The sequence below is a fragment of the Ascaphus truei genome, unplaced genomic scaffold (genome assembly GCF_040206685.1).
Source record: "Ascaphus truei isolate aAscTru1 unplaced genomic scaffold, aAscTru1.hap1 HAP1_SCAFFOLD_1400, whole genome shotgun sequence".
Classification (NCBI taxonomy): domain Eukaryota; kingdom Metazoa; phylum Chordata; class Amphibia; order Anura; family Ascaphidae; genus Ascaphus; species Ascaphus truei.
In genome coordinates, this window is record NW_027454281.1 from 16,065 (window position 1) to 88,153 (window position 72,089).

Here is a 72,089-nt window from a genome sequence, read left to right on the forward strand (position 1 = left end):
ACAAAAATAGAAAAATAATCCTAAGTGTCAACCCTAACTTTCAACCCTAACTTTCAACCCTAACTCTTCTCTGATTGGTTAGTACCCAAATGAGTCACATACCTAAATTTTCGTATTCCCCTATAACCCTGGGCCAAACAAAAATAGAAAAATAACCCTAACTTTCAACCCTAACTTTCAACCCTAACTTTCAACCCTAACTTTCAACCCTAACTTTCAACCCTAACTTTCAACCCTAACTCTTCTCTGATTGGTTAGTACCCAAAAGAGTCACATACCTAAATTTTCGTATTCCCCTATAACCCTGGGCCAAACAAAAATAGAAAAATAATCCTAAGTGTCAACCCTAACTTTCAACCCTAACTTTCAACCCTAACTTTCAACCCTAACTCTTCTCTGATTGGTTAGTACCCAAATGAGTCACATACCTAAATTTTCGTATTCCCCTATAACCCTGGGCCAAACAAAAATAGAAAAATAATCCTAAGTGTCAACCCTAACTTTCAACCCTAACTTTCAACCCTAACTTTCAACCCTAACTCTTCTCTGATTGGTTAGTACCCAAATGAGTCACATACCTAAATTTTCGTATTCCCCTATAACCCTAACCCTAACCCTAACCCTAACCCTAACCCTAACCCTAACCCTAACCCTAACCCTAACCCTATAACCCTGGGCCAAACAAAAATAGAAAAATAATCTTAAGTGTCAACCCTAACTTTCAACCCTAACTTTCAACCCTAACTTTCAACCCTAACTTTCAACCCTAACTCTTCTCTGATTGGTTAGTACCCAAATGAGTCACATACCTAAATTTTCGTATTCCCCTATAACCCTGGGCCAAACAAAAATAGAAAAATAATCCTAAGTGTCAACCCTAACTTTCAACCCTAACTTTCAACCCTAACTTTCAACCCTAACTTTCAACCCTAACTCTTCTCTGATTGGTTAGTACCCAAATGAGTCACATACCTAAATTTTCGTATTCCCCTATAACCCTGGGCCAAACAAAAATAGAAAAATAATCCTAAGTGTCAACCCTAACTTTCAACCCTAACTTTCAACCCTAACTTTCAACCCTAACTTTCAACCCTAACTTTCAACCCTAACTCTTCTCTGATTGGTTAGTACCCAAATGAGTCACATACCTAAATTTTCGTATTCCCCTATAACCCTGGGCAAACAAAAATAGAAAAATAATCCTAACTTTCAACCCTAACTTTCAACCCTAACTTTCAACCCTAACTTTCAACCCTAACTCTTCTCTGATTGGTTAGTACCCAAATGAGTCACATACCTAAATTTTCGTATTCCCCTATAACCCTGGGCCAAACAAAAATAGAAAAATAATCCTAAGTGTCAACCCTAACTTTCAACCCTAACTTTCAACCCTAACTTTCAACCCTAACTTTCAACCCTAACTTTCAACCCTAACTTTCAACCCTAACTTTCAACCCTAACTCTTCTCTGATTGGTTAGTACCCAAATGAGTCACATACCTAAATTTTCGTATTCCCCTATAACCCTAACCCTAACCCTAACCCAACCCTAACTTTCAACCCTAACTTTCAACCCTAACTTTCAACCCTAACTTTCAACCCTAACTCTTCTCTGATTGGTTAGTACCCAAATGAGTCACATACCTAAATTTTCGTATTCCCCTATAACCCTGGGCCAAACAAAAATAGAAAAATAATCCTAAGTGTCAACCCTAACTTTCAACCCTAACTTTCAACCCTAACTTTCAACCCTAACTCTTCTCTGATTGGTTAGTACCCAAATGAGTCACATACCTAAATTTTCGTATTCCCCTATAACCCTGGGCCAAACAAAAATAGAAAAATAATCCTAAGTGTCAACCCTAACTTTCAACCCTAACTTTCAACCCTAACTTTCAACCCTAACTTTCAACCCTAACTCTTCTCTGATTGGTTAGTACCCAAATGAGTCACATACCTAAATTTTCGTATTCCCCTATAACCCTGGGCCAAACAAAAATAGAAAAATAATCCTAAGTGTCAACCCTAACTTTCAACCCTAACTTTCAACCCTAACTCTTCTCTGATTGGTTAGTACCCAAATGAGTCACATACCTAAATTTTCGTATTCCCCTATAACCCTGGGCCAAACAAAAATAGAAAAATAATCCTAAGTGTCAACCCTAACTTTCAACACTAACTTTCAACCCTAACTTTCAACCCTAACTTTCAACCCTAACTTTCAACCCTAACTTTCAACCCTAACTCTTCTCTGATTGGTTAGTACCCAAATGAGTCACATACCTAAATTTTCGTATTCCCCTATAACCCTAACCCTAACCCTAACCCTAACCCAACCCTAACTTTCAACCCTAACTTTCAACCCTAACTTTCAACCCTAACTCTTCTCTGATTGGTTAGTACCCAAATGAGTCACATACCTAAATTTTCGTATTCCCCTATAACCCTGGGCCAAACAAAAATAGAAAAATAATCCTAACTTTCAACCCTAACTTTCAACCCTAACTTTCAACCCTAACTTTCAACCCTAACTCTTCTCTGATTGGTTAGTACCCAAATGAGTCACATACCTAAATTTTCGTATTCCCCTATAACCCTGGGCCAAACAAAAATAGAAAAATAATCCTAAGTGTCAACCCTAACTTTCAACCCTAACTTTCAACCCTAACTTTCAACCCTAACTTTCAACCCTAACTCTTCTCTGATTGGTTAGTACCCAAATGAGTCACATACCTAAATTTTCGTATTCCCCTATAACCCTGGGCCAAACAAAAATAGAAAAATAACCCTAACTTTCAACCCTAACTTTCAACCCTAACTTTCAACCCTAACTTTCAACCCTAACTTTCAACCCTAACTCTTCTCTGATTGGTTAGTACCCAAATGAGTCACATACCTAAATTTTCGTATTCCCCTATAACCCTGGGCCAAACAAAAATAGAAAAATAATCCTAACTTTCAACCCTAACTTTCAACCCTAACTTTCAACCCTAACTTTCAACCCTAACTCTTCTCTGATTGGTTAGTACCCAAATGAGTCACATACCTAAATTTTCGTATTCCCCTATAACCCTGGGCCAAACAAAAATAGAAAAATAATCCTAAGTGTCAACCCTAACTTTCAACCCTAACTTTCAACCCTAACTCTTCTCTGATTGGTTAGTACCCAAATGAGTCACATACCTAAATTTTCGTATTCCCCTATAACCCTAACCCTAACCCTAACCCTAACCCTAATTTTCGTATTCCCCTATAACCCTAACCCTAACCCTAACCCTAACCCTAACCCTAACACCCTAACCCTAACACCCGAACCCTAACCCTAACCCTAACCCTAACCCTAACCCTAAAAATAATCCTAACTTTCAACCCTAACTTTCAACCCTAACTTTCAACCCTAACTTTCAACCCTAACTTTCAACCCTAACTCTTCTCTGATTGGTTAGTACCCAAATGAGTCACATACCTAAATTTTCGTATTCCCCTATAACCCTGGGCCAAACAAAAATAGAAAAATAATCCTAAGTGTCAACCCTAACTTTCAACCCTAACTTTCAACCCTAACTTTCAACCCTAACTTTCAACCCTAACTTTCAACCCTAACTTTCAACCCTAACTCTTCTCTGATTGGTTAGTACCCAAATGAGTCACATACCTAAATTTTCGTATTCCCCTATAACCCTAACCCTAACCCCTAACCCCTAACCCCTAACCCTAACCCTAACTTTCAACCCCAACTCTTCTCTGATTGGTTAGTACCCAAATGAGTCACATACCTAAATTTTCGTATTCCCCTATAACCCTGGGCCAAACAAAAATAGAAAAATAATCCTAACTTTCAACCCTAACTTTCAACCCTAACTTTCAACCCTAACTTTCAACCCTAACTCTTCTCTGATTGGTTAGTACCCAAATGAGTCACATACCTAAATTTTCGTATTCCCCTATAACCCTGGGCCAAACAAAAATAGAAAAATAATCCTAACTTTCAACCCTAACTTTCAACCCTAACTTTCAACCCTAACTTTCAACCCTAACTTTCAACCCTAACTCTTCTCTGATTGGTTAGTACCCAAATGAGTCACATACCTACATTTTCGTATTCCCCTATAACCCTGGGCCAAACAAAAATAGAAAAATAATCCTAACTTTCAACCCTAACTTTCAACCCTAACTTTCAACCCTAACTCTTCTCTGATTGGTTAGTACCCAAATGAGTCACATACCTAAATTTTCGTATTCCCCTATAACCCTAACCCTAACCCTAACCCTAACCCTAACCCTAACCCTAACCCTAACCCTAACCCTAACCCTAACCCTAACCCTAACCCTAACCCTAACCCTAACCCTAACCCTAACCCTAACCCTAACCCTAACCCTAACCCTAACCCTAACCCTAACCCTAACCCTAACCCTAACCCTAACCCTAACCCTAACCCTAACCCTAACCCTAACCCTAACCCTAACCCTAACCCTAACCCTAACCCTAACCCTAACCCTAACCCTAACCCTAACCCTAACCCTAACCCTAACCCTAACCCTAACCCTAACCCTAACCCTAACCCTAACCCTAACCCTAACCCTAACCCTAACCCTAACCCTAACCCTAACCCTAACCCTAACCCTAACCCTTCTCTCTCCCTTTTCCTTGTCACTCCCTCATCACTCTCTCTCTCTCCCTCTCTCTCTCTCTCTCCCTTCTCTCTCTCTCCCTTCTCCATCTTCCTTCTTTCTCCATCTCCCTTCTCTCTACATCTACCTTCTCTCTCTCCGTATCCCTTCTCTCTCTCCGTATCCCTTCTCTCTCTCCGTATCCCTTCTCTCTCTCCCTATCCCTTTTCTCTCTCCCTCTTCCTTCTCTCTCCCTATCCCTTGTCGCTCCCTCTGCCTTGTTTCTACCTCTCCCTTGTCTCTCCATTCTCTCTCCCTCTTCCTTCCCTCTCCCTCTTCCTTCCCTCTCCCTCTTCCTTCTCTCTCCATCTTCCTTCTCTCTCCATCTTCCTTCTCTCTCCATCTTCCTTCTCTCTCCCTTTCCATTCTCTCTCCCTTTTCCTTTCCGCTCCCTTTTCCTTCTCTCTCCCTCTCCCTTCTCTCTCCCTCCTCTCTCCCTTGTCACCCCCTCCTCTCTCCCTCTCCCTTCTCTCTCCCTATCCCTTCTCTCTCCCTTTCCTTGTCTCTCCCTCTCCCTTGTCTCTCCATTCTCTCTCCCTTTTCCTTCCCTCTCCCTTTCCTTCTCTCTCCCTTTTCCTTCTCTCTCCCTTTTCCTTCTCTCTCCTTTTCCCTTCTCTCTCCCTTTTCTTTCTCTCTCCCTTTTCTCACTCCCTTCTCTATCCCTCTGCCTTTCTCTCCCTTCTCTCTCCCTATCCCTTCTCTCTCCCTCTTCCTTCTCTCTCCCTCTTCCGTCTCTCTCCCTTTCCATGCTATCTCCCTTTTCCTTATCTCTCCATTCTCTCCCTTTTCCTTTCCCCTACCCTTTCCTTCGCTCTCCCTCTCCCTTCTCTCTCTCTCCACTCCCTTCTCTCTCTCCCCCTCCCTTCTCTCTCCCTCTCCCTTATAACTCCCTCGTCATTCCCTCTCCCTCTCCCTTCTCTCTCTCAACCATTCCTTTCTCTCTCACCCTCTTCCTTCTCTCTGTCTCTCCCTCTCTCTTCTCTCTCTCCCTTCTCTCTCCTCTCTCCCTCTCCCTTCTCTCTCACTCTCCCTTCTCTCTCCATTTTCCTTGTCACTCCCTCATCTCTCTCTCTCTCTCTCTCTCTCTCTCCCTTCTCCATCTTCCTTCTTCTCCATCTCCCTTCTCTCTACATCTACCTTCTCTCTCTCCGTATCCCTTCTCTCTCTCCCTCTTCCTTCTCTCTCTCCCTCTTCCTTCTCTCTCTCCCTCTTCCTTCTCTCTCTCCCTCTTCCTTCTCTCTCCCTATCCCTTGTCGCTCCCTCTCCCTTGTTTCTACCTCTCCCTTGTCTCTCCATTCTCTCTCCCTCTTCCTTCTCTCTCCCTCTTCCTTCTCTCTCCCTCTTCCTTCTCTCTCCCTCTTCCTTCTCTCTCCCTCTTCCTTCTCTCTCCCTCTTCCTTCTCTCTCCCTCTTCCTTCTCTCTCCCTCTTCCTTCTCTCTCCCTCTTCCTTCTCTCTCCATCTTCCTTCTCTCTCCCTCTTCCTTCTCTCTCCATCTTCCTTCTCTCTCCCTTTTCCTTTCCCCTCCCTTTTCCTTCTCTCTCCCTCTCCCTTCTCTCTCCCTCCTCTCTCCCTTGTCACCCCCTTCTCTCTCCCTCTCCCTTCTCTCTCCCTATCCCTTCTCTCTCCCTTTCCTTGTCTCTCCCTCTCCCTTGTCTCTCCATTCTCTCTCCCTATCCCTTCTCTCTCCCTCTTCCTTCTCTCTCCCTCTTACTTCTCACTCCCTTTCCATGCTCTCTCCCTTTCCATGCTCTCTCCCTTTTCCTTATCTCTCCATTCTCTCCCTTTTCCTTGCCTCCCCTTTCCTTCGCTCTCCCTCTCTCTTCTCTCTCTCTCCACTCCCTTCTCTCTCTCTCCACTCCCTTCTCTCTCTCTCCCCCTCCCTTCTCTCTCCCTCTCCCTTATAACTCCCTCGTCATTCCCTCTACCTCTCTCTCTCCCTCTCCCTTCTCTCTCTCTCCCTTTTCTCTCTCCTCTCTCCCTCTCCCTTCTCTCTCCCTCTCCCTTCTCTCTCCCTTTTCCTTGTCACTCCCTCATCACTCTCTTTCTCTCCCTTCTCTCTCTCTCTCCCTTTTCTCTCTCCCTCTTCCTTCGCTCTCCCTATCCCTTCTCTCTCCCTTTCCTTGTCTCTCCCTCTTCCTTGTCTCTCCATTCTCTCTCCCTTCTCATTCTCTCTCCCTTTTCCTTCTATCTCCCTTTCCTTCTCTCTCCCTTTTCCTTCTCTCTCCCTTTTCCTTCTCTCTCCCTTTTCTTTCTCTCTCCATTTTCTCACTCCCTTCTCTATCCCTCTGCCTTCTCTCTCCCTTCTCTCTCCCTATCCATTCTCTCTCCCTCTTCCTTCTCTCTCCCTCTTCCTTCTCTCTCCCTTTCCAATCTCTCTCCCTTTTCCTTGTCTCTCCATTCTCTCCCTTTTCCTTTCCCCTCCCCTTTCCTTTGCTCTCCCTCTCCCTTCTCTCTCTCTCCACTCCCTTCTCTCTCTCTCTCCCCCTCCCTTCTCTATCCCTCTCCCTTATAACTCCCTGATCATTCCCTCTACCTCTCTCTCCCCCTCTCCCTTCTCTCTCTCTCCCTTTCCCTTCTCTCGCACCCTCTTCCTTCTCTCTGTCTATCCCTCTCCCTTCTCTTTCTCCCTTCTCTCTCTCCTCTCTCCCTCTCCCTTCTCTCTCCCTCTCCCTTCTCTCTCCCTTTTCCTTGTCACTCCCTCATCACTCTCTCCCTCTCCCTTCTCTCTCCCTCTCCCTTCTCTCTCCCTATCCCTTCTCTCTCCCTATCCCTTCTCTCTCCCTTTCCTTGTCTCTCCCTCTCCCTTGTCTCTCCATTCTCTCTCCCTCTTCCTTCTCTCTCCCTCTTCCTTCTCTCTCCCTTTTCCTTCTATCTCCCTTTCCTTCTCTCTCCCTTTTCCTTCTCTCTCCCTTTACCTTCTCTCTCATTTTGCCTTCTCTCTCCCTTTTCTCTCCCTTTTCTCTCCCTTTTCTCTCCCTTTTCTTTTCCTTTTCTCTCCCTTTTCCTTTTCTCTCCCTTTTCCTTTTCTCTCCCTTTTCCTTTTCTCTCCCTTTTCCTTTTCTCTCCCTTTTCCTTTTCTTTCCCTTTTCCTTTTCTCTCCCTCACCCTTCTCTCTCCCTCTCCCTTCTCTCTCCATCTCCCTTCTCTCTACATCTACCTTCTCTCTCTCCGTATCCCTTCTTCCTCTCCCTATCCCTTCTCTCTCTCCCTATCCCTTCTCTCTCCCTATCCCTTATCTCTCCCTTTCCTTGTCTCTCCCTCTCCCTTCTCTCTCCCTTTTCTTTCTCTCTCCCTTCTCTCTCCCTTTTCTCACTCCCTTCTCTATCCCTCTGCCTTCTCTCTCCCTTCTCTCTCCCTATCCCATCTCTCTCCCTCTTCCTTCTCTCTCCTTCTTCCTTCTCTCTCACTTTCCATGCTCTCTCCCTTTTCCTTGTCTCTCCATTCTCTCCCTTTTCCTTTCCCCTCTCCTTTCCTTCGCTCTCCCTCTCCCTTCTCTCTCCCTCCTCTCTCCCTTGTCACTTCCATCTCTCTCCCTCTCCCTTTTCTCTCACTATCCCTTCTCTCTCCCTTTCCTTGTCTCTCCCTCTCCCTTGTCTCTCCATTCTCTCTCCCTCTTCCTTCTCTCTCCCTTTTCCTTCTATCTCCATTTCCTTCTCTCTCCCTTTTCATTTTCTCTCCCTTTTCCTTTTCTCTCCCTCTCCCTTCTCTCTCCCTCTCCCTTCTCTGTCCCTCCTCTCACACTTGTCTCTCCCTGCTTTCTCTCTCTCCCTTCTCTCTCCCTCTCTTCTCTCTCCCTCTCCCTTCTCTCTCCCTCTCCCTTCTCTCAATTTTTTTCTCTCTTACTCCCACTCTATCTCTTTCACTTCAACCCGTCTCTTGCTCTCACACACATTTCTTTCTTCCACTTCTCTCTCTCTCTTTTTCTTTCTCACACCCTCTCTTTCTCTCCCTGCTCTCTATTACTCTCCCTGACTAGCATCCCTGCTCCTTCTAAATCACCTGTATTTTACTCTCACAAATGTCCTTTCTTTCTCTCTCTCTTTCAAGGACTACCACTCTCCCCTCTCTCTCACAAACCCCTCTCTCACTCAGTCTAAGCATTGTTTATTTAGTCCATCAGTGAAAGAGGGTCCTCAACTGCATTGCTCTAAAGGGGATTGCATTATATTTTTTCACTTATCTTGGGTAAAATTTATTTGCAGTATGAAAATAGGTAAGTTCGTCTATCAAGATGATGTTCACAAAGGACATACTAACAAGGAGGTAAGTAGTTGAGGTAAGTGAGTACACCTACACAATGCATTGCTTTTATCTCTCAGGATATAAAGCTTTGAGTTGATTTCTCTCCCTTTACACGAGTGTGCCCTTTTAGAGTCAGGCAGTGAACTCTTCGCTACTGTCCCATCTGCAGCGCTAGCTCGACTGTAAATTGGGGGAAGAAAGCATACCCCTTTACGGACGATAGACAGTAGTGCTTCTTCACTCCTAGCATACGGCAGAGGAGAAGCTCCGCTCTGTACAAAACGGATCTAGTCCTCAATGTCCAAGTACTTAGTAGTGAGGTAAAAGCTAGCTCTTTACCTCTAAGGGTGCGTCTCGCTAACATGCAACGAATGCAAGAGTTTTCAAATTTTTGAATGACTAACTGCATATAAATGCAACATGTCAATTGGATAGGGAATAGAATATATACAACAAAATAGAAAGGGCAGGCTCACAGACTGATTCCATGCCCTCCCTCACCCGCTCTTGACCCATGTTCACTATCACCCACCACCTCATCCACCTTCACCCTCACACTCATCCACCTTCACCCACCCACCATTGCCCCCTCACCAACACCTTCACTCACCCACACCTTCACTCATCCCCCTACCTCACCTACATTCACCAACCTTTAACCCCACTTAAACACACCCTCCCTCTTCCACCTTAATCTTCACCCTCCCTCACCCATGTTCACTCTACCTTACTGGCCTCAACCTTACCTACAAAGCCTCCTATACCCATATTAACCATCCCTCACCCACCTTCAACATCACCTTCCCTCACCCTCCTTCACCCAACCTCCCTCACCCACCTTCTACCCTCATCATCCATATTAAAATTCACCTTCACCACCCTTACCTGCACACCAATACCCAGCCTCACCCTTGCCCACTCACCCATACCTGAACTGACCCACACTTTTTTCACCCACCTTCATCCTCACCCTCCCAGACACATTTACTCACCCTCCCTAATCCACCTTCAACACCACCTACCCACTCTCTTCATCATCCACCTTCCCTCAAAAACCTTCAACCTCCTTACCCACACCCACCATACATCCCTAAACCTCCCTCACCCACCTACCCACAACCTCCCTCACGTTCTTACCCACTTACACTTTTTCTTACCACACTTTCAACCCCAAACCACACCCTCCCTAAATTGTTCAGAACTTAACTCTCATTGGCCAAGTACCTAAATGAGTCACATAACTAAAAATGTTCTATTCTTTTTTCACCAAACACAAATACAAAAATAATCGTAAGGGTCAACCCTAACCCTAACTTTCAACGCTAACCCTAACTCTTCTCTGATTGGTTAGTACCCAAATGAGTCACATACCTAAATTTTCGTATTCCCCTATAACCCTGGGCCAAACAAAAATAGAAAAATAATCCTAAATGTCAACCCTAACTTTCAACCCTAACTTTCAACCCTAACTTTCAACCCTAACTTTCAACCCTAACTTTCAACCCTAACTTTCAACCCTAACTTTCAACCCTAACTCTTCTCTGATTGGTTAGTACCCAAATGAGTCACATACCTAAATTTTCGTATTCCCCTATAACCCTGGGCCAAACAAAAATAGAAAAATAATCCTAAGTGTCAACCCTAACTTTCAACCCTAACTTTCAACCTTAACTTTCAACCCTAACTCTTCTCTGATTGGTTAGTACCCAAATGAGTCACATACCTAAATTTTCGTATTCCCCTATAACCCTGGGCCAAACAAAAATAGAATAATAATCCTAAGTGTCAACCCTAACTTTCAACCCTAACTTTCAACCCTAACTTTCAACCCTAACTTTCAACCCTAACTTTCAACCCTAACTTTCAACCCTAACTTTCAACCCTAAATTTCAACCCTAACTTTCAACCCTAACTCTTCTCTGATTGGTTAGTACCCAAATGAGTCACATACCTAAATTTTCATATTCCCCTATAACCCTGGGCCAAACAAAAATAGAAAAATAATCCTAAGTGTCAACCCTAACTTTCAACCCTAACTTTCAACCCTAACTTTCAACCCTAACTTTCAACCCTAACTTTCAACCCTAACTTTCAACCCTAACTTTCAACCCTAACTTTCAACCCTAACTTTCAACCCTAACTTTCAACCCTAACTCTTCTCTGATTGGTTAGTACCCAAATGAGTCACATACCTAAATTTTCGTATTCCCCTATAACCCTAACCCTAACCCTAACCCTAACCCTAACCCTAACCCTAACCTTCAACCCTAACTCTTCTCTGATTGGTTAGTACCCAAATGAGTCACATACCTAAATTTTCGTATTCCCCTATAACCCTGGGCCAAACAAAAATTGAAAAATAATCCTAACTTTCAACCCTAACTTTCAACCCTAACTTTCAACCCTAACTTTCAACCCTAACTCTTCTCTGATTGGTTAGTACCCAAATGAGTCACATACCTAAATTTTCGTATTCCCCTATAACCCTGGGCCAAACAAAAATAGAAAAATAATCCTAAGTGTCAACCCTAACTTTCAACCCTAACTTTCAACCCTAACTTTCAACCCTAACTTTCAACCCTAACTTTCAACCCTAACTTTCAACCCTAACTTTCAACCCTAACTCTTCTCTGATTGGTTAGTACCCAAATGAGTCACATACCTAAATTTTCGTATTCCCCTATAACCCTAACCCTAACCCTAACCCTAACCCTAACCCTAACCCTGGGCCAAACAAAAATAGAAAAATAATCCTAAGTGTCAACCCTAACTTTCAACCCTAACTTTCAACCCTAACTTTCAACCCTAACTCTTCTCTGATTGGTTAGTACCCAAATGAGTCACATACCTAAATTTTCGTATTCCCCTATAACCCTAACCCTAACCCTAACCCTAACCCTAAGTGTCAACCCTAAGTGTCAACCCTAACTTTCAACCCTAACTTTCAACCCTAACCCTAACGCTAACTCTTCTCTGATTGGTTAGTACCCAAATGAGTCACATACCTAAATTTTCGTATTCCCCTATAACCCTGGGCCAAACAAAAATAGAAAAATAATCCTAAGTGTCAACCCTAACTTTCAACCCTAACTTTCAACCCTAACTTTCAACCCTAACTTTCAACCCTAACTCTTCTCTGATTGGTTAGTACCCAAATGAGTCACATACCTAAATTTTCGTATTCCCCTATAACCCTGGGCCAAACAAAAATAGAAAAATAATCCTAACTTTCAACCCTAACTTTCAACCCTAACTTTCAACCCTAACTTTCAACCCTAACTCTTCTCTGATTGGTTAGTACCCAAATGAGTCACATACCTAAATTTTCGTATTCCCCTATAACCCTGGGCCAAACAAAAATAGAAAAATAATCTTAAGTGTCAACCCTAACTTTCAACCCTAACTTTCAACCCTAACTTTCAACCCTAACTTTCAACCCTAACTTTCAACCCTAACTCTTCTCTGATTGGTTAGTACCCAAATGAGTCACATACCTAAATTTTCGTATTCCCCTATAACCCTCGGCCAAACAAAAATAGAAAAATAATCCTAAGTGTAAACCCAAACTTTCAACCCTAACTTTCAACCCTAACTTTCAACCCTAACTTTCAACCCTAACTTTCAACCCTAACTCTTCTCTGATTGGTTAGTACCCAAATGAGTCACATACCTAAATGTTCATATTCCCCTATAACCCTGGGCCAAACAAAAATAGAAAAATAATCCTAACTTTCAACCCTAACTTTCAACCCTAACTTTCAACCCTAACTTTCAACCCTAACTCTTCTCTGATTGGTTAGTACCCAAATGAGTCACATACCTAAATTTTCGTATTCCCCTATAACCCTAACCCTAACCCTAACCCTAACCCTAACCCTAACCCTAACCCTAACCCTCAACCCTAACTTTCAACCCTAACTTTCAACCCTAACTTTCAACCCTAACTCTTCTCTGATTGGTTAGTACCCAAATGAGTCACATACCTAAATTTTCGTATTCCCCTATAACCCTGGGCCAAACAAAAATAGAAAAATAATCCTAAGTGTCAACCCTAACTTTCAACCCTAACTTTCAACCCTAACTTTCAACCCTAACTCTTCTCTGATTGGTTAGTACCCAAATGAGTCATATACCTAAATTTTTGTATTCCTCTATAACCCTGGGCCAAACAAAAATAGAAAAATAATCCTAAGTGTCAACCCTAACTTTCAACCCTAACTTTCAACCCTAACTTTCAACCCTAACTTTCAACCCTAACTTTCAACCCTAACTTTCAACCCTAACTCTTCTCTGATTGGTTAGTACCCAAATGAGTCACATACCTAAATTTTCGTATTCCCCTATAACCCTAACCCTAACCCTAACCCTAACCCTAACCCTAACCCTAACTTTCAACCCTAACTCTTCTCTGATTGGTTAGTACCCAAATGAGTCACATACCTAAATTTTCGTATTCCCCTATAACCCTGGGCCAAACAAAAATAGAAAAATAATCCTAAGTGTCAACCCTAACTTTCAACCCTAACTTTCAACCCTAACTTTCAACCCTAACTTTCAACCCTAACTTTCAACCCTAACTTTCAACCCTAACTTTCAACCCTAACTTTCAACCCTAACTCTTCTCTGATTGGTTAGTACCCAAATGAGTCACATACCTAAATTTTCGTATTCCCCTATAACCCTAACCCTAACCCTAACCCTAACCCTAACCCTAACTTTCAACCCTAACTCTTCTCTGATTGGTTAGTACCCAAATGAGTCACATACCTAAATTTTCGTATTCCCCTATAACCCTGGGCCAAACAAAAATAGAAAAATAATCCTAAGTGTCAACCCTAACTTTCAACCCTAACTTTCAACCCTAACTTTCAACCCTAACTTTCAACCCTAACTTTCAACCCTAACTTTCAAACCTAACTCTTCTCTGATTGGTTAGTACCCAACTGAGTCACATACCTAAATTTTCGTATTCCCCTATAACCCTAACCCTAACCCTAACCCTAACGTTTATCTCTATGGCAATGAACAGACCCGCTTATTGCCCCCCGGTCCGACCCCCCAGAGATGGACTCCAACTGGACAAGCACAGTCTCACCAAGTATGTGGAGGGCACTGATCGGATTGACATGTTTCTAAGGAACTTTGAAACGCAGTGCCGGCGGTACGGGGTGCTTCCCCAGCATAGGGTTGCACGCCTGGACCCGCTACTCTCCAGCTTGGCTAAACAGACTTTGATGGCGCTTACAGAGGAGTTTGCTGATGACTATGACCACCTGAAAGAACTTTTGCTGTTTCAGCATGGTTTTACCCTTGAAGCTTACCGGGGTAAGTTCCGGCTGGAGGAGAGGCACCCTCAGGAGACCTATGTCACTTATGTGACCCGCATGGCTTTGTATGGGTTACACTGGGTGGAGGGCTCTGAGGCCAAGACTTACCAACGCCTGCTGGACCTCATCTTTCAGGAGCAGCTCATGCAGCAGTGCCCGCCGGCGGTGAGGGCTTTTGTGTATGATAAAAAGCCCAAGACCTACACCGAGGCGGCGAGGATGGCAGATGACTATGTGGTGAGCCGGTCCCAGATGACCGCCAAGGTACCAGCCAAAGCGGTAACCCCACCGGCGCCGGCCAAGAAAGCTGTGAGTACCCCCCAGTGGACCCAAAAGCCGCCTGCGGGCAGCGGGTCACAGAAGGCGGGAGAGCTCCGGCATGAGCGCCGGTGCTACAATTGCAACAGCACTGGTCACATCAGACCAGATTGCCCGGAACCCCTGCGTTCCAACGGACCCTATCGAGGGCAACGCACCCCAGCTGCAAAGCCGGTAGCCCGCGTGCGGGTGGCTTCCACCAAAGAACCAGGACCGGTCATGGAAACAACTCCCAGCGAGACGTCCCATGTCACCCCTACCCCGGTTTCTTCAGTGCCTACAGCCAGGAGCGGAGGACATCACAGCGCAGACCTGCAGCAGACGGACGGCAGGAGCAAGCATCTCACCCCGGTCACAGTCGGTGACCGGCAAGCAGTTGGCTTACTTGATTCAGGAGCTGCAGTGACCCTGGTCCGACCTGATATGGTCCGGCCAGAGGAATTGATCCCAGGCCCTGGGATACAGATCACTGTGGCTGACGGAGAGCCACGTTTCCTGCAGGTGGCCCGCATTTTTTTGGATTGGGGGGTGGGCAAGGGTGTGCGGGAGGTGGGGGTTTTACCAGGTTTGGATGCTGAAATTCTTTTGGGCAATGACCTGGGACCGATGACCTGCACCTACGACCGTGTGCCCCAGCCCGCTGCAGTGGCGGCGGTTACCCGGAGCCAGACCGCGGCAATGTCGGCGGTGGCCACCCCAGTCCCCCAGCCTTTGGGACCAACGTTAGCGGAGGGCACAGAGGAGCCCAGGGAGGTAAGCCAGGATCAGTTGCAACCACAGGCTGACTTACTGTTCCCCCTTACCGTGTCCCCTTCCCCTGACAATGACATGACTGGGGGGGGGGCAGATTTAGGAGCCCAGTTTAGGGAGGCAGTGAAGGCAGACCCTACCCTGGCCGGCGTGAGACTTCGGGCGTCCGAATCTCAGGCAGGGGAGGGCACTGAGCGCTGCCTATGGCATAAGGGACTCCTATACAGAGAAGAAGGGAACCCGAGAATAGAGAAGGGATTGACCGGTAAGCGACAGCTAGTAGTACCCCAGGGGTACCGACAGCAATTGTTACGGGTAGCTCACTCTATTCCGTTAGCGGGACATCAGGGGGTCACCAGAACGCGAGCCCGGTTATTGCAGTGTTATTTCTGGCCGGGGGCATCCAGGGATGCGGCTGATTTCTGCCGCTCCTGTGATGCCTGCCAGCGAGTAGGTAAGGCGGGCGACCGTGTGAAGGCACCCCTGAGACCCCTACCGATAATAGGGGAACCCTTCCAGAAGGTAGCGATGGACCTGATAGGACCCCTCATGATTCCTAGCAGGTCAGGGAAGTGCTACATCCTCACGGTGGTGGATTTTGCCACCCGGTACCCTGAGGCGGTAGCGCTGGGCACCATAAGTGCCAAGACAGTGGCAGCAGCTTTGCTGAACATTTTTGCTAGGGTAGGTTTCCCTAGTGAGATCCTAACTGATCAGGGGTCGCAGTTCATGAGTGAACTGTTACATTGTCTCTGGGATGCCTGCGGTGTACAGCACCAGCGCACTTCCCCTTACCATCCCCAAACAAACGGATTATGTGAGAGGTTTAATGGTACCCTGAAGCAGATGCTTCGGACCTTTATAGAGGTGGAGGGGAAAGACTGGGAGATTCACCTGCAGCACTTGCTGTTTGCATACCGAGAGGTACCGCAAGAATCTACAGGCTTCTCCCCCTTCGAGCTACTATATGGCCGCAGGGTACGTGGACCTCTGGACCTCTTCCGTGAGGGATGGGAGGGGGAGACTACTGCTACTGATGCTTCAGTGATCCAGTATGTAGTAGATCTCAGAGACCGGTTAGAGATGCTTATGGGGGTGGCCCAGGACCACCTCAGGGCTGCTCAGACCAAGCAGAAGCAATGGTATGACCAGCAGGCCGTAGCAGAGAATTCATCCCAGGACAGCAGGTGCTTGTTCTCAAACCCACTCGGGAGAACAAGCTGATGGCTGCCTGGTCGGGACCGTACCCGGTTATCCGAAAGGTGAATGAGTGCAACTATGTTGTACAGGTAGCGCCTGAGAGGCACAAGACATATCACATTAATATGTTAAAGGAATACAGAGCACCGAGTATGGGAGCAGTAATGGCCATTTGTAGCCCACTGCTGGAGGATCCGGCGAGCAATGCTCTGCCTGATCTCCTAGGGGAGGCAAAGCAAGGAAACACTGTTGAGCAGGTAGAGATCGGGGCACAGTTGAGTGCTAGGCAGAAGGGAGAAGCCAGGGACATGCTAGCTCAGTATAGCGCCCTCTTCACTGACATGCCAGGGACCACACATCTCACCAAACACCCAGTACACACAGGGGACCTGCAGCCTCTGCATAAGCACGCTTATAGAGTGTCAGCAGAGGTCAAGACAAGTATGGAGAGAGAGATTGAGGAGATGCTGACCCTAGGGGTAATTACTCCGTCCCAGAGCCCTTGGGCAAGTCCAGTAGTCCTAGTGCCTAAGAAGGACAAAACCACCCGGTTTTGTGTGGACTACCGGTTGCTCAACGCTGGGACGGTGTCAGATGCTTACCCCATGCCCCGCATGGATGAGTTACTAGATGAACTCGCGGGGGCAAAGTATCTGACCACCATGGATCTGAGCAAAGGCTACTGGCAGATTCCCCTGACCCTGGAGGCTAGGGAGAAGTCAGCATTCATCACTCCAAGTGGCCTCTATGAGTTTTTGGTGATGCCATTTGGGATGAAGAATGCCCCGGCTACCTTCCAACGCCTGGTCAATAGGTTACTGGAAGGGATGCAGAGCTATGCCAGGGCTTACTTAGATGACATTGCTGTCTTTAGTAATTCCTGGGAATCCCACATAGGACATGTAGCTGCGGTGCTGGATAGAATCAGGGAGGCTGGGCTTACCTTAAAACCCACTAAGTGTATGGTAGGTATGGCAGAAGTCCTGTACTTAGGGCACAGGGTGGGTGGAGGGCATTTCAAGCCAGAGCCAGCCAAGGTAGAAGCCATAGTTCAGTGGCCTGTTCCAAAAACCAAGAAACAGGTCATGGCCTTTTTGGGCACCGCAGGGTACTACAGGAAATTTGTCCCACAGTACAGCGCCGTGGCCAAACCCCTGACTGATCTGACTAAGAAGCAACTGCCTGTGCTTATTACCTGGTCTCCTGCTGTGAAACTGCTTTCCAGGCACTGAAAGCTGCGCTTGCTGAGGCCCCCATCCTGGCTGCCCCAGATTATACCAAGCATTTTCTTATTCAGACTGATGCCTCAGACTTTGGTGTGGGGGCTGTGTTGAGCCAGGTGGGGGACGACGGCAAAGAGCACCCTGTGGTGTATCTCAGTCGCAAACTGCTCCCCAGGGAGGTGGCATATGCCACCATTGAAAAGGAGTGCTTGGCCATTGTGTGGGCACTCAAAAAGCTCCAGCCCTATGTCTATGGGAGGGCTTTCACGGTCATTACCGACCACAATCCCCTGAGCTGGCTACAGAGGGTATCAGGGGAAAATGCCAAACTGCTGAGATGGAGCTTGGCTTTGCAAGAATTTGAATTCACCATTCAGCACAAAAAGGGTAGTGAAAACAGCAATGCTGATGGACTTTCACGCCAGGACTATCCCTCTGAGACTGAATTCATTAATGGTGCCAGCAGTGCCCCACTCCCCGTCAGGGCCAGTGGGCCACAGGACACGCATTAAGAAGGGGAGGTGTAGAGGGAGAGAGGGGGTGGCCCGGTATTAAAGGGGTTGCACCCCATTTGGCCACCCCTGACCGCACCAGGGAGACAAGGGGTTAACTGGGCTGAGGTCCAGAAATGTGATGTAACCCTTGTTATGACATGTAAATGTATTTTCCCCTGTTCCATTGTAATGTCTGGTTACTCAGTGTTTGCATCACACACACACTAGAATCCATCCGGGAGCACAAGGGTTAATAATTCTTTAATGATTATAGCTCTTTGTGTAAGTTTCCCGCCTTTTCGGGCACCATTTTGCAGGTCCCCATTGGCCGCCATTAGGGCTCAATGCATTTCAATAGGAATTTGTGCTGTTTTCGTCCTGTTTCCTGTAGTGACCAGCAGGTGGCGTCCGAGAGGGAGAGCGGCGGTTTCCCATTGAAAGTCAATGGGCTCATTGACTTCAATGGAGATGCCTCGAGGTAACCTAGTTGGCTGCCGTCCAGACCGCAAACCGCAAAGCGGATACAATGTCCTTCAAAAGAGCTAAAATCACTGGGTCAAGTTCAACGTCAATTAGCGGGGAAATAAACTGTTTTAGGGCACCTAGGGATAAAATTATTTTTGCCCCTAGTTCCTAAGCGTCCCCCCACTCGACCACCACCGGGTCCCCGAATCCTGGACCCCCGATAAGGGTCGAACCAGATAGAGCGGGTCGCGCCATAGGCTTTGCCGGCGGCGGCAGAAACGGCTCAGAAAAATGACTAAGTGAGAAATGCTGAATTTTAGGAATCCATATCTCCGGTTCCGGAGGGTTCAGCGGATCAGGGTTTGGGGTATCTGTAGCCACTGCTCCGGCATCGCTGCAGAACCATCCTTGACCCGCTTGGACCAACCCGACGGAGTATGGACCCCCTTGAAGTTCGGGACTTTTCCCATAAACTTCAATGGCAGAAAACCCCCATTGACTTCAATGGCGGCGATTTACCATTGAAAGTCTATGGCGGAGCTGCCCGTTGTTTTCAATGGGGATTTAGTGAAAAGCTGAGATTTCTTTTTCAATGGAGATTTTTGTATTAAAATGATTTAATGTGCATTGGTGTAACTTCGGTTTCTTAGGTCGTAGCAAGTCGCTTTTTGGACCATATGGTGTCCCAGTTCTGGCAATGCGAACTGGGAAGTTTGGACCTGCTAAACCTAACGGAACCGGATATTTTAATACGTTTATGTTTTATGCTTAATAGTGTATCTTAAGGTATGGACAAAGACCCAGAAGAGATTCTTTTGGGCCATAAGGTAGCAGATGGCCCTGGGGACGCCGCTATGTCTAGGATTTAAGTGCTGTTCAAAGAGTTTTATCACCCTCACTGTTTATCCGAAGCCCAAACCAGGGCAGGTCTTAAGTGTTCCAGTTAACACCTTTCAACAAAGGTTTTCCTGCCAGAACTCCAAATGGTAGACTGTCTGGCATTCCTGACGTAAATGTGGGGCTTCAGAAATGAGACCCCCAGAGTTCTACTGCGCATGTGCCAACTAGCAGGGGGGCATGGGTCAGAATGCTTTCCCACGTTAGTGAGTGGCTGGAGGTAATTGTAAACCAATCCCCTGTGCTTAAGGTTAAGAATAGAAGGAGAATGGTTTATAAACTGCTGTCCACCCATATATCCTTTGTCTTCGTTTGCTGATATGGTTACCTGATATCACCTGAATGATTTCCTCACTGCTGAAAGAAATGCTACATCATACTTCTCATTCCCCAACCCTTAAGTAAGTGTACTTCTTGTTCGTTACTGTATTATCTGTTGTGTTCACCTATATTCTAAGGAATAAATACAATTTATTATATCTTAAGCCTCGTTCAGTTCAAACCCAATTATTTTTGTGTAATATTAATAAGCCTGTGGAAGCTATCGTCACAAGGAGGTATTATAGTGTGTATTGTGGGGAGAATTAGTGTGTGTGTTGTTTGGGAGTGATATTCGGGAGGATTGTGTGTGCAGAAGGAAGAATGAGTGAGGGGGGAGTAAGGGAGCAGGATTGAATGAGAGGGGGTCATTGAGTGATAGCGGGGAGGGGAGGGAAGAGTGAGGAGAGTGGGTGTAGGAGGGAGCAGTGCAAGAGACCGTCGGGGGCAGAATACATGGTGAGAAGGGAGGCTGCCTAGAAGCATAAAAATCTACTTCACCACTGTTCTGTACTCTCTTCAATACTCTGTGTTACAGATCTCTCTGGCAAGAAATGGGGTCCAATGGCAAAGACTGCTCTAAATAAGATAGTATAAATGAACACAGAGAGAAATTCCAAAGAGTAACCCAAGAAAATACAAGTGAAATCTAATCGTAAGGTAATTAGTCCCATTAAGTGAAATACATAAAGGAATAGTCCATAAAAAAGCACAAAGGAAAAAAATAGGAGTACTTTATTGTGATGTTACATTTCAGAGAATATAAAATTATAGGAAAACAATTCCACTTTGTTCAGAAAACCAGAAAGTCTTGGTCCCAGGTGGACTGAATTTTTATTGCAAATAAGTTCCTTAATACACAAGTAAAGAATATAGTTACTTATTCTATTCTCTACTGTAAGACGTGCCACATTGCCCAATATTTGGGTACAGTGCCCAGATTGTGACCATGCACTACAGAGGTGAGATTCCCCCAACTCCAATTTGCTACACACTCCAAGAGAGATTATTGTGATCAGAGGTGGAATGAGAGGGGTGAGAAGGGTCGCTGCCCAGGGAGTAGCCTGACAGGGGGTACAGAAATCTCTTTTGGTGCATATATTGCGGAGCTGCATTGATTGACAAGTCAATCAGCTCTGCTGCCTATCCCATTGACATCATGATCCGGCACTGTGATCAGCTGCAGCGCTGACCCAGGTGTGTTAGTGCAGCACTTTACAGGGAGGGAACAGAGGTTGTGGATGACAGATGCTGGGGATAGGCCATGAGTACGGGCCAGAGTAAGGTGGAGACTTTCTGTACTCTGCATACAGGACACTGCATGCATGACAGTGTCTGTGTGTGTGTGTGTGTGTGTATTCCAAGTGTCAGTGTGCATAAGTAAGTGTGCTCTGTAAGTATGCCTGTGTGGCAGGTATAGGGGGGTGGTTCAGCTGGAGGAACTTATCCAGGCACAAAAGCACATAGATGCCCCAGATTATACCACCCCAAATGCTGATAATATCCTGCTGCACTTTACAGAAGATGATGCAGATGTCAGTGGGTGGTGGGTTCATTAAATCCATCCATCATATCATAGCCACACTGTGCATATGATGTACTGAATCAATCACAGGAAGACATCTCCATGGTAGGGGTAGAAGTTAACAGAATATGTCCAGCACTGTGGTGTGTAGCCCATAAATAATAATTGTGCACATTACAGAACATACTTGCAACTGCAAGATCATTTTGCTGCTTGTAGTGTTTGCTCTTGTCCTGTGCAGTGTTGTCGTAGATCCGTCTCTTCAGTGTTCACTGCAATAAAAGTAAGACATTGCATTAATATTACAGAAGTTTGGGAGCTGAAATCCCACTATGCTGCAGACATTTTCCCTTTGCATAAGATTCTTGTGATTATATCTCAATGATGATCAATAACAACTACATCATAACACAGCCGCTCAATACAAAATATGTATTTGCTATCAATGGTCATGGAGGCCAAACGTCACACAATGTACAGATATACTGCTGCGGCCGAGTTTATTCGAGCATTTGCCCGTTCTTGGCCGCAGCAGTAACCTGGCGCGCGCCGGAGGGTGCCGGGCGCACGCCGAAGCAGCGGAGGAGCGCCCTCCGATCGGGGCTTTCTCCCTTCCGCTGCCGGGTCCGTCGGGTCCCCCGGAACCCCCTGCCGCTGTCCCCCACATCGCGGGACACCAGTGCTCCCTCGGGGAGCCCTGGACGTGCGTGCAGGGGGCGCAGGCACCCGATGACGCGTGACCGTGCATCGGTGATGCGCGGCACGCTGAGGGAGTGCGGCTAGCACGCCGGGGCATCGCCCGGCTTGCGGTGCTAGCCGTGCTTCAATAAAACGTGTCGGTAGTGTAGCAAGGATTATTTCTTCCTCTGGTGCATTATGATGGGATGTGTTGTAAGATTCTGCATTATTAGCATCACTGAATCTTTTGGAAACTGAGTAATATTCTATGTTTTAATGCAATATTATGGATGATCAGCCGGTAAAATAAAGCTTACTGTATCTGTAGCCATGCTCTACCCATGATGTGCTGAATCAATGACTGCAGAGTGATTCAGAGTGGTAAACATGACTGGAACTCATCTCTGAATAGAGGACAGAACAGCAGTGCAGAGTAGGAGGTGAATGTATCTCAAATGGAAGACTTAGTAGCTGTGTGGGGAGTAGACAGTACAGACTGATCAAATAAATAGTTAAAGGAGTATCTTCAACATTACTTGGCTTTGTTATCAACATTGAAGTTTCTCTTGTTTTTTCTGTTCTTTAAATCACTACTACTGATGCCATGTGTAACCTGTACTGAGAGATATACTCTACTGGCCTAGATGAAACCATATGATGCAAACAGGATTCATCCCACTCCAGATTCATATGATTGCACCACTTCAACCTTTAATAAAACACATAGAACTACAGCAGTGCGCTACTGCACATGTTCTTGTTATGAATGGTAGTAGATGTGGTCCTTGGGTCAATACTTCATACAGCAGCCACACTCTACTCATGATGTATTGAATCAACAAAAACCTGCATGGTACAGATCACAGGAAGGGTAGAGTAGAGGGGAATATGTCCAATGCGAAACCCTTAGCAGCTGGATTGTGTGGAGTCAACAAAACGACAAATACTAAATGAGAAATATACACATTGCTTATCTGTCTCTGTGTAGTCATTTTCCTCCTCTTCAACTGTCTTTCAAAATTTCTCTTCTGACAGAAAAGAAACACATGGCTTCAATATTCACTGTTCTTCCCTCCTGAAATAAAAGTTAAGCATTGCATGGTTATGATCATACATACAATGAACCTTGCGCCAAACCATGTGATCCAAAGTAAATCCACCTCCCTCCCATAGCTGTGTTCCTTCTAGAGCTTCTACCACACAAGTCATTAATGTTCGTGACACTGTACTGCAGTCACAGTCTGCACACAAAGTACTGAATCAATTACATCACACTGAAAAGGCAGTCTACATGATGCAATAGTTAACCATAATAACTCTGTCATGCAAATGACAGGAAAACCTATATGTATATCATTAGGGGAGAGGGGAAAAATAATTAAAAAATAAGTGCGACAAATAAAAACAGATTATAGGAAAGTAAATCCTTGCCCTGGGAACTTTACAATCTAATAGAAATGTTAGAAGACTTAAAGAGAGGCAGCAGTTGGGGGAAGAAGTGCAGTAGATGACAATGCTTGTCCTTAATGGTGGGTACAATTAGTAGAAAGCACATCTTGGGAACAATAGTTGTTAGCAGTGACTGTGGGTGTGGGACAGTAGCCACGAGTCAAAGTTTTTTAAATGCTTGATTTAAGTCGTGAATTTTAAGATTGGTCTTACATGTGGGTGGAAGAGGTTATGTTGGCATATACTGAGTGTGAGGAAGTTTCACATGTACGGTGCAGTGATGGAAAATGGTTTCAGGCAAGTGAGAGAACAGTAGAGGTGAAAGAAGTTTACAGGAGACAGTTATGGTTATAGTGCAAGAGACAAGCAAGGGCATAACGAGAGATCAAAGATGATATGCAAGAAGGAGCAGATTAATGGAGAGCCTTAACAAAAAGGTAAGGAGGAGAACTTTGTAGGTGATTCAAAAACTTGATGGGATGCCAGGACAGGGATTTAAGGAGATGAGCAGAGACTGTTGTGGGAGAAAGTGAGATAATTCAAGCAGCAGAGTTTTGCATAGGAGAAAGTTGTGAAGCATGGAGGCCTGTTAGTAGTATGTTAAAATAACCTATAGGATAACAGTATACATTGGAGTTTTAGCAGTAGGTTGAGAGGGGAAAGGGAAGATCTTGGCAATATTACAGAGAAAGAGGCAACACATTTTACCCATAGCCGTGCATGTGAATGGAGATGGAATTGAAGAGCCAAATGTTACTCCTATGCAACATGTTTGATGACAAGATAGATGGTAGTACTGTTTACTGTGATGGAGAAAGGGGATAATATGAGCCCAGTGTTAGACATTAAGTTTAAGGCAGTGGAGTGCCATCCATGAGCATATAGCCAGGAGACAACCCAAGAGTAGGGACTGGATTGCAGGAGTGAGAACAGGGGTGGATAGATTTGTGTGTGTATCATCCGCATAGAGATTATATCTAAGGCCAAAAGCATTGATGAAGTCACCAAATGATAGTATGTAGAGAGAAAGAGAGATCTCAGAACAGAGCCCTGATGTATACCCACAGACAGATCAATAGAAGACGAAGACATGTTAGCAACAGAGATGGAGAATGTGTGACAGGAAAGTTATGATGAAAACCAGGATAGAACTTTGTTACTGATACCAAGAGAGAGTTTAGAATATGAAGGAGGAGAGTGATTGAGAGCATCAAACGCAGCCGATAGATCAAGTCGGATTAGTAGGGAAAAACCTTGGGAATTAGCTTTAAGCACAGTCTGTAGAACGTGCTGTACGAAAGGCAGGTTGTAAAGGATCCAGGAGGGCATGTGATTTAAGAATGTTGACACTAGCAATTAGAAGGCAAACAGCATGAGGGATACAGAGCGGTAGTTAGTAAGGCACATAGGGTGTAGTTTGTTTCTGACAAAAGGGTGACCGCTACAGGCTTAAAGTAAGAGGGCAAAAATCCAGAGAATAGGGAGAAATTGAAGATGTGGGTGAGAGTGGGGACTAAGAGATGCAGTAAGGTGTGAGGGGATACGATCTAGAGGGCATGTGGTAGAGGGAGAATAGAAGATGATTAGCTTCCAGCTCTGTAAGAGAAGAAAAGGAGTCAAGTGCAGAAGGAGATTTGGGAAGAAGGAGAGAAGGGGGAAGGGACAGAAGGAATCTCCTTTTGGGTGGCATCCACCTTGCCTCTGAAGTAGTCAAATGCTTGAGGAGAAGTGAAGGAAGGATGGCAAGTGGGAGGAGAAGGTCAGTGGAGGGAGTCAAATACAGAGAAAAAAAACAGCGTAAATTAAATTTGAGTGTTGATGAGTGTGGAAAAAAGTAGTGTATTTAGCCCTAGAGAGCAGCTTTATACAGGACAGGAGACATTTTTACTGTAGAAAAATCAAACAAAGTGTGAGATTTCCTCCGTAGGTATTAAGAACAGCGAGTGGAAGTGTGATGAGTGTGTTTGGGAATTTAGCCAAAGGTGTGGGTTAGAGGGATGAGTGTGTCAGAGCCTATAGGGGGCATATAGATAGGAGGATAGCATTGTAAGAGTTAATAAGATTGTTAGTTTAAGCAGAAAGAAAGAGAGAGAAGAGAGAAGAGAGGTTAGAGTAGATGTCAGAGGAGAGTTTAATTAAGCAGAGGCAAATCAGTGGGACAGGTAAGATGGGGTGAGGGGAATGACTGATTGTGACTGATGAGAGCAGAAGAGGTTATGTACAACTAGAGCCTTGTTAGTAAGAGTGGACATTCCAGAGGGCACAGGAGAAGGGAAGAGAAAAGTAAGGAAAGGAATGTGGATTACATTAGATAGGTTAACACTCTTAGTAGGGAGGCCTGATGTGTATATGAGCCGGTCCAAGATTATAAGAGATATCCCCCAACATCAGCGAGCCTAGAAGGAGACACAGAGATAGGTGTAGAGAGAGACAGAGATAGGGATATGTAGAGAGAGAAGGGCGTCAAGAGAATGAGACAGATAGGCGTAGAGAGAGGAGACATAGAGAGAGGGGGCTTTGAGAGGGGGGCGTAGAGAATGAGGGAAGGTGGAAGAGAATAGGATGTGCAGGAGTGCATTTCATTGAGCAGTGCAGAAATAGCTGCAATAGAGGTCTGTACAAATGGTGCTTTGTGTAGACACATGCAAAGGTAGGGGAAGGAAAGTGTATAGAACATGTGGATAAAAGCAGGAGTGTGGAAGTTAGAGAAATTAGAAAAGTTTTACAGAGGAGTGAGGAAACAGTAAACAGAAAGAACAAGAGAGAGGTTACATTGGGATGACGTGCTGTGGTAGAGAGAAATGCTAGGAGAGAGCCTCCAGATATTAGAGGACATGAATTGAGAGAGCAAATGTATAAATCAAAACCGGAGGGGGAGGTATAGCACGAAAGCTTGCACAGCAGTTGATGAAGATTATAGTCTTAAAGTTGCGTGTACCTGTCAGGGCACTCAAGAAGGTCAATGCTCACAAGTGCAGAGTTCATGAAGAAATGCTGAATCCAGTTCCCCTCCAATTTAATTTTAATATAACTTTTTCATTCTTCATTACTGCAAAAAGCAAACAAAACAAAACCACATTGCATTACTATTTTCAAAATGGATTGAATGACATATTCAACAGTAACTGTGTGATGCCAATATTGCCTTCTCACTCGTAGGCCAGTACGGTCAGGTACCCAGTACTGATAAAACAATAAGTGCCCGTACTAAGTACCAATATGAATTATAAGGAAATGTAAAATCTCCAGGTCTCTCTCCATCTCTGCAACAGATATATGGATAAGCCCATATTAAGGCATCACGTGACCGGAGCCGTCACTGACTGGGTATACGCAAAGATGCAGGGAGATGCAAAGAAAGGGAGGGAGAGAGACAGGGAGAAGATGGGAAACGGAGGGAGGCACGGATGGCAGGCCTCTCTCTTTCACTGGTGCATGCAAGGAGCTGGTCCCAACATCCACAAAGTGTGTGTGTATTATTGGTTGTGTTTTATGGCGGTAGGAGGATAGTGTGTATATTGTGTGTGTGTGGGAGTATTATATTGTGTGTAGGGTATTATAGTGTGTATATTATGTTGAGGTGCAGAGGAGAGTGTTAGATTGGGTATCTTGTGTTAGGGGGTATTGTGTATATTGTGTTTAAGACTATAATATTATTGGGGAGATTATTATTGAGGAGGTATTAAAGTGTGTATTGTGGGGAGTATTAGTGTATGTATTATTTGTGGGTGACAGATGCTGTGGGTAGGCCAAGAGTACGGGCCAGACTAAGGTGGAGACTTTCTGTACTCTGCATACAGGACTCTACATGCACTGCAGAGGTGAAATTCCCCCAACTCCAATTTGCTACACTCTCCAAGAGAGAATATTGTGATCAGAGGTGGAAGATGAGCAGGGTCACTGCCCAGGGAGTAGCCTGTCAGGGGGCATGGAAATCTCTTTTGGTGCGTATGTTGCCACGTGGCATTGATTGACCGGTCAATTAGCACTGCTTCCTATCACAGTGACATGATCCGGTGCTGTGATCGGTTGCAGCGCTGACCAAGGTGTGTTAGTGCAGCAATTTACAGGGAGGGAACAGAGGTTGTGGGTGACAGATGCTGGGGGTAGGCCAAGAGTACGGGCCAGAGCAAGGTGGAGATATTCTGTACTCTGCATGCCCATCCTGCATGCCCAGGACTCTGCATGCATGCCAGTGGCTGTGGGGTGTGTGTGTGTAGGTATGCCAAGTGTCAGTGTGCATAAGTAAGTGTGCTGTGTGTGTAAGTAAGTTTGCCTGTGTGGCAGGAGGTGTAGGGGGGTGGGGGGCGGGGGGCGGTTCAGCTGGAGGACTTTACCCAGCACAAAAGCACATAGATGCCTCTGATTATATCACCCCAAATGCTGATAATATCCTGCTGTAGATGCACTTTACAGAAGATGATACAGATGTCATCAGTGTTTGGTGGGTTCATTAAATCAATCCATCATATAATAGCCACACTATGCATATGATGTACTGAATCAGTAACACCAATCACAGGAAGACATCTCCATGGTAGGGGTAGTGTTGAAGTTAACAAAATATGTCCAGCACTGTGGTGTGGAGCCCATACATAATAATTGTGCACATTACCAGAACAACATATTGTCAACTGCATGATCATTTTGCTGCTTGTAGTGTATTTGTCCTGTGCAGTGTTGTAGTAGATCCGTCTCTTCGGTGTTCACTGCAATAAAAGTAAGACATTGCATTAATATTACAGAAGTTTGGGGGCTGAAATCCCACTATGCTAATGACAGTTTCCCTTTGCATAAGATTCTTGTGATTATATCTCAATGATGATCAATAACAACTACATCATAACACAGCTGCTCTATACAGAATATGTATTTGCCATCAATGGTCATGGAGGCAATATGTCACACAATGTACATATATAGCAAGGATTATTTCTTCCTCTGGTGTATTATGATGGGAGGGTGAGATTCTGCATTATCAGCATCAGTAAATCTGAAGGAAACTGAGTGATATTCTATTTTTTAATGCAATATTAGGGTAAAATAAAGCTTGCTGTATCTATAGCCATGCTCTACCCATGATGTGCTGAATCAATGACTGCAGAGCGATTTAGAGTGGTAAACATGACTTGAACTCATCTCTGAATAGAGGGTAGCACAGTAGTGCAGAGTAGAAGGTGAATGTATCTCAAATGGAAACCCTTAGCAGCTGTGTGGGGAGTAGACAGTACAGACTGACCAAGTAAATAGTAAAAAGTAGTAACTTCAACATTACTTGGTTTTGTTCTCCACTCCTGTTTTTCTGTTCTTTAAATCACTAATACTGATGCCATATGTAACCTGTACTGAGAGTTATATACTCTACTGGCCTAGATCAAATTAAATGATGCAAACAGGATCCCTCCCACTCAAGATTCATATGATTGCACCACCTCAACCTTTCATAGCAATAACATAGAACTGCAGCTGTGCGCTACTGCACATGTTCTTGTTATGAATGGTAGTAGATGTGGTCCTTGGGTCTGTACTTCATACTGTAGCCACACTCTATTCATGATGTATTGAATCAACAAAAATCTGCATGGTACAGATCACAGGAAGGGGTGGAGTAGAGGTGAATATGTCCAATGCGAAACCCTTAGCAGCCGGATTTTTTGGAGTCAATAAAACGACAAATACTAAATGAGAAATATACACATTGCTTATCTGTCTCTGTGTAGTCATTTTCCTCCTCTTCAACTGTCCTTCAATTTTCTATTTTGCAAGAAAATGAACACATGGCTTCAATATTCACTTCTGTTCTGCAGTCTTTCCTCTTGAAATAAAAAAGTTAAGCATTGCATTATTATTATTATAATTATTATTGACGATACATACAATGAACCTTGCTCCAAACCATGTGATACAAAGCAAATCCACCTCCCTCCCACAGCTGTGCTCCTTCTAGAGCTTCTACCACACAAGTTATTCATGTCAGTGAAACTGTACTGCAGTCCCGGTCTGCACACAATCTACTGAATCAATGACATCACACTGTGTCACACAATGTCATGCTAACGACAGGAAACAATCTTTGTATATATCTTTGTATATATAATAATAATAATAATAATAATAATAAAAAAAATAAGACAGGACAGACACTCCTACATTGCAATCAATAGAAAATAACTGGGACAGGCACTTCAAGGATGCATACGGTCCCGGATAAACTGTAGCTACCTATACACGTGTGCCTTGTCTCTAGACTCTGCATATATCTCTATTTATATACCACCCATTGTGTACTCAGCGCTTTACAAGAGAGACCAAAAAGTACAGGAAATTATTATACAATAAGTTCAACAAACAAAAACAGACAATAGGAAAGTAAATCCCTGTCCTGGGTAGTTTACAATCTAAGAGAAATGTAAGGAGACTTACAGAGAGACAACAGGTGGGGGAACAAGTGCAGTAGATGACAATGCTTGTCCTTAATGGTGGGTACTTGTAGTATAAAGCACTTCTTGGGAACAATAGTTAGTGACTGAATGAGTGACAGTAGCAACGAGTAAAAGCTATTGAAATGCTTCATTTAAGTTGTGAATTTTAAGGTTGATCTTAAATGTGGGTGGAAGAGGGTATGTTGGCATATACTGAGTGTGTGTGAGTTTCACAGGTAAATTGATGGGAAAGGGTTTCAGGCAAGAGAGCGAGTGCGCAGTAGAGGTGTAAGAAGTATAATGGAGACAGCTATTAGTAGAGCTTAGGAGACGAGGAAGGGCATAACGAGACCAAAGATGATATGTAGGAAGGAGCAGATGAATAGAGAATAGTGTTGGACTGGGTCCTCAACTATAAAAAAATGGGTAACGGGTACCCGGCCAAAATGAAAGGTTCTACCCGGTCGGGTACACGGTTTGGCACTTACCTTCCGGGTGGCGGTGACATCTAGGATCAGCAGCAGTCCTGTGACGGTGGCAGCATCTGTGGTGTCTTCAGCCGGCGGGGGAGCTGCAGGCTCACAGACACAGCTTACCTGCTTCGGTGCTGTGGAAGTGATTCCTGCAGCTCCCCCCGCCAGGTGAAGACACCTCTGATGCTGCCAACATCAGAGGACTGCTGCTGCTGATCATAGATGTCTTAGGAAAGGTAAGTATAAAAGATTATTTCCAGCTGCCCTGACATTACCCGACGCCGGGTATTACCCGGCCAAGTCCACTTCTCAGTGGCCGGTTTCGAGTAATGTCCGGGTAGCTGGAAATGTGTCGGGTAACGCCGGGTACTCGGTACACCACTAATAGAAAACCTTAACAAAAAGGTAAGGAGGAGAACTTTGTAGGTGATCTGAAACTTGATGGGAAGCAAGGAGAGGGATTTAAGGAGGAGGAGGAGATGAGCAGATACTGTTGTGGGAGAAAGGGAAATTATTCAAGCAGCAGAGTTTTGGATAGATTGCAAATGAGAAAGTTGTGAAGCAGGGAGCCCTGTTAGCAGTATGTTAACCCATACGATAAGGGCATGCATTGGCGTTTTAGCAGTAGATTGACAGAGAAAAGGGCAAATCTTGGAAATATTACAGAGAAAGAATCGACAAACTTTAGCCAGTGTCGTGAATGAAGATGGAAAGGGAAGAGTCAAATGTTACTCCTAGGCAATGTGCTTTCATGACAGGATGATGGTAGTACTGTTTACTGCGATGGAGAAAGGTGATATTAGGCCAGATTTAGGGGGAAATATGAGGAGCTCAGTTTTAGACATTAGGTTTAAGGCAGAAGAGTGTCATCCATGGAGGATATAGCCAGGAGGCGACCCGAAACTAGGAACTAAATTGCAGGAGTGACGGTAGGGTGGATAGGTGTGTGTATCATCTGCATAGAGATGATATCAAGGGCCAAAATAGTTGATAAGGTCAACTAGTGATAGTATGTAGTGAGAGAGGTCCCAGAACAGAGTCCTGAGGTATACCAACAGACAAAACAACAGGAGACAAAGACACGTTAGCAACAGAGATGGAGAATGTGTGATGGAGAAGTATGATGAAAACCAGGATATAAGTTTGCTGCGGATACGAAGAAAGAGTTTAGAATATGAATAAGAAGAGTGATTGACAGTATCAAAAGCAGAAGAGAGATCAAGCAGGATTAGTAAGTAAAATGGACCTTGGGAATTTTCTTTATGTACATAATTGGTTACATTGGGAAAGGCAGATTGTGAAGGGCCCAGAGGAGCATGTGATTTAAGAATGTTGATCAAACGGGAGATCACAAGACGTTCTAGCAATTAGGAGGCAAATGGTAGGACGGATACAGGGCGATAGTTAGAAATTCACACAAGGTCAAGGTTATTTTTGAGAATAGGGGTGACCACTGCATGCTTAAAAGGAAGAGTTGAAAGAGCCAAAGGATATGGAGGAATTGAAGATGTGGGTGAGAGTGAGAATATAGGATTGAGAGGGCATGTGGTAGAGGGAGAAGAGAAGATCAGGTTCCAGCTTTGTGACAGGAGAAAAGGAGTCAAGAGTGCAATGAGATCTAGATAGAAAAAGAGAGAGGGGGAAGGGAGAGAACGAATCTACTTGTGGATGGCATCCACCTTGCCTCAAGTGAGCAAAGGCTTGAGGAGAAATAAAGGATGGATGTTAAGTGGGAGGAGAAAGTCAGTGGTGGGACTCAAATACATAGAAGACAGTGTGAATGAAATTGGAGTGTTGATGAGTGAGGAAAAAGTAGTGTTTGACCTTAAAAAAAGGAGCAGAGTTTTACAGAACAGGACAAAGGTTTAGTGTAGAAAATCAGACTGTGAGATTTCCTCCATAGGTGTTAAGAGCAGCAGTGTGATGTGATGAAGTGTGATGAGAGCGTGCTTGTGAATTAAACCAATGCATGGGTTAGGCTGCGTCTATAGTAAGCACGCAACAGATGGCAAAGTTAGCGCATGCCTGTCGCTCCAGCAATCCCTGCACTGAGGTCCGAGGCGACGGGGAGGCCCTGCATCGCTCGCACGCACTGTGGACAACCAAGCGTGTGCCCATGATAATCACGGCCTTAGAGGGATGAGTGTGTCAGAGCCTAGAAGGGGCATATAGATGATGGAGGAGGAGGGAGGAGGAGATGATAGCATTGTAAGAGTTAACAAGATAGCTAGTTTAAGCAGAAAGTGAGGAGAGGTTAGAGATAAGGGTAGATGTCAGAGGAGAGAGTTCAATTAAGCTGAGGTATCGAGTAGGACAGGGGTGAGGGGAATGAGAAGTGGTGGATGATGAGAGCAGAAGAGGTCATGTACAAATAGACCATGTTAGTCGTAGAGCAGACATTCCAGAGGGCACGTGAGAAGGGAAGAGTAAAGTGAGACAAGGAATGTGGATTACATTAGATGGGTTAATACGCTTAGCAGGGAGGTGGAGAGAGAGGCAAGAGGCAGAGGGTGGTGTAGGGGTAGAGGAAGAGATGTTGCATGTACCTTGTCAGAACATTAAAGAACGTCAATTCACACTGGTGCAGAGTTGATGATGAAATGCTGAATCCAGTTCACGTCCAATTCAATTTTAACAGAACTTTTTCATTCTTCATTACTGCAAAAAAAAAGTAAAAAACAATGCATTACTATTTTCAAAATGGATTGAATTCCCCCAACAATGACTATGTGTTACCAATATATCCCTCTCAGTCCCACTGCAGCATATACTGTACCAGTGTGAAAGTAGGAAGGTACACAGTACCGGTAAAACAATACGTGCCGGTACTATGCACCATATGAATTATAAGGGGATGTAAATCTCCCAGTCTCTCTCCATATCCGCAACAGAGCGGGCTCCGGTCAGTGGCATGGATGCCCATATATGGGTATGCTCATATTTGGGCATCCCATGTCACTGACCGGAGCCGGCTCTGAGTATAGGGATATATGCGGAGACGCAGAGGTGCAAGGAAATGGGAGGAGGCACGGTGAGAAACAGGGAGAGACCACAGGAAGATAGAGGGCAACAACTTCCACAAGGTACTTGTATGGGTATAATTGTTTGTATTTTGTGCAGAGGGGGTAATTTCAGATAAAATACAATTCTCCACCCTCTACGAAACAATTCCACTTTGTTCAGTAAGCCAGAAAGTCTTGGTCCCATGTGGACTGAATTTAATGCAAATAAGGTCCTTAATACACAAGTAAAGAATAAAGTTACTTATTCTCTACTGTAAGAAGTGCCACATTGCCCACTATTTGGGTCCTGTGCCCAGATTGTGACCATGCATGGCAGAGGTGAGATTCCCCCAACTCCAATTTGCTACACTCTCCAAGAGAGATAATTGTGATCAGAGGTGGAACTAGGGGAGGGTGTGAGCAGGGTCACTGCCCAGGGAGTAACCTGACTGGGGGCACGGAAATCTCATTTAGTGCATATGTTGCGGCACTGCATTGATTGACCGGTCAATCTGCACTGCTGCCTGTCACAGTGACATCCTGATCGGGCACTGTGATCAGCTATAGCACTGACCCAGGTGAGATAGTTCAGCACTTTACAAGGAGGGAACAGATGTTGTGGGTGACAGATGCTGGAGGTAGGCCAAGACTGTTGGCCAGAGTAACGTGGAGACTTACTGCACTCTGCATGCCCATCCTCTCCCTGACATCAGGGGAAGGAAGTGGCCCTGGGGTGTGTGTAGGTATGCCAGATGTCAGTGTATGCATAAGTAAGTATGCCTGTGTAGTGGGAGGTGTAGGGGCGTTAAGCTGGAGGACTTAAAACAGGCACAAAAGCACATAGATACCTCTGATTATACCGCACCAAATGCTGATAATATCATGCTGTAGCTGCACTTTACAGAAGATGATGCAGATGTCATCATTGGTTGGTGGGTTCATTAAATCAATCCATCATATCATAACCACACTGTGCATATGATGTACTGAATCAGTAACACCAGGAAGACATCTCCATGTTAGGAGTAGAGTTGAAGTTAACAGAATATGTCCAGCACTGTGGTGTGTAGCCCATAAATAATAATTGTGCACATTACCAGAACAACATACTGTCAACTGCAAGATCATTTTGCTGCTTGTAGCGTATGCTCATCCTGTACAGTGTTGTAGTAGATCCGTCTCTTCAGTGTTCACTGCAACAAAAGTAAGACATTGCATTAATATTACAGACGTTTGGGGGCTGAAATCTCACTTCGCTGCGGACAATTTCCCTTTGCATAAGATTCTTGTGATTATGTCAATGATGATCAATAACTGCATCATAACACAGCCGCTCTATACAGAAGATGTACTTGCTCTCATTGGTCATTGAGGTAATACGTCACACAATGTACAGATATAGCAAGGATTATTTCTCCCACTTGTGCATTATGGCATTATGATGGGAAATGTTGTGAGATTCTGCATTATCAGCATCACTGAATCTTTTGGAAATTAAGTGATATTCTATGTTTTAATGCAATATTATGGGTGATCAGCCGGTAAAATAATAATAGCTTGCTGTATCTGTAGCCATGCTCTACCCATGATGTGCTGAACCAATGACTGCAGAGAGATTCAGAGTGCTAAACATGACTGGAACGCATCTCTGAATAATGGGCAGCAAAGCAGTGCAGAATAGGAGGTGAAAGTATTTAAAATGGAAGATCCTTAGCAGCTGTGTGGAGAGTAGACAGTACAGACTGACCAAGTAAATGGTAAAAGGAGTAACTTCAACATTACTTGGCTTTGTTCTCCACATTGAAGCTTTCCTCCTCTTTAAATCACTAATACTGATGCCATGTGTAACCTGTACTGAGAGTTATATAATCTACTGGCCTAGATGAAACCATATGATGCAAACAGGATCCATCCCACTCCAGATTCATAGAATTGAACCACCTCAACCTTTCATAACAATCACATAGAACTGCAGCTGTGCGCTACTGCACATGTTCTTGTTATGAATGGTAGTAGATGTGGTCCTTGGGTCTTTACTTCATACTGTAGCCACACTCTACTCATGATGTATTGAATCAACGAAAACTTGCATGGTTCAGATCACAGGAAGGGGTAGAGTAGAGATGAAAATATTCAATGTGAAACCCGTAGCAGCCGGATTGTGTGGAGTCAATAAAACGACAAATACTAAATGGTAAATGAGAAATATACACATTGCTTATCTGTCTCTGTGTAGTAATTTTCCTTCTCTTCAACTGTCCTTCAAATTTTCTCTTTTGCAAGAAAAGGAACACATGGCTTCAATATTCACTTCTGTTCTGCAGTCATCCCTCCTGAAATAAAAGTTAAGCATTGCATTGTTATTATGATAATACATACAATAAACCTTGCTCCAAACCATTTGATGCAAAGCAAATCCACCTCCCACCCACAGCTGTGCTCCTTCTAGAGCATGCATGTCAAACTCCAGTCCTCGAGGGTCCCAAACAGGCCAGGTTTTCAGTAGGGATATCCTGAAAACCTGGCCTGTTTGCGGCCCTCGAGGACTGGAGTTTGACATCCTTGTTCTTGAGCTTCTACCACGCAAGTCATCCATGTGAGTGACACTGTACTGCAGTCCTGGTCTGCACACAATCTACTGAATCAATGACATCACACTGTAAAGGCAATCTACAAGATGTATTAGTTGTCCACACTTCCGAAATGTTACTTTTATGTCCAAATCACTTATTCCCATGACCTGATATTTGTATTTGTTATTTATAGGATTGTCACAAAGAGTTGATGAGGTCACCAAATGATAGTATGTAGAGAGAAAGAGAGATCTCAGAACAGAGCCCTGATGTATACCCACAGACAGATCAATAGAAGACGAAGACATGTTAGCAACAGAGATGGAGAATGTGTGACAGGAAAGTTATGATGAAAACCAGGATAGAACTGTGTTACGGATACCAAGAGAGAGTTTAGAATATGAAGGAGGAGAGTGATTGAGAGCATCAAACGCAGCAGATAGATCAAGTAGGATTAGTAGGGAAAAGTGACCTTGGGAATTTGCTTTAAGCACAGTCTGTAGAACGAGCTGTACGAAAGGCAGGTTGTAAAGGATCCAGGAGGGAATGTGATTTAAGAATGTTGACATTCTAGCAATTAGGAGACAAACAGCAGGAGGGATACAGGGCGGTAGTTAGTAAGGCACATAGGGTGTAGGTTGTTTCTGAGAAAAGGGTGACCACTACAGGCTTAAAGTAAGAGGGTAAAGAGCCAGAGAATAGGGAGGAATTGAAGATGTGGGTGAGAGTGGGGACTAAGAGATGCAGTAAGGTGTGAGGGGATACGATCTAGAGGGCATGTGGTAGAGGGAGAAGAGAAGATGATTTGCTTCCAGCTCTGTAAGAGAAGAAAAAGAGTCAAATGCAGAAGGAGAATTAGGTAGAAGGAGAGAAGGGGGAAGGGACAGAAGGAATCTCCTTGTGGGTGGCATCCACCTTGCCTCTGAAGTAGTCAAACGCTTGAGGAGAAGTGAAGGAAGGATGGCAAGTGTGAGGAGAAGGTTAGTGGAGGGAGTCAAATACAGGGAAAAAAAGACAGCGTAAATTAAATTTGAGTGTTGATGAATGTGAAAAAAAAGTAGTGTGGTTTGGCCCCAGAGAGCAGCTTTATACAGGACTGGAGACATTTTTACTGTAGAAAAATCAAATATCAATTGTGTGATTTCCTTCATAGGCATTAAGAACAGCGAGTGGAAGTGTGATGAACATGTTTGGGAATTTAGCCAAGGGTGTGGGCTAGAGGGACAAGTGTGTCAGAGCCTAGAGGGGGCATATAGATAGGAGGATAGCATTGTAAGAGTTAATAAGATTGTTAGTTTAAGCGGAAAGAGAGAGAGAGCAGAGAGGTTAGAGTAGATGTCAGAGGAGAGTTTAATTAAGCAGAGGCAAATCAGTGGGACAGGTAAGATGGGGTGAGGGGAATGACTGATTGTGAATGATGAGAGCAGAAGAGGTCATGTACAACTAGAGCCTTGTTAGTCAGAGAACGGACATTCCAGATGGCATAGGAGAAGGGAAGAGAAAAGTAAGGAAAGGAATGTGGATTACATTAGATAGGTTAACACTCTTAGCAGGGAGGCAGAGGCAGGGAGGCCCGATGTGTATATGAGCAGGTTCAAGATTATAAGAGATATCCCACACATCAGCAAACATAGAAGGAGACACAGAGATAGGTGTAGAGAGAGACAGAGATAGCTCTATGTAGAGAGAGAGGGACGTAGAGAGAATGAGACAGATAGGCGCAGAGAGAGGGGGCGCAGAGAGAGGAGGCGCCAAAAGAGGGGGCGCAGAGAGAGGGGGCACAGAGAATAGGATATTAAAGAGTGCTTTTCATTGAGCAGTGCAGAAATAGCTGCAATAGAGGTCTGTACAAATGGTGCAGTGTGTAGACACATGCAAAGGTAGGGGAAGGAAAGAGGAGAACATGTGGATAAAAGCAGGAGTGTGGAAGTTAGAGAAATTAGAAAAGTTTAACAGAGGAGTGAGGAAACAGCCAGCAGAAAGAACAAGAGAGAGGTTACATTGGGATGACGTTCTGTGGTAAAGAGAAAATGCTAGGAGAGAGCTTTCAAATATTAGAGGACATGAATTGAGGGAGCAAATGTATAAATCAAAACCTGAGGGGGAGGTATAGCACGAAAGCTTGCACAGCAGATTATAGTCTTAATGTTGCGTGTACCTGTCAGGGTATTCAAGAAGTTAAATTCTCACAAGTGCAGAGTTCATGATGAAATGCTGAATCTAGTCCCCCTCCAATTTAATTTTAATATAACTTTTCCATTCTTCATTACTGCAAAAAGCAAACAAAACAAAACCACATTGCATTACTATTTTCAAAATGGATTGAATGGCATATTCAACAGTGACTGTGTGATGCCAATATTCCCCACTCACTCGTAGTGAAGCACATATTGTACTAGTGTTGAAAGTAGGCCGGTAGAGTCAGGTACGCAGTACTGATAAAACAATAAGTGCCCGTCGTAAGTACCAGCTCCGCAACAGTGCGGGCATCACATTAGTGACGTGGATGAACATATATGGATAAGCCCATATTAAGGCATCACGTGACCAGAGCCGTCACTGACTGGGTATACGTAAAGACGCAGGGAGATGCAAGGAAAGGGAGGGAGAGAGACAGGGAGAAGATGTGAAACGGAGGAAGGCACGGATGGAGGGAGTTCTTCCGAGCTTCTGCGGGCCTCTCTCTTTCACTGGTGCATGCCGGGAGCTGGTCCCAACATCCACAAAGTGTGTGTGTATTATTGGTTGTATTTTATGGGGGTAGGAGGGTAGTGTGTATATTGTGTGTGTGGGAGTATTATATTGTGTGTAGAGGTGCAGAGGAGAGTACTAGATTGTGTATCTTGTGTAAGGGTGTTGTGTATATTGTGTTTGGAGCTATAATATTATTGGGGAGATTAGTATTGAGGAGGTATTATAGTGTGTATTGTGGGGAGTATTAGTGTGTGTATTGTTTGTGGGTGACAGATGCTGGGGGTATGCAGCAATCCCTGCACTGAGGTCCGAGGCGGCTCTGCATCGCTCGCACGCACTGTGGATGACCAAGCATGTGCCCATGATAATCATGGCCTTACAGGGATGAGTGTGTCAGAGCCTAGAAGGGGCATATATATGATGGAGGAGGGAGGAGGAGGAGGGAGGAGGAGGAGATGATAGCATTGTAAAAGTTAACAAGATAGTTAGTTTAAGCAGAAAGTGAGGAGAGGTTAGAGATAAGGGTAGATGTCAGAGGAGAGAGTTCAATTAAGCTGAGGTATCGAGTAGGACAGGGGTGAGGGGAATGAGAGGTGGTGGATGATGAGAGCAGAAGAGGTCATGTACAAATAGACCTTGTTAGTCAGAGAGCAGTCATTCCAGAGGGCACGTGAGAAGTGAAGAGTAAAGTGAGACATGGAATGTGGATTACATTAGATGGGTTAATACGCTTAGCAGGGAGGTGGAGAGAGAGAGGCAAGAGGCAGAGAGTGGTGCAGGGGTTGAGGAAGAGATGTTGCATGTACCTTATCAGAACATTAAAGAACATCAATTCACACTGGTGCAGAGTTGATGATGAATCCAGTTCACCTCCAATTCAATTTTAACAGAAATGTTTCATTCTTCATTACTGAAAAAAAAGAAAAGTAAAAAACATTTCATTACTATTTTCAAAATGGATTGAATTCCCCCAACAATGACTATGTGTTACCAATATATCCCTCTCAGTCCCACTGCAGCATATACTGTACCAGTGTGAAAGTAGGAAGGTACACAGTACCGGTAAAACAATACGTGCCGGTACTATGCACCATATGAATTATAAGGGGATGTAAATCTCCCAGTCTCTCTCCATATCCGCAACAGAGCGGGCTCCGGTCAGTGGCATGGATGCCCATATATGGGTATGCTCATATTTGGGCATCCCATGTCACTGACCGGAGCCGGCTCTGAGTATAGGGATATATGCGGAGACGCAGAGGTGCAAGGAAATGGGAGGAGGCACGGTGAGAAACAGGGAGAGACCACAGGAAGATAGAGGGCAACAACTTCCACAAGGTACTTGTATGGGTATAATTGTTTGTATTTTGTGCAGAGGGGGTAATTTCAGATAAAATACAATTCTCCACCCTCTACGAAACAATTCCACTTTGTTCAGTAAGCCAGAAAGTCTTGGTCCCATGTGGACTGAATTTAATGCAAATAAGGTCCTTAATACACAAGTAAAGAATAAAGTTACTTATTCTCTACTGTAAGAAGTGCCACATTGCCCACTATTTGGGTCCTGTGCCCAGATTGTGACCATGCATGGCAGAGGTGAGATTCCCCCAACTCCAATTTGCTACACTCTCCAAGAGAGATAATTGTGATCAGAGGTGGAACTAGGGGAGGGTGTGAGCAGGGTCACTGCCCAGGGAGTAACCTGACTGGGGGCACGGAAATCTCATTTAGTGCATATGTTGCGGCACTGCATTGATTGACCGGTCAATCTGCACTGCTGCCTGTCACAGTGACATCCTGATCGGGCACTGTGATCAGCTATAGCACTGACCCAGGTGAGATAGTTCAGCACTTTACAAGGAGGGAACAGATGTTGTGGGTGACAGATGCTGGAGGTAGGCCAAGACTGTTGGCCAGAGTAACGTGGAGACTTACTGCACTCTGCATGCCCATCCTCTCCCTGACATCAGGGGAAGGAAGTGGCCCTGGGGTGTGTGTAGGTATGCCAGATGTCAGTGTATGCATAAGTAAGTATGCCTGTGTAGTGGGAGGTGTAGGGGCGTTAAGCTGGAGGACTTAAAACAGGCACAAAAGCACATAGATACCTCTGATTATACCGCACCAAATGCTGATAATATCATGCTGTAGCTGCACTTTACAGAAGATGATGCAGATGTCATCATTGGTTGGTGGGTTCATTAAATCAATCCATCATATCATAACCACACTGTGCATATGATGTACTGAATCAGTAACACCAGGAAGACATCTCCATGTTAGGAGTAGAGTTGAAGTTAACAGAATATGTCCAGCACTGTGGTGTGTAGCCCATAAATAATAATTGTGCACATTACCAGAACAACATACTGTCAACTGCAAGATCATTTTGCTGCTTGTAGCGTATGCTCATCCTGTACAGTGTTGTAGTAGATCCGTCTCTTCAGTGTTCACTGCAACAAAAGTAAGACATTGCATTAATATTACAGACGTTTGGGGGCTGAAATCTCACTTCGCTGCGGACAATTTCCCTTTGCATAAGATTCTTGTGATTATGTCAATGATGATCAATAACTGCATCATAACACAGCCGCTCTATACAGAAGATGTACTTGCTCTCATTGGTCATTGAGGTAATACGTCACACAATGTACAGATATAGCAAGGATTATTTCTCCCACTTGTGCATTATGGCATTATGATGGGAAATGTTGTGAGATTCTGCATTATCAGCATCACTGAATCTTTTGGAAATTAAGTGATATTCTATGTTTTAATGCAATATTATGGGTGATCAGCCGGTAAAATAATAATAGCTTGCTGTATCTGTAGCCATGCTCTACCCATGATGTGCTGAACCAATGACTGCAGAGAGATTCAGAGTGCTAAACATGACTGGAACGCATCTCTGAATAATGGGCAGCAAAGCAGTGCAGAATAGGAGGTGAAAGTATTTAAAATGGAAGATCCTTAGCAGCTGTGTGGAGAGTAGACAGTACAGACTGACCAAGTAAATGGTAAAAGGAGTAACTTCAACATTACTTGGCTTTGTTCTCCACATTGAAGCTTTCCTCCTCTTTAAATCACTAATACTGATGCCATGTGTAACCTGTACTGAGAGTTATATAATCTACTGGCCTAGATGAAACCATATGATGCAAACAGGATCCATCCCACTCCAGATTCATAGAATTGAACCACCTCAACCTTTCATAACAATCACATAGAACTGCAGCTGTGCGCTACTGCACATGTTCTTGTTATGAATGGTAGTAGATGTGGTCCTTGGGTCTTTACTTCATACTGTAGCCACCCTCTACTCATGATGTATTGAATCAACGAAAACCTGCATGGTTCAGATCACAGGAAGGGGTAGAGTAGAGATGAAAATATTCAATGTGAAACCCGTAGCAGCCGGATTGTGTGGAGTCAATAAAACGACAAATACTAAATGGTAAATGAGAAATATACACATTGCTTATCTGTCTCTGTGTAGTAATTTTCCTTCTCTTCAACTGTCCTTCAAATTTTCTCTTTTGCAAGAAAAGGAACACATGGCTTCAATATTCACTTCTGTTCTGCAGTCATCCCTCCTGAAATAAAAGTTAAGCATTGCATTGTTATTATGATAATACATACAATAAACCTTGCTCCAAACCATTTGATGCAAAGCAAATCCACCTCCCACCCACAGCTGTGCTCCTTCTAGAGCATGCATGTCAAACTCCAGTCCTCGAGGGTCCCAAACAGGCCAGGTTTTCAGTAGGGATATCCTGAAAACCTGGCCTGTTTGCGGCCCTCGAGGACTGGAGTTTGACATCCTTGTTCTTGAGCTTCTACCACGCAAGTCATCCATGTGAGTGACACTGTACTGCAGTCCTGGTCTGCACACAATCTACTGAATCAATGACATCACACTGTAAAGGCAATCTACAAGATGTATTAGTTGTCCACACTTCCGAAATGTTACTTTTATGTCCAAATCACTTATTCCCATGACCTGATATTTGTATTTGTTATTTATAGGATTGTCACAAAGAGTTGATGAGGTCACCAAATGATAGTATGTAGAGAGAAAGAGAGATCTCAGAACAGAGCCCTGATGTATACCCACAGACAGATCAATAGAAGACGAAGACATGTTAGCAACAGAGATGGAGAATGTGTGACAGGAAAGTTATGATGAAAACCAGGATAGAACTGTGTTACGGATACCAAGAGAGAGTTTAGAATATGAAGGAGGAGAGTGATTGAGAGCATCAAACGCAGCAGATAGATCAAGTAGGATTAGTAGGGAAAAGTGACCTTGGGAATTTGCTTTAAGCACAGTCTGTAGAACGAGCTGTACGAAAGGCAGGTTGTAAAGGATCCAGGAGGGAATGTGATTTAAGAATGTTGACATTCTAGCAATTAGGAGACAAACAGCAGGAGGGATACAGGGCGGTAGTTAGTAAGGCACATAGGGTGTAGGTTGTTTCTGAGAAAAGGGTGACCACTACAGGCTTAAAGTAAGAGGGTAAAGAGCCAGAGAATAGGGAGGAATTGAAGATGTGGGTGAGAGTGGGGACTAAGAGATGCAGTAAGGTGTGAGGGGATACGATCTAGAGGGCATGGGTTAATACGCTTAGCAGGGAGGTGGAGAGAGAGAGGCAAGAGGCAGAGAGTGGTGCAGGGGTTGAGGAAGAGATGTTGCATGTACCTTATCAGAACATCAATTCACACTGGTGCAGAGTTGATGATGAATCCAGTTCACCTCCAATTCAATTTTAACAGAAATGTTTCATTCTTCATTACTGAAAAAAAAAAAAAGTAAAAAACATTTCATTACTATTTTCAAAATGGATTGAATTCCCCCAACAATGACTATGTGTTACCAATATATCCCTCTCAGTCCCACTGCAGCATATACTGTACCAGTGTGAAAGTAGGAAGGTACACAGTACCGGTAAAACAATACGTGCCGGTACTATGCACCATATGAATTATAAGGGGATGTAAATCTCCCAGTCTCTCTCCATATCCGCAACAGAGCGGGCTCCGGTCAGTGGCATGGATGCCCATATATGGGTATGCTCATATTTGGGCATCCCATGTCACTGACCGGAGCCGGCTCTGAGTATAGGGATATATGCGGAGACGCACAGGTGCAAGGAAATGGGAGGAGGCACGGTGAGAAACAGGGAGAGACCACAGGAAGATAGAGGGCAACAACTTCCACAAGGTACTTGTATGGGTATAATTGTTTGTATTTTGTGCAGAGGGGGTAATTTCAGATAAAATACAATTCTCCACCCTCTACGAAACAATTCCACTTTGTTCAGTAAGCCAGAAAGTCTTGGTCCCATGTGGACTGAATTTAATGCAAATAAGGTCCTTAATACACAAGTAAAGAATAAAGTTACTTATTCTCTACTGTAAGAAGTGCCACATTGCCCACTATTTGGGTCCTGTGCCCAGATTGTGACCATGCATGGCAGAGGTGAGATTCCCCCAACTCCAATTTGCTACACTCTCCAAGAGAGATAATTGTGATCAGAGGTGGAACAAGGGGAGGGTGTGAGCAGGGTCACTGCCCAGGGAGTAACCTGACTGGGGGCACGGAAATCTCATTTAGTGCATATGTTGCGGCACTGCATTGATTGACCGGTCAATCTGCACTGCTGCCTGTCACAGTGACATCCTGATCGGGCACTGTGATCAGCTATAGCACTGACCCAGGTGAGATAGTTCAGCACTTTACAAGGAGGGAACAGATGTTGTGGGTGACAGATGCTGGAGGTAGGCCAAGACTGTTGGCCAGAGTAACGTGGAGACTTACTGCACTCTGCATGCCCATCCTCTCCCTGACATCAGGGGAAGGAAGTGGCCCTGGGGTGTGTGTAGGTATGCCAGATGTCAGTGTATGCATAAGTAAGTATGCCTGTGTAGTGGGAGGTGTAGGGGCGTTAAGCTGGAGGACTTAAAACAGGCACAAAAGCACATAGATACCTCTGATTATACCGCACCAAATGCTGATAATATCATGCTGTAGATGCACTTTACAGAAGATGATGCAGATGTCATCATTGGTTGGTGGGTTCATTAAATCAATCCATCATATCATAACCACACTGTGCATATGATGTACTGAATCAGTAACACCAGGAAGACATCTCCATGTTAGGAGTAGAGTTGAAGTTAACAGAATATGTCCAGCACTGTGGTGTGTAGCCCATAAATAATAATTGTGCACATTACCAGAACAACATACTGTCAACTGCAAGATCATTTTGCTGCTTGTAGCGTATGCTCATCCTGTACAGTGTTGTAGTAGATCCGTCTCTTCAGTGTTCACTGCAACAAAAGTAAGACATTGCATTAATATTACAGACGTTTGGGGGCTGAAATCTCACTTCGCTGCGGACAATTTCCCTTTGCATAAGATTCTTGTGATTATGTCAATGATGATCAATAACTGCATCATAACACAGCCGCTCTATACAGAAGATGTACTTGCTCTCATTGGTCATTGAGGTAATACGTCACACAATGTACAGATATAGCAAGGATTATTTCTCCCACTTGTGCATTATGGCATTATGATGGGAAATGTTGTGAGATTCTGCATTATCAGCATCACTGAATCTTTTGGAAATTAAGTGATATTCTATGTTTTAATGCAATATTATGGGTGATCAGCCGGTAAAATAATAATAGCTTGCTGTATCTGTAGCCATGCTCTACCCATGATGTGCTGAACCAATGACTGCAGAGAGATTCAGAGTGCTAAACATGACTGGAACGCATCTCTGAATAATGGGCAGCAAAGCAGTGCAGAATAGGAGGTGAAAGTATTTAAAATGGAAGATCCTTAGCAGCTGTGTGGAGAGTAGACAGTACAGACTGACCAAGTAAATGGTAAAAGGAGTAACTTCAACATTACTTGGCTTTGTTCTCCACATTGAAGCTTTCCTCCTCTTTAAATCACTAATACTGATGCCATGTGTAACCTGTACTGAGAGTTATATAATCTACTGGCCTAGATGAAACCATATGATGCAAACAGGATCCATCCCACTCCAGATTCATAGAATTGAACCACCTCAACCTTTCATAACAATCACATAGAACTGCAGCTGTGCGCTACTGCACATGTTCTTGTTATGAATGGTAGTAGATGTGGTCCTTGGGTCTTTACTTCATACTGTAGCCACACTCTACTCATGATGTATTGAATCAACGAAAACTTGCATGGTTCAGATCACAGGAAGGGGTAGAGTAGAGATGAAAATATTCAATGTGAAACCCGTAGCAGCCGGATTGTGTGGAGTCAATAAAACGACAAATACTAAATGGTAAATGAGAAATATACACATTGCTTATCTGTCTCGGTGTAGTAATTTTCCTTCTCTTCAACTGTCCTTCAAATTTTCTCTTTTGCAAGAAAAGGAACACATGGCTTCAATATTCACTTCTGTTCTGCAGTCATCCCTCCTGAAATAAAAGTTAAGCATTGCATTGTTATTATGATAATACATACAATAAACCTTGCTCCAAACCATTTGATGCAAAGCAAATCCACCTCCCACCCACAGCTGTGCTCCTTCTAGAGCATGCATGTCAAACTCCAGTCCTCGAGGGTCCCAAACAGGCCAGGTTTTCAGTAGGGATATCCTGAAAACCTGGCCTGTTTGCTGCCCTCGAGGACTGGAGTTTGACATCCTTGTTCTTGAGCTTCTACCACGCAAGTCATCCATGTGAGTGACACTGTACTGCAGTCCTGGTCTGCACACAATCTACTGAATCAATGACATCACACTGTAAAGGCAATCTACAAGATGTATTAGTTGTCCACACTTCCGAAATGTTACTTTTATGTCCAAATCACTTATTCCCATGACCTGATATTTGTATTTGTTATTTATAGGATTGTCACAAAGAGTTGATGAGGTCACCAAATGATAGTATGTAGAGAGAAAGAGAGATCTCAGAACAGAGCCCTGATGTATACCCACAGACAGATCAATAGAAGACGAAGACATGTTAGCAACAGAGATGGAGAATGTGTGACAGGAAAGTTATGATGAAAACCAGGATAGAACTGTGTTACGGATACCAAGAGAGAGTTTAGAATATGAAGGAGGAGAGTGATTGAGAGCATCAAACGCAGCAGATAGATCAAGTAGGATTAGTAGGGAAAAGTGACCTTGGGAATTTGCTTTAAGCACAGTCTGTAGAACGAGCTGTACGAAAGGCAGGTTGTAAAGGATCCAGGAGGGAATGTGATTTAAGAATGTTGACATTCTAGCAATTAGGAGACAAACAGCAGGAGGGATACAGGGCGGTAGTTAGTAAGGCACATAGGGTGTAGGTTGTTTCTGAGAAAAGGGTGACCACTACAGGCTTAAAGTAAGAGGGTAAAGAGCCAGAGAATAGGGAGGAATTGAAGATGTGGGTGAGAGTGGGGACTAAGAGATGCAGTAAGGTGTGAGGGGATACGATCTAGAGGGCATGTGGTAGAGGGAGAAGAGAAGATGATTAGCTTCCAGCTCTGTAAGAGAAGAAAAGGAGTCAAATGCAGAAGGAGAATTAGGTAGAAGGAGAGAAGGGGGAAGGGACAGAAGGAATCTCCTTGTGGGTGGCATCCACCTTGCCTCTGAAGTAGTCAAATGCTTGAGGAGAAGTGAAGGAAGGATGGCAAGTGTGAGGAGAAGGTTAGTGGAGGGAGTCAAATACAGGGAAAAAAAGACAGCGTAAATTAAATTTGAGTGTTGATGAATGTGAAAAAAAAGTAGTGTGGTTTGGCCCCAGAGAGCAGCTTTATACAGGACTGGAGACATTTTTACTGTAGAAAAATCAAATATCAATTGTGTGATTTCCTTCATAGGCATTAAGAACAGCGAGTGGAAGTGTGATGAACATGTTTGGGAATTTAGCCAAGGGTGTGGGCTAGAGGGACAAGTGTGTCAGAGCCTAGAGGGGGCATATAGATAGGAGGATAGCATTGTAAGAGTTAATAAGATTGTTAGTTTAAGCGGAAAGAGAGAGAGAGCAGAGAGGTTAGAGTAGATGTCAGAGGAGAGTTTAATTAAGCAGAGGCAAATCAGTGGGACAGGTAAGATGGGGTGAGGGGAATGACTGATTGTGAATGATGAGAGCAGAAGAGGTCATGTACAACTAGAGCCTTGTTAGTCAGAGAACGGACATTCCAGATGGCATAGGAGAAGGGAAGAGAAAAGTAAGGAAAGGAATGTGGATTACATTAGATAGGTTAACACTCTTAGCAGGGAGGCCCGATGTGTATATGAGCAGGTTCAAGATTATAAGAGATATCCCACACATCAGCAAACATAGAAGGAGACACAGAGATAGGTGTAGAGAGAGACAGAGATAGCTCTATGTAGAGAGAGAGGGACGTAGAGAGAATGAGACAGATAGGCGCAGAGAGAGGGGGCGCAGAGAGAGGAGGCGCCAAAAGAGGGGGCGCAGAGAGAGGGGGCCCAGAGAATAGGATATTAAAGAGTGCTTTTCATTGAGCAGTGCAGAAATAGCTGCAATAGAGGTCTGTACAAATGGTGCAGTGTGTAGACACATGCAAAGGTAGGGGAAGGAAAGAGGAGAACATGTGGATAAAAGCAGGAGTGTGGAAGTTAGAGAAATTAGAAAAGTTTAACAGAGGAGTGAGGAAACAGCAAGCAGAAAGAACAAGAGAGAGGTTACATTGGGATGACGTTCTGTGGTAAAGAGAAAATGCTAGGAGAGAGCTTTCAAATATTAGAGGACATGAATTGAGGGAGCAAATGTATAAATCAAAACCTGAGGGGGAGGTATAGCACGAAAGCTTGCACAGCAGATTATAGTCTTAATGTTGCGTGTACCTGTCAGGGTATTCAAGAAGTTAAATTCTCACAAGTGCAGAGTTCATGATGAAATGCTGAATCTAGTCCCCCTCCAATTTAATTTTAATATAACTTTTCCATTCTTCATTACTGCAAAAAGCAAACAAAACCAAACCACATTGCATTACTATTTTCAAAATGGATTGAATGGCATATTCAACAGTGACTGTGTGATGCCAATATTCCCCACTCACTCGTAGTGAAGCACATATTGTACTAGTGTTGAAAGTAGGCCGGTAGAGTCAGGTACGCAGTACTGATAAAACAATAAGTGCCCGTCGTAAGTACCAGCTCCGCAACAGTGCAGGCATCACATTAGTGACGTGGATGAACATATATGGATAAGCCCATATTAAGGCATCACGTGACCAGAGCCGTCACTGACTGGGTATACGTAAAGACGCAGGGAGATGCAAGGAAAGGGAGGGAGAGAGACAGGGAGAAGATGTGAAACGGAGGAAGGCACGGATGGAGGGAGTTCTTCCGAGCTTCTGCGGGCCTCTCTCTTTCACTGGTGCATGCCGGGAGCTGGTCCCAACATCCACAAAGTGTGTGTGTATTATTGGTTGTATTTTATGGGGGTAGGAGGGTAGTGTGTATATTGTGTGTGGGGGAGTATTATATTGTGTGTAGAGGTGCAGAGGAGAGTACTAGATTGTGTATCTTGTGTAAGGGTGTTGTGTATATTGTGTTTGGAGCTATAATATTATTGGGGAGATTAGTATTGAGGAGGTATTATAGTGTGTATTGTGGGGAGTATTAGTGTGTGTATTGTTTGTGGGTGACAGATGCTGGGGGTATGCAGCAATCCCTGCACTGAGGTCCGAGGCGGCTCTGCATCGCTCGCACACACTGTGGATGACCAAGCATGTGCCCATGATAATCATGGCCTTAGAGGGATGAGTGTGTCAGAGCCTAGAAGGGGCATATATATGATGGAGGAGGGAGGAGGAGGAGGGAGGAGGAGGAGGGAGGAGGAGGAGATGATAGCATTGTAAAAGTTAACAAGATAGTTAGTTTAAGCAGAAAGTGAGGAGAGGTTAGAGATAAGGGTAGATGTCAGAGGAGAGAGTTCAATTAAGCTGAGGTATCGAGTAGGACAGGGGTGAGGGGAATGAGAGGTGGTGGATGATGAGAGCAGAAGAGGTCATGTACAAATAGACCTTGTTAGTCAGAGAGCAGTCATTCCAGAGGGCACGTGAGAAGTGAAGAGTAAAGTGAGACATGGAATGTGGATTACATTAGATGGGTTAATACGCTTAGCAGGGAGGTGGAGAGAGAGAGGCAAGAGGCAGAGAGTGGTGCAGGGGTTGAGGAAGAGATGTTGCATGTACCTTATCAGAACATTAAAGAACATCAATTCACACTGGTGCAGAGTTGATGATGAATCCAGTTCACCTCCAATTCAATTTTAACAGAAATGTTTCATTCTTCATTACTGAAAAAAAAGAAAAGTAAAAAACATTTCATTACTATTTTCAAAATGGATTGAATTCCCCCAACAATGACTATGTGTTACCAATATATCCCTCTCAGTCCCACTGCAGCATATACTGTACCAGTGTGAAAGTAGGAAGGTACACAGTACCGGTAAAACAATACGTGCCGGTACTATGCACCATATGAATTATAAGGGGATGTAAATCTCCCAGTCTCTCTCCATATCCGCAACAGAGCGGGCTCCGGTCAGTGGCATGGATGCCCATATATGGGTATGCTCATATTTGGGCATCCCATGTCACTGACCGGAGCCGGCTCTGAGTATAGGGATATATGCGGAGACGCACAGGTGCAAGGAAATGGGAGGAGGCACGGTGAGAAACAGGGAGAGACCACAGGAAGATAGAGGGCAACAACTTCCACAAGGTACTTGTATGGGTATAATTGTTTGTATTTTGTGCAGAGGGGGTAATTTCAGATAAAATACAATTCTCCACCCTCTACGAAACAATTCCACTTTGTTCAGTAAGCCAGAAAGTCTTGGTCCCATGTGGACTGAATTTAATGCAAATAAGGTCCTTAATACACAAGTAAAGAATAAAGTTACTTATTCTCTACTGTAAGAAGTGCCACATTGCCCACTATTTGGGTCCTGTGCCCAGATTGTGACCATGCATGGCAGAGGTGAGATTCCCCCAACTCCAATTTGCTACACTCTCCAAGAGAGATAATTGTGATCAGAGGTGGAACTAGGGGAGGGTGTGAGCAGGGTCACTGCCCAGGGAGTAACCTGACTGGGGGCACGGAAATCTCATTTAGTGCATATGTTGCGGCACTGCATTGATTGACCGGTCAATCTGCACTGCTGCCTGTCACAGTGACATCCTGATCGGGCACTGTGATCAGCTATAGCACTGACCCAGGTGAGATAGTTCAGCACTTTACAAGGAGGGAACAGATGTTGTGGGTGACAGATGCTGGAGGTAGGCCAAGACTGTTGGCCAGAGTAACGTGGAGACTTACTGCACTCTGCATGCCCATCCTCTCCCTGACATCAGGGGAAGGAAGTGGCCCTGGGGTGTGTGTAGGTATGCCAGATGTCAGTGTATGCATAAGTAAGTATGCCTGTGTAGTGGGAGGTGTAGGGGCGTTAAGCTGGAGGACTTAAAACAGGCACAAAAGCACATAGATACCTCTGATTATACCGCACCAAATGCTGATAATATCATGCTGTAGCTGCACTTTACAGAAGATGATGCAGATGTCATCATTGGTTGGTGGGTTCATTAAATCAATCCATCATATCATAACCACACTGTGCATATGATGTACTGAATCAGTAACACCAGGAAGACATCTCCATGTTAGGAGTAGAGTTGAAGTTAACAGAATATGTCCAGCACTGTGGTGTGTAGCCCATAAATAATAATTGTGCACATTACCAGAACAACATACTGTCAACTGCAAGATCATTTTGCTGCTTGTAGCGTATGCTCATCCTGTACAGTGTTGTAGTAGATCCGTCTCTTCAGTGTTCACTGCAACAAAAGTAAGACATTGCATTAATATTACAGACGTTTGGGGGCTGAAATCTCACTTCGCTGCGGACAATTTCCCTTTGCATAAGATTCTTGTGATTATGTCAATGATGATCAATAACTGCATCATAACACAGCCGCTCTATACAGAAGATGTACTTGCTCTCATTGGTCATTGAGGTAATACGTCACACAATGTACAGATATAGCAAGGATTATTTCTCCCACTTGTGCATTATGGCATTATGATGGGAAATGTTGTGAGATTCTGCATTATCAGCAACACTGAATCTTTTGGAAATTAAGTGATATTCTATGTTTTAATGCAATATTATGGGTGATCAGCCGGTAAAATAATAATAGCTTGCTGTATCTGTAGCCATGCTCTACCCATGATGTGCTGAACCAATGACTGCAGAGAGATTCAGAGTGCTAAACATGACTGGAACGCATCTCTGAATAATGGGCAGCAAAGCAGTGCAGAATAGGAGGTGAAAGTATTTAAAATGGAAGATCCTTAGCAGCTGTGTGGAGAGTAGACAGTACAGACTGACCAAGTAAATGGTAAAAGGAGTAACTTCAACATTACTTGGCTTTGTTCTCCACATTGAAGCTTTCCTCCTCTTTAAATCACTAATACTGATGCCATGTGTAACCTGTACTGAGAGTTATATAATCTACTGGCCTAGATGAAACCATATGATGCAAACAGGATCCATCCCACTCCAGATTCATAGAATTGAACCACCTCAACCTTTCATAACAATCACATAGAACTGCAGCTGTGCGCTACTGCACATGTTCTTGTTATGAATGGTAGTAGATGTGGTCCTTGGGTCTTTACTTCATACTGTAGCCACACTCTACTCATGATGTATTGAATCAACGAAAACTTGCATGGTTCAGATCACAGGAAGGGGTAGAGTAGAGATGAAAATATTCAATGTGAAACCCGTAGCAGCCGGATTGTGTGGAGTCAATAAAACGACAAATACTAAATGGTAAATGAGAAATATACACATTGCTTATCTGTCTCTGTGTAGTAATTTTCCTTCTCTTCAACTGTCCTTCAAATTTTCTCTTTTGCAAGAAAAGGAACACATGGCTTCAATATTCACTTCTGTTCTGCAGTCATCCCTCCTGAAATACATACAATAAACCTTGCTCCAAACCATTTGATGCAAAGCAAATCCACCTCCCACCCACAGCTGTGCTCCTTCTAGAGCATGCATGTCAAACTCCAGTCCTCGAGGGTCCCAAACAGGCCAGGTTTTCAGTAGGGATATCCTGAAAACCTGGCCTGTTTGCGGCCCTCGAGGACTGGAGTTTGACATCCTTGTTCTTGAGCTTCTACCACGCAAGTCATCCATGTGAGTGACACTGTACTGCAGTCCTGGTCTGCACACAATCTACTGAATCAATGACATCACACTGTAAAGGCAATCTACAAGATGTATTAGTTGTCCACACTTCCGAAATGTTACTTTTATGTCCAAATCACTTATTCCCATGACCTGATATTTGTATTTGTTATTTATAGGATTGTCACAAAGAGTTGATGAGGTCACCAAATGATAGTATGTAGAGAGAAAGAGAGATCTCAGAACAGAGCCCTGATGTATACCCACAGACAGATCAATAGAAGACGAAGACATGTTAGCAACAGAGATGGAGAATGTGTGACAGGAAAGTTATGATGAAAACCAGGATAGAACTGTGTTACGGATACCAAGAGAGAGTTTAGAATATGAAGGAGGAGAGTGATTGAGAGCATCAAACGCAGCAGATAGATCAAGTAGGATTAGTAGGGAAAAGTGACCTTGGGAATTTGCTTTAAGCACAGTCTGTAGAACGAGCTGTACGAAAGGCAGGTTGTAAAGGATCCAGGAGGGAATGTGATTTAAGAATGTTGACATTCTAGCAATTAGGAGACAAACAGCAGGAGGGATACAGGGCGGTAGTTAGTATAGGGTTAAGGTTGTTTCTGAGAAAAGGGTGACCACTACAGGCTTAAAGTAAGAGGGTAAAGAGCCAGAGAATAGGGAGGAATTGAAGATGTGGGTGAGAGTGGGGACTAAGAGATGCAGTAAGGTGTGAGGGGATACGATCTAGAGGGCATGTGGTAGAGGGAGAAGAGAAGATGATTAGCTTCCAGCTCTGTAAGAGAAGAAAAGGAGTCAAATGCAGAAGGAGAATTAGGTAGAAGGAGAGAAGGGGGAAGGGACAGAAGGAATCTCCTTGTGGGTGGCATCCACCTTGCCTCTGAAGTAGTCAAATGCTTGAGGAGAAGTGAAGGAAGGATGGCAAGTGTGAGAAGAAGGTTAGTGGAGGGAGTCAAATACAGGGGAAAAAAGACAGCGTAAATTAAATTTGTGTGTTGATGAATATGGAAAAAAAAGTAGTGTGGTTTGGCCCCAGAGAGCAGCTTTATACAGGACTGGAGACATTTTTACTGTAGAAAAATCAAACATCAAGTGTGAGATTTCCTTCATAGGCATTAAGAACAGCGAGTGGAAGTGTGATGAACATGTTTGGGAATTTAGCCAAGGGTGTGGGTTAGAGGGACGAGTGTGTCAGAGCTTGAAGGGGCATATAGAGGATAGCATTGTAAGAGTTAATAAGATTGTCAGTTTAAGCAGAAAGAGAGAGAGAGAGCAGAGAGGTTAGAGTAGATGTCAGAGGAGAGTTTAATTAAGCAGAGGAAAATCAGTGGGACAGGTAAGATGGGGTGAGGGGAATGACTGATTGTGAATGATGAGAGCAGAAGAGGTCATGTACAACTAGACCCTTGTTAGTAAGAGTGGACATTCCAGAGGGCACAGGAGAAGGGAAGAGAAAAGTAAGGAAAGGAATGTGGATTACATTAGATAGGTTAACACTCTTAGCAGGGAGGCAGAGGCAGGGAGGCCCGATGTGTATATGAGCAGGTTCAAGATTATAAGAGATATCCCACACATCAGCAAACATAGAAGGAGACACAGAGATAGGTGTAGAGAGAGACAGAGATAGCTCTATGTAGAGAGAGAGGGACGTAGAGAGAATGAGACAGATAGGCGCAGAGAGAGGGGGCGCAGAGAGAGGAGGCGCCAAAAGAGGGGGCGCAGAGAGAGGGGGCACAGAGAATAGGATATTAAAGAGTGCTTTTCATTGAGCAGTGCAGAAATAGCTGCAATAGAGGTCTGTACAAATGGTGCAGTGTGTAGACACATGCAAAGGTAGGGGAAGGAAAGAGAACATGTGGATAAAAGCAGGAGTGTGGAAGTTAGAGAAATTAGAAAAGTTTAACAGAGGAGTGAGGAAACAGCAAGCAGAGAGAACAAGAGAGAGGTTACATTGGGATGACGTTCTGTGGTAGAGAGAAAATGCTAGGAGAGAGCTTTCAAATATTAGAGGACATGACTTGAGGGAGCAAATGTATAAATCAAAACCTGAGGGGGAGGTATAGCACGAAAGCTTGCACAGCAGATTATAGTCTTAAAGTTGCGTGTACCTGTCAGGGCATTCAAGAAGGTAAATTCTCACAAGTGCAGAGTTCATGATGAAATGCTGAATCCAGTTCCCCTCCAATTTAATTTTAATATAACTTATCCATTCTTCATTACTGCAAAAAGCAAACAAAACAAAACCACATTGCATTACTATTTTCAAAATGGATTGAATGGCATATTCAACAGTGACTGTGTGATGCCAATATTCCCCACTCACTCGTAGTGAAGCACTTATTGTACTAGTGTTGAAAGTAGGCCGGTAGAGTCAGGTACGCAGTACTGATAAAACAATAAGTGCGCGTCGTAAGTACCAGCTCCGCAACAGTGCGGGCATCACATTAGTGACGTGGATGAACATATATGGATAAGCCCATATTAAGGCATCACGTGACCAGAGCCGTCACTGACTGGGTATACGTAAAGACGCAGGGAGATGCAAGGAAAGGGAGGGAGAGAGACAGGGAGAAGATGGGAAACGGAGGGAGGCACGGATGGAGAGAGGGAGTTCTTCCGAGCTTCTGCTGGCCTCTCTCTTTCACTGGTGCATGCCGGGAGCTGGTCCCAACATCCACAAAGTGTGTGTGTATTATTGGTTGTATTTTATGGGGGTAGGAGGGTAGTGTGTATATTGTGTGTGTGGGAGTATTATATTGTGTGTAGAGGTGCAGAGGAGAGTACTAGATTGTGTATCTTGTGTAAGGGTGTTGTGTATATTGTGTTTGGAGCTATAATATTATTGGAGAGATTAGTATTGAGGAGGTATTATAGTGTGTATTGTGGGGAGTATTAGTGTGTGTATTGTTTGTGGGTGACAGATGCTGGGGTATGCAGCAATCCCTGCACTGAGGTCCGAGGCGGCTCTGCATCGCTCGCACGCACTGTGGATGACCAAGCATGTGCCCATGATAATCATGGCCTTAGAGGGATGAGTGTGTCAGAGCCTAGAAGGGGCATATAAATATATAATGGAGGAGGGAGGAGGGAGGAGGAGGGAGGAGGAGGAGATGATAGCATTGTAAAAGTTAACAAGATAGTTAGTTTAAGCAGAAAGTGAGGAGAGGTTAGAGATAAGGGTAGATGTCAGAGGAGAGAGTTCAATTAAGCTGAGGTATCTAGTAGGACAGGGGTGAGGGGAATGAGAAGTGGTGGATGATGAGAGCAGAAGAGGTCATGTACAAATAGACCTTGTTAGTCAGAGAGCAGACATTCCAGAGGGCACGTGAGAAGTGAAGAGTAAAGTGAGACATGGAATGTGGATTACATTAGATGGGTTAATACGCTTAGCAGGGAGGTGGAGAGAGAGAGGCAAGAGGCAGAGAGTGGTGTAGGGGTTGAGGAAGAGATGTTGCATGTACCTTATCAGAACATTAAAGAACATCAATTCACACTGGTGCAGAGTTGATGATGATTCCAGTTCACCTCCAATTCAATTTTAACAGAACTTTTTCATTCTTCATTACTGCAAAAAAAAAAAGTATAAAACATTGCATTACTATTTTCAAAATGGATTGAATTCCCCCAACAATAACTATGTGTTACCAATATATCCCTCTCAGTCCCACTGCAGCACATACTGTACCAGTGTGAAAGTAGGAAGGTACACAGTAACGGTAAAACAATACGTGCCGGTACTATGCACCATATGAATTATAAGGGGATGTAAATCTCCCAGTCTCTCTCCATATCCGCAACAGAGTGGGCTCCGGTCAGTGGCATGGATGCCCATGTATGGATATGCTCATATTTGGGCATCCCATGTCACTGACCGGAGCCGGCTCTGAGTATAGGGATATATGCGGAGACGCAGAGGTGCAAGGAAATGGGAGGAGGCACGGTGAGAAACAGGGAGAGACCACAGGAAGATAGAGGGCAACAACTTCCACAAGGTACATGTATGTGTATAATTGTTTGTATTTTGTGCAGAGGGGGTAATTTCAGATAAAATACAATTCTCCACCCTCTACGAAATAATTCCACTTTGTTCAGTAAGCCAGAAAGTCTTGGTCCCATGGGGACTGAATTTTAATGCAAATAAGGTCCTTAATACACAAGTAAAGAATATAGTTACTTATTCTCTACTGTAAGAAGTGCCACATTGCCCACTATTTGGGTCCTGTGCCCAGATTGTGACCATGCATGGCAGAGGTGAGATTCCACCAACACCAATTTGCTACACTCTCCAAGAGAGATAATTGTGGTCAGAGGTGGAACTAGGGGAGGGGGTGAGCAGGGTCACTGCCCAGGGAGTAACCTGACAGGGGGCACGGAAATCTCATTTAGTGCATATGGTGCGGCACTGCATTGATTGACCGGTCAATCTGCACTGCTGCCTGTCACAGTGACATCATGATCGGGCACTGTGATCAGCTATAGCACTGACCCAGGTGAGATAGTTCAGCACTTTACAAGGAGGGAACAGATGTTGTGGGTGACAGATGCTGGGGGTAGGCCAAGACTGTTGGCCAGAGTAACGTGGAGACTTACTGCACTCTGCATGCCCATCCTCTCCCTGACATCAGGGGAAGGAAGTGGCCCTGGGGTGTGTGTAGGTATGCCAGATGTCAGTGTATGCATAAGTAAGTATGTCTGTGTAGTGGGAGGTGTAGGGGCGTTAAGCTGGAGGACTTAAAAACAGGCACACATCTCACTTCGCTGCGGACAATTTCCCTTTGCATAAGATTCTTGTGATTATGTCAATGATGATCAATAACTGCATCATAACACAGCCGCTCTATACAGAAGATGTACTTGCTATCAATGGTCATGGAGGTAATACGTCACACAATGTACAGATATAGCAAGGATTATTTCTTCCTCTGGTGCATTATGGCATTATGATGGGAAATGTTGTGAGATTCTGCATTATCAGCATCACTGAATCTTTTGGAAATTAAGTGATATTCTATGTTTTAATGCAATATTATGGGTGATCAGCCGGTAAAATAATAATAGCTTGCTGTATCTGTAGCCATGCTCTACCCATGATGTGCTGAATCAATGACTGCAGAGAGATTCAGAGTGGTAAACATGACTGGAACGCATTTCTAAATAATGGGCAGCAAAGCAGTGCAGAATAGGAGGTGAAAGTATTTAAAATGGAAGACCCTTAGCAGCTGTGTGGGGAGTAGACAGTACAGACTGACCAAGTAAATGGTAAAAGGAGTAACTTCAACATTACTTGGCTTTGTACTCCACATTGAAGCTTTCCTCCTCTTTACATCACTAATACTGATGCCATGTGTAACCTGTACTGAGAGTTATATAATCTACTGGCCTAGATGAAACCATGTGATGCAAACAGGATCCATCCCACTCCAGATTCATAGAATTGAACCACCTCAACCTTTCATAACAATCACATAGAACTGCAGCTGTGCGCTACTGCACATGTTCTTGTTATGAATGGTAGTAGATGTGGTCCTTGGGTCTTTACTTCATACTGTAGCCACACTCTACTCATGATGTATTGAATCAATGAAAACTTGCATGGTTCAGATCACAGGAAGGGGTAGAGTAGAGATGAAAATGTTCAATGTGAAACCCGTAGCAGCTGGATTGTGTGGAGTCAATAAAACGACAAATACTAAATGGTAAATGAGAAATATACACATTGCTTATCTGTCTCTGTGTAGTAATTTTCATTCTGTTCAACTGTCCTTCAAATTTTCTCTTTTGCAAGAAAAGGAACACATGGCTTCAATATTCACTTCTGTTCTGCAGTCATCCCTCCTGAAATAAAAGTTAAGCATTGCATTGTTATTATGATAATACATACAATAAACCTTGCTCCAAACCATTTGATGCAAAGCAAATCCACCTCCCACCCACAGCTGTGCTCCGTCTAGAGCATGCATGTCAAACTCCAGTCCTCGAGGGTCCCAAACAGGCCAGGTTTTCAGTAGGGATATCCTGAAAACCTGGCCTGTTTGCTGCCCTCGAGGACTGGAGTTTGACATCCTTGTTCTTGAGCTTCTACCACGCAAGTCATCCATGTGAGTGACACTGTACTGCAGTCCTGGTCTGCACACAATCTACTGAATCAATGACATCACACTGTAAAGGCAATCTACAAGATGTATTAGTTGTCCACACTTCCGAAATGTTACTTTTATGTCCAAATCACTTATTCCCATGACCTGATATTTGTATTTGTTATTTATAGGATTTTCACATGTATTACTACTGTGAAACGCTATATACATTAATAGTGCTATATAAATAAATACATACACATTTATATATAATAATAATAACAGCATGTTCTTTTAAAGCGCTGCTAGTTTTACGTAGCGCTATACAGAGACATTTTGCAGACACAAGTCCCTGCCCCATAGAGCTTACAATCTATGACATTGGTGCCTGAGGCACAGAGGATATGAAGTGACTTGCCCAAGGTCACACACACACAAATATATATACATAAATATATACATATATACACACACACACACACACACACACACACACACACACACACACACACACACACACACACACACATATATGAAAACTAACACAGAAAAAAAGAATCCCCTGAATAGCACTCTAACATACACAAATTGTATCAATAAAGGTTTATTAATCACATACACATAAATGGTTAAAATGAGGAGCAGTGGTGACCTACAAAGCTGTTATAAACTGAACCTTAAGGTGTGGGGAAAAATGCTACACTGCAGTAATAAGTACAAAGTGTGTAAATAAAGTGTAGAGGCAAGAAATATATGGAAATGAGAACACTCAGACCGGCCGGTCAAGTACTACCTAAGTTGAAGCCCCCTGTGTGAAGTGCTTGTATGAAACTAGTGTATAACTAACAAGCAAGGAAATGAATAAGTTAATTATATAAGTTAGTAATATGATCCAAGCCTATAGATATGAAACACACAGATGAGCAAAAAATTGGCAGATATAACTAACAAGCCAAAATAGGTAGCAAAAGTACTTAGACCAGTCCTGAGTGTACAGCAAAGTGTCCAGCAGAGTGATAGCATATATCCACAGCTTAACTGCTCGTAGGTTCAGGGAGAGTGAGTCTCAGCACATGCTCCCAGGGTTGCTTGGAGCACAGACTGCAAGATTCAGCGGAGAGAAGGAGAAACAGCTGAGATCACCACCACATCCTAGATGAGACAGACAAGTCCTGACATGCATGTTTCACCACTTGCTTGTCCGGGGGCTTAACATATAGACAGTTGATAGATGTATTTGAAGTTGCATATTCTGTGCCGTGGATTAATCAGTATACTGAAAGCAACTGAAGATGGTACAGTAGCTGTGATAGGTTGGCCTCATAGCTCCTCCTTCAATGGAGGAATCGGCTCACAGAGCACTTAAATCTCTAAATGCCCAAAGAAAAAAATAAGCATGCAGTACTTAAAGTGAAAGTAAAATGAGAAATGAAATAAACACACACATTGAAAAATCACTCACCCGACTGAGAGCGCCTTCTACAGAGCGCTGTACCACTGCTCAGCTAGCAGCTAAAACTGTCTCATTTTCCCACCATTGAAGTTTACACATGTCCACGCCCCACTCTAACAAGACGCTGTGTACGGAAGCTCGCAGGAGACAAACTAGTGAGAGAAGGTGTAGCTGCTAGCCACACTCCACGAGGTGCATTGTGGGAAATGTAGTTCTTTGCCTGCTAGCTTCTCTGACTGGTTACTGATCAGGTGATGTCACTAGGGGCGGGATTAGTGTGTTGCAATGTAACGGCCCGGCTGTATGATTGTCACAGAAGGGGGGAGCCTGAGAATGTCACGGATTTAATTACACATGTAATGATGTAATAACACAGCCATGAACTAAGTCAGTATACATATGGTCATGTGATATTTATAATGCATTTATTAACATTATTGTGTGGATTTGGGCTGAATTAAACTTGTATGGGATTGTCACTTTAATATCACAGTACCACTACTGTTTTAACACTTATAATGACCTCCTGATTACAGATTATTAGGGACAGACTTAAAAAGGCCTGTGTAAATATTTATTATAGAGTGGCCTCTTTACTTTATAATATCAGGGAGTATCAGACAGGCCTGTGTTTATTTTTAATATACATTAGGGTGACCTGACTCCAGATTATTGGCCTTTCCCTCTGACAAATGCATATTTTCCTATACTGTGTTAATTTTGTTAGAACAAAATAAATATTCATGCGCTAAATGACAGTACCAGTGTGAGTCCCAATAAGAAGTAGTGAGGTAAAAAACCATGGTACCAGCAACATATGTAACTGATGGGGAGGGTGCTAAAATATATGGAGTGTGGCGTCCTGATTGCTAAATGAGGTGTATTATATCATAAGTGCATATAACAATATCCCTCATAGCAATCTATTAAGAACCAACAAGAACTAGGTAGCACAATAATCAGTGCTGCAGTTATAGCCTAATAATAAGTATATATATATATATATATATATATATATACTGCTGCGGCCAAGTTTATTCGAGCATTTGCCCGTTCTTGGCCGCAGCAGTAGCCTGGCGCGCGCCCGAGAGTGACGGGCGCGCGCCGAAGCAGCGGAAGAGCGCCCTCCGATCGGGGCGCTCTCCCTACCGCTGCCGGGTCCGCCGGGTCCCCCGGAACCCCCTGCCGCTGTCCCGCGATCGCGGGACACCAGGGCTCCCTCGGGGAGCCCCTGGACGCGCGTGCAGGGGGCGCACGCTCCCGAAGACGCGTGACCGCGCGTCTATGACGCGCGGCACGCCGAGGGGCGGCCACTAGCAAGCCGGGAAATCTCCCGGCTTGCGGTACCGGCCACACTCGAATAAAGTGTGTCGGTACTATATATATATAATATATATATGTAACCCATATTCCCCCACCCAATCGCAGATAGGGTGCATGTGAGGGGAGCTATATGTATTACCAGTGTGGTGCTTTACCTGTGTCGCTCACAGGAGGCCTGAGCCTCTGCCAATGAGAGCCTGGGGTGTATCCTCCTGAACAATACTATATGGTGCAGCGCCTCCACCTGTGATGGCTCCAAGCAGAGCGGGAGTTGTTCCTCACAGGACAATAATATAATATCACGCACACAGCATATAAAAGAACAGTGACTTTTCTAACAGTAACATAACTATGCATGTCATACATTAAGTGTCTCTCTTCTAGGAGACACAGTAACTCACGTGTCTCGCAGGATGCAACCCCTCACCGTGTACCCACACCATGTCCAACTCCCCACACCACAACCCCACCCCCAAAATAAGGTATGTGTGTGTGTGACTGCACAGCCACTATGTACTGATTTATAGTTGGTGCACTTATGGATGTTACCTGCCGAGCGCTCCAGCGCTAGGACCTGCAAACAGACTTCGCAAAGGATCCGACGGTGAAGATACGTCAGGGTTACCTTCCAGGGCGATCCCACCCGGTTGGTTGCTGCTGTGCTTGAAGAGGTCTGATCCTAAACCTCTGTAATGGTGCTGCGACAGTCTCTGCTTCCTTCACTTCTCTCTCTCTCTAAAGTGACAGGTTCCTGTACTAGGGCCTGTCCCTGTGACCACCCACCCTCACTAGTGGGAAGTCAGGGCCTCAACTCTAGCCTGGGGATTTCTGGCCTAGGGCAGAATCTCGCAGCTCTCTGCCCACCTTCTTTCCCCCTTTGTCCCCTAAGTCTCACTCACTCACGTGCTTCCCAGTCTGCTTCCTGACTGCACAAAACAATGTATCAAATTCCCTGCTGCAGAGAATCTGCAAGTCTCAGTGGCTGGTTGGTTGCAGGTGACAGGGAACATAGGGCATTCACCAGAGGCTGCTGGGGGATGTAGTCCACTCAGAACCTCTTTCCTATGGGGACTGTGTGCGCGGTCTCTACTGCACCTGTGCAAAGCTGTAGTGGCCACCGCTACACATAACTGCACCTGCGCAACCTACCAGATCTCCTGTACACTTGTAATGGCCACCACTACCCTTGCCAACCTCTGCGTATTGCGCGAACCTCGCACCAAACACAACATGGCCGCTGTGGCTATCTGCGCATGCTCGAGCATCAGGGCCCCCGACGGCGCCGGCACAGATAGCAGCGCCAACTGGGAAAAGTCGCCATCCCCTTCCCCCACTGCCACAGGGGTAAGGCAAGGGGCAAAGGAACATCAGGGAAGCCGGGAGTGGCCCCCTTACATATATATATATATATATTGTGGTTGACAAATCACCCAAAAATCTACTCGCTGAACAAAAAAATCTACTCATCACCTAGCCCCGCCCCAGGCCCGCTTTAAAAAAAATTGAATAAATTCCTAGTAAGAACAACATTCGTTTTTGACATGTTTATTTATTGTATTACATTATACTACAATTAGTCCTTGTTAAGAGTGTGTGTGTGACACAGAGAGAGTGTGCGTGTGTGTGTGACACAGAGAGTGTGTGAGACACAGAGAGTGTGTGAGACACAGAGAGTGTGTGAGACACAGAGAGTGTGTGAGATAGGGTGAGGCAGAGGGTGACAGGGTGAGGCAGAGGGTGACAGGGTGAGACAGAGAATGACAGGGTGATACCGAGAGATACAGAGGTTGACAGGGAGAAAATGGGTGACATGGTGTGACACAGGGTGACAGGGTGAGACAGAGGGTGACAGGGTGAGACAGAGGGTGACAGGGGGAAACAGAGGGTGACAGAAAGTGAGACAGAGGGTGACAGAAAGTGAGACAGAGGGCGACAGAAAGTGAGACAGAGGGAAACAGGGTGGGTGACACACACACACACACACACACACACACACACACACACACACACACACACACACACACACACACACACACACACACACACACACACACACACTCTCCCTCTTACACACACACTCTCTCTCTCCCTCTCACACACACACACACACAGACAGACAGACATCAAACCCCTCCCCTCTGCGAGAGCGAGGGTCCGCCCTCACAAATTCCTCTATGCCTCTTATCAGCGGTGCAGACAGGAGATGAAATACAGCAGTGACCGCACGACCCTTCTTTTGGCGATGTTACATATATATACTGATAATAGTAAAAAGCAGAACAAATAATATAAAAAGGCAATTGCTTGCTTGGGAAGTAGCTTCTGCTGGGCCCAATTTGAGGAATCCCTTGTCAGTAGGGCCGCCAGCAGAAATCTTGGGGCCCAGGACAAATGCAAGGATCAGGCCCCCCTCCCTACCCCATAGCACACCTACCATGACATTTTTTTTAGGGCACAACTTTTACTCATATGGTAGTGTTGCAAGGCCTATTTCACACCTCGCAAACCCCCCCATTTTACACTTTTTTATATTTTTATATATATATAAAAAGAGAGAGAGAGAGAGAGAGACAATCAAGTGGTTTCTTCTTCTCTTAGCCAAAGACGTACTACTCTATGTTCCTTTTCTCATTCTCCTATTTTTGTACCTTGGTATAATTGTATATACATACTTCACAGCATATGTTCCACCAAAGTAACTACGTCAGCGATGACAGCGACCAACAGTGGCACTACTGTGTTTAGGGTTCTACAGTGCACAGCCACCCTACACTACCCATCTGGTATTTCCACAGCCCAGATAGTTGAACAAACTGGCTGCGGTCCATATTACCTCTGACTCCAGCAATGCTTGGACAGTTTCCCCTATCTCTTTCTGCTCAATTTATTGGATACATAGCTTTGGATATATTTCAGCATTCTATGACACTCAGGATAGCGCTCATGATGTCATCAACAACCAGGGGACTCCCAATAGTTGCTATTATGTGATCAATTTTTACTGCACGCAGTCCTGAGTATACTATCAGCTTTGCCACAGTTGAGAGTCTGGCACATTTCTCTGCTGTACAAATGTGTCAGAGAACACATCCAGGCATTCAGTATACATCCCAGTTAGGCAGCGCTTATAGTAAGTGCGACGCGACGGGAGTAACGCTGGCGACTCAAAATTTGGAGCTGGGGAAATCAGATTTTTCAGAGGCTGTCGCCACATGTGACAGCCTCTGAACCAATCAATGCCCATGTCGCCAGCGACATCCCCGAAAGTTAAATTATAACTTTCGCAGGTGACGTCACCCGTCACTTCGCCAGTCGCGTTGCTGGCACTATAAGCATGACCTAGGGGAGGGCCCAGGAGACTCCCATACAACTCTGGAGAGTTTCTCTTAATTAAGGTAACTTTCCACTATGTGTCCTGTTCACAGCAATGCAGTACTAACTACATTTAAGCATGTCTGTAAGATACAAAAGTTAACCCATCATGCACCTTGGCCTAGGGAGGATTTGTTCCTATAAAGTACACCCAGTTTGGCAATGATTTTGGATGTCAGATTATCAATATGCAACTCAAATTTTAAATGGGAGTGAAACCAAATGCCAAGATATTTAAAATTAGTGACACTTTAGTTGGCTTCAATTAATTACTGCATTTATAAAATTCTGCAGAGCATCTAGTAACCTTGTAATATTAAAAGATGGCAGCCTTGGTATGTTATGCCTCTTTTTTCCTGTACACCGCAAAGGATTTTGTGGCCTATTCTAGTAACTCTGAAGTGAGGCAAACCACTTCTAAATAGCTCTCTTTATGTGAATTGGCCTACTTTGCTATGCTGTAAGCCAGGCCTGCACAGTTCCAGTCCTCGAGAGCCGCAAACAGGCCAGGTTTTCAGGATACCCTAACCCTAACTTCTTTCACTGCAGCCATTGTAATCAGACACTGCTAATGGAGGGTATGATACATTCTCTACCACTGAAAGAATATACATCTCAGTGGTAGACGGCTGATAAGAAGCTGTTTCAGTCTGGTTCTGCCAATTCGATCGGTTTAAAAAATCCTCCATTTTCAGGTCTATGTATGTTGATCTGATTTCTTAGGCTTTCAAGACGTTATAGCAGTCCTGTTTTTAGTGCTCATTCTCTCCCCCTTTATCTCTCAACTTTTCTCTCTCCCTTTATCACTCACTCCCCCTTTATCTCCTTCTATATGACCCTTGCCTCACTTCCCCTGACTCAAACTAATCAATCTTTAATCACCTCTCTCTACCTCTTCTCCCTCTCCCACTCCCTTCTCGCTCCCTTCTCTCTCACTCTCCCTTCTCTCCATTTTTTCACTCGGACTCCCACTGGTATTAGTATCTCAGATTTATTTTGATTTTTGGTGTGCAACATTTTTCCACATTACATAGCACTTGTGAGCAAGACATCCAGTCCAGCCACGGCTGATGGGACACTGTTCTTTCACTGATCGCTATATCTGAGCTATTGGGAAACAATTTTAAACACTATTACATTCTCTGCTCTTTCTCTCAGCTGCTATCTCGGTCATTGTGCCCAGCATATGGCGTCATCAGGCATATTAATGCTTCCAACATCCCAGGAGAAAATGGTTATATTGTTTTGAACAAGGGGCCTATTTCTGATGACTTATTCCTGCATTAGTAATATGTGTCATATATCTTGGCTCAATCAGAGGCTTGGTTGAAAACTGAGCCCCTGATGGAACCACATGTGCTTAAGGTGGGATATCCTGAAAACCTGACCTGTTGGACAGGCTTGAGTACTGGAGTTGAGAACCCCTGTTCAAACATTTATCTTCCTACCAGTACATAGGTAATTTCAAGAAATTAAACAAAAAAAGGTAGAAAAACTTTAAACAGCAAAATAACCATACAGTAACTTGTAAACCTTGAGAAATGCATCTTAATAGGGTCATGTCACACTGAAAATATAGTATTCCCAGGTTTAACCCTTGCATTCATCAGCCAGATATGTTGAGTCTTTAAGTTGCATTCATTGTTTTGAAATAGACTTGGTATTTTATGTCTCTTTTTTCCTGTACACCGTAAAGGATTTTGCGGCCTAGTCTAGAAACTCTGAAGTGAGACAAATCACTTCGAAAGAGCACTCTACAGTAGATGCGAATTGGCATGGTTTGCTATGCTGCAAGCCCTTCTCGCATGTCCAATCTGTATCTAAAAAGGCTTTGTACGAAGCTGTTTCAGTCTGGTTCTGCCAATTCGATCGGTTTTAAAAAATCCTTCATTTTCAGTGTATGTTGATCTGATTTCTTAGGCTTTAAAAACATTAAAGCAGTCCTGTTTTAAGAGCTCATTCTCTCCCCCTTTCTCTCTCCCTTTATCACTCACTCCCCCTTTATCTCTCTCGATATGACCCTTGCCTTACTTCCCCGACTAAAACTGCCCCCGCTTTAAACACCACTCTTTACCTCTGCTCTCTCTCCCTCTCCCTTCTCTCTCCCTCTCCCTTCTCTCTCATTTTCCCTTCTATCTCACATTCCCTTCTCTCTCACTTTCCCTTCTCTCCATTTTTTCACCCTGACTCCCACTCTATTTCTTTCACTCAACCCGTCTCTTGCTCTCACACATACTCCCAAAGAGTAACCCTAGAAAATACAAGAGATATCTAGAAATCTAATTGCAAGGTAATAAGTCACATTAAGTGAAATGCACAATGGAATAGTCCCCCCCTTTTTTAAAAAAAACGGTAGATTCCTTACATTTTAGCTATTTGCACTTCTATATTTGTAACACTGGTAATTGCTATAATAACACTGTTACTTTTTTTTAGTTTGTACATGCACACACACACAATTAAATGACCTACTGTATCTCAGTACCTCAGATAGACACAGACACACACACACGCCTATGCAGTAAGCGTTCATAAGCCACTTATCAAGCACTTAATGCCTACTGCTATTCAGTAAGCAGTGATAGTGGGTGATAAGGCGGGAAGGTTGGAAGAGATCACGTGCCACTACATGGGTATTCTGAAGTATACACAGCGTGAAGTGTTCGAATAAAGGCCGCTGCTGCTGCAGCTGTACATTCATATGTGCAATAATGAAAGAAAAATCAATGGCGTCTATCCTCATACAATGAGTTTTGGATTCAAATAAGGCATTTCATAGCACAAGGAGAAAAACATATTAGTTAGTAATTTTGCATTTAAAATGGGAAATGCTCAATAATATAATAATATAATTTATAATAATATAATATAGGTCCCTGCCCCATGGAGCTTACAATCTATGTTTTTGGTGCCTGAGGCACAGGGAGATAAAGTGACTTGCCCAAGGTCACAAGGATCTGACACCAGGAATTGAACCAGGCCCCAGGCTTCAAACTCTCAGTGCCACTCAGTGTCTTTTACTCACTGAGCCACTCCCTCTCCACAAGAGTGCAAGAGTGCAAGAGTGCAAGAGTGCAAGAGAGCAAGAAAGCAAGAAAGAAAGAAAGCAACTGTCTATACTTCCTAATGTGTGGATTCAGAACCACAAACATGAAAAAATATATAATTAAGCAATAATTAAGAGCGGAGAGAAAAATACTAAAATAATTCAGTCAATTCATAGTGAATTAAAAGAAATTAGAGAATTAGTACATGTAAAATATTTTTATTTGTTAAGAATAGATTGATTTAAGATGACACACACACATACACACACACACACACACACAATTAAATGACATATCCCTGGACCTCAGACACACACACTGACATTACAATAAGCAGAATAGATACATTTAGTTTTTGTTACAATTTGTCTCACTCCCAGTTGTAAGACATCAATCATTGTAAACTCTTGAACTCCAGGATGAGTTTGCAGCAAAGCTTCATGGGCACTGTAGTTTTTTTGTCTGCTACAAATTCTCTAATTGGTCACTGATCATGTGATGTCAGATGGGCCTGGGCTTTAATTCAAAGTGTTTAACCGAGTGGTGTGTGTCTCAAATACAGTAAGTTGCTTTATTTTTTTATCTCTGGGAATCTTCTGTGATTAAAGAGGGTCTGTTACTGAAAAAGCACAAAGCTGCTGATTACTTTCTGTTTAATAGAGAAATATTCATAAGGTATCAGTGTTTATTTGAGATGTGTCTGTACCTGAAAGGCTCAACCACCCCTGTTTGTGGGGCTCTTGTGTATGAAATAGCCCAGAGCAACTACCCCTAGAGATAATATACACACATACACACCCACATACTGTAATGTGTGTGTGTGTGTGTGTGTGTGTGTGTGTGTGTGTGTGTGTGTGTGTGTATATATATCCACTTTTTATTGTCTCTATAAGAGTTCTGATAAAGATTGTAAATACTGTAAATGTTTATCAGTTGATCAAAAAAGATTTGATCAGAAGAGTTGCCCTGTAAATTATCTATTCAGAGCAGCAATACCAGTATATATGTTAGACAGTGATTGTGGTTTGAATGGTGAATTTTGCAAGTATCTATCTGCGAGTTAATAACATACAAAACATTTACAGACCTGCTGTTATTACTCTGTGAGTTATGATATGATCTCAAACTGTGATTTTTGCCAACATTTGTTTGCTAGCTAGCCACATACAAATCAATTACAGACCTGCTGTTATTACTCTGAGAGTCATGATATGATGATATATGGCAAGAGATCCAAATAATCCTCATCCTATTTACATATCAGCCACAAAAAGGGATTTTTAATAATGTATATGTGTTTTTAATTATCTATGTAGAATTAATAAAATGTTATTATTTTCTGATATCCGCAGTGATTCTGGCCAACCTGACAGATCTGCAGTAATATACTGCAAGACCAATTTGTTTGCTAGCTAGCCACATGCAAATCAATTACAGACCTGCTGTTATTACTCTGAGAGTCATGATATGATGATATATGGCAATAGATTCAAATAATCCTCATCCTATTTACATATCAGCCACAAAAAGGGATTTTTAATAATGTATATGTGTTTTTAATTATCTATGTAGAATTAATAAAATTTTATTATTTTCTGATATCCGCAGTGATTCTGGCCAACCTGACAGATCTGCAGTAATATACTGCAAGACCAATTTGTTTGCTAGCTAGCCACATACAAATCAATTACAGACCTTCTGTTATTACTCTGAGAGTCATGATATGATGATATATGGCAATAGATCCAAATAATCCTCATCCTATTTACATATCAGCCACAAAAAGGGATTTTTAATCATGTATATGTGTTTTTAATTATCTATGTAGAATTAATAACATTTTATTATTTTCTGATATCCGCAGTGATTCTGGCCAACCTGACAGATCTGCAGTAATATACTGCAAGACCAATTTGTTTGCTAGCTAGCCACATACAAATCAATTACAGACCTGCTGTTATTACTCTGAGAGTCATGATATGATGATATATGGCAATAGATCCAAATAATCCTCATCCTATTTACATATCAACCACAAAAAGGGATTTTTAATCATGTATATGTGTTTTTAATTATCTATGTAGAATTAATAAAATTTTATTATTTTCTGATATCCGCAGTGATTCTGGCCAACCTGACAGATCTGCAGTAATATACTGCAAGACCAATTTGTTTGCTAGCTAGCCACATACAAATCAATTACAGACCTGCTGTTATTACTCTGAGAGTCATGATATGATGATATATGGCAATAGATCCAAATAATCCTCATCCTATTTACATATCAGCCACAAAAAGGGATTTTTAATCATGTATATGTGTTTTTAATTATCTATGTAGAATTAATAAAATTATATTATTTTCTGATATCCGCAGTGATTCTGGCCAACCTGACAGATCTGCAGTAATATACTGCAAGACCAATTTGTTTGCTAGCTAGCCACATACAGTAGCGACATTGCTTATTGAAGCAAAAGCCGCCGGCTCCATGCGGCTGGGAAGCGGGTAGCCGCGGCGCGTGGAGGCGCACTGTGACGTCACAGTAACATGCGCGCCCGGCTTCCCCATCTTCCCCGGCTTCCCCAGGCTTCCCCGACACCCCTGGAGATCAAATGAAGGTAAGCGGGGGTGCGGGGAAGCAGAGGGGCAGAGCAGGAGCCGGGTACGGTGTCGGGAAGGGAGGTAAATTGCGCGCGAAGTGGAGGGGGGGTGCGTGGGGGAAACGCGGCGGCGCGCGGTTGTTACTGGCGGCAGCTGGGGTAGATCTCGGCGTGCCGTCGTGATTTAGTGCAATAAACAATGTCGGTGCTGTACAAATCAATTACAGACCTGCTGTTATTACTCTGAGAGTCATGATATGATGATATATGGCAATAGATCCAAATAATCCTCATCCTATTTACATATCAGCCACAAAAAGGGATTTTTAATCATGTATATGTGTTTTTAATTATCTATGTAGAATTAATAAAATTTTATTATTTTCTGATATCCGCAGTGATTCTGGCCAACCTGACAGATCTGCAGTAATATACTGCAAGACCAATTGTTGTCTACCTTTACCATACGAATGACAATAGAGTGCTGTATATAAGGGGAACTCTTCTGATCAAATCTTTTTTGATCAACACTGATAAACATTATATCTATACCCCTTGAGCACCTGTCGTTTGATCCTATATACCTATTCATAACGGTGATTGCGGTCACATTCACGTACTTTAAATACTGTACATGTTAATTTTTCTTTGGTTTGAAATATGGTATTCATTGGTTTATCATCAACCAGCCCTGTTTGTGGGTGGCTCTTTGCATAGTTCTGTGTATTCTCTGTGTTTTTTCTGTTAAGTTTGCTGAGTAACCTTGTGATATAAAGAGATGGCAGCCTTAGTTTGTTATGCCTCTTTTTTTCCCTGTAAATCTCAATGGCTTTTGCGGCCTATCCTAGCCACTCTGAAGTGAGACAAACCGCTTCTAAAGAGTACTCTAGATGCAAATGTAAATAAAAAGTATAATAGAATTTGAACACATGGCTGCTCAACTCAAGTCCTTAAGCCACGAAACATGTCTGAATTTCAGGATTTTCCAGCTTCAGCACAAGTGGCTCAAACAGAGGCTTGTTTGAAGACAGAGACCCTGATTGAGCCACCTGTGCTGAAGCAGGGACTGATTAAAGCATCTGTGTTGAAGCTTGGATATCCTGAACACCTGACCTCCCTTCTCTCTCTCCCTTTCCCGTCTCTCTCTTTCCATTCTCAACCTCTCCCTTCTCTCTCCTCTCTCCCTCTCCCTTCTCTCTCCTCTCTCCCTCTCCCTTCTCTCTCCTCTCACCCTTCTCTCTCCTCTCTCTCTCTCTCTCGC

At 43.9% G+C, this 72,089-nt stretch overlaps 4 long non-coding RNA genes across 4 annotated transcripts; all 4 read right to left on the reverse strand.

Moving 5' to 3' along the window:
* Nucleotides 1-20,738: 20,738 nt before the first annotated feature.
* LOC142475816 (uncharacterized) lies at nt 20,739-33,135 on the reverse strand. Its single transcript, XR_012791149.1, has 6 exons — nt 32,999-33,135; nt 29,253-29,372; nt 28,173-28,266; nt 26,496-26,606; nt 23,074-23,183; nt 20,739-21,702 (listed from the first exon to the last, which is right to left on the reverse strand). It is a non-coding gene; the product is annotated as an uncharacterized LOC142475816 (long non-coding RNA).
* A 1,422-nt stretch (nt 33,136-34,557) lies between these two features.
* Nucleotides 34,558-39,625, reverse strand: LOC142475817 (uncharacterized). The gene is made up of 4 exons (XR_012791150.1): nt 39,528-39,625; nt 38,186-38,296; nt 35,666-35,787; nt 34,558-34,647 (listed from the first exon to the last, which is right to left on the reverse strand). It is a non-coding gene; the product is annotated as an uncharacterized LOC142475817 (long non-coding RNA).
* Nucleotides 39,626-42,195: 2,570 nt separating this feature from the next.
* On the reverse strand, nt 42,196-45,068 carry LOC142475818 (uncharacterized). The gene is made up of 3 exons (XR_012791151.1): nt 44,956-45,068; nt 43,418-43,511; nt 42,196-42,311 (listed from the first exon to the last, which is right to left on the reverse strand). It is a non-coding gene; the product is annotated as an uncharacterized LOC142475818 (long non-coding RNA).
* Nucleotides 45,069-46,097: 1,029 nt separating this feature from the next.
* On the reverse strand, nt 46,098-50,028 carry LOC142475819 (uncharacterized). Its single transcript, XR_012791152.1, has 3 exons — nt 49,931-50,028; nt 48,576-48,686; nt 46,098-46,191 (listed from the first exon to the last, which is right to left on the reverse strand). It is a non-coding gene; the product is annotated as an uncharacterized LOC142475819 (long non-coding RNA).
* Between the last annotated feature and the right edge of the window lie 22,061 nt (nt 50,029-72,089).